Source organism: Salmo salar, unplaced genomic scaffold (genome assembly GCF_905237065.1).
Source record: "Salmo salar unplaced genomic scaffold, Ssal_v3.1, whole genome shotgun sequence".
Classification (NCBI taxonomy): Eukaryota; Metazoa; Chordata; class Actinopteri; order Salmoniformes; family Salmonidae; genus Salmo; species Salmo salar.
This window is the reverse complement of record NW_025547749.1, coordinates 9472-81560: the sequence shown is the minus strand read 5'-3', so window position 1 is coordinate 81560 and position 72089 is coordinate 9472. Positions and strand designations below refer to the sequence as shown.

General features: G+C 46.4%; 1 protein-coding gene across 1 annotated transcript; it reads left to right on the top strand.

The window, feature by feature from the left end:
- The first annotated feature begins 28156 nt into the window (after window positions 1–28156).
- Window positions 28157–57455, top strand: LOC106593755 (DNA polymerase theta-like). The gene is given in 11 exon segments (XM_045711551.1): window positions 28157–28303; window positions 28454–28688; window positions 29235–29423; window positions 29890–30020; window positions 49665–49685; window positions 49688–49820; window positions 50135–50249; window positions 54381–54582; window positions 55827–55968; window positions 56631–56777; window positions 57211–57455. Coding segments are annotated over 11 exon segments (1707 nt in total).
- Window positions 57456–72089: the final 14634 nt, after the last annotated feature.

Genomic DNA, 72089 nt, shown 5'->3' with positions numbered 1-72089 from the left:
GGTCTCTCTTTAAGTAGTGTTGTGTTGCTGCCATGTTGTGTTGCTGCCATGTTGTGTTGCTGCCATGTTGTGTTGCTGCCATGTTGTGTTGCTGCCATGTTGTGTTGCTGCCATGTTGTGTTGTTGTCTTAGGTCTCTTTATGTAGTGTTGTGTTGCTGCCATGTTGTGTTGTTGTCTTAGGTCTCTTTATGTAGTGTTGTGTTGCTACCATGTTGTGTTGTTGTCTTAGGTCTCTCTTTATGTAGTGTTGTGTTGCTACCATGCTGTGTTGCTGCCATGCTGTGTTGTCATGTTGTGTTGCTGCCATGCTGTGTTGTCATGTTGTGTTGCTGCCATGCTGTGTTGTCTTAGGTCTCTTTATGTAGTGTTGTGTTGCTGCCATGTTGTGTTGTTGTCTTAGGTCTCTTTATGTAGTGTTGTGTTGCTACCATGTTGTGTTGTTGTCTTAGGTCTCTCTTTATGTAGTGTTGTGTTGCTGCCATGCTGTGTTGTCATGTTGTGTTGCTGCCATGCTGTGTTGTCATGTTGTGTTGCTACCATGCTGTGTTGTCATGTTGTGTTGCTACCATGCTGTGTTGTCATGTTGTGTTGCTACCATGCTGTGTTGTCATGTTGTGTTGCTGCCATGCTGTGTTGTCATGTTGTGTTGCTGCCATGCTGTGTTGTCTTAGGTCTCTTTATGTAGCGTTGTGTTGCTGCCATGCTGTGTTGTCTTAGGTCTCTTTATGTAGCGTTGTGTTGCTGCCATGCTGTGTTGTCTTAGGTCTCTTTATGTAGCGTTGTGTTGCTGCCATGCTGTGTTGTCTTAGGTCTCTTTATGTAGCGTTGTGTTGTCTCTCTTTATGTAGTGTTGTGGTGTCTCTCTTTATGTAGCGTTGTGTTGCTGCCATGCTGTGTTGTCTTAGGTCTCTTTATGTAGCGTTGTGTTGCTACCATGCTGTGTTGCTGCCATGCTGTGTTGCTGCCATGCTGTGTTGCTGCCATGTTGTGTTGCTGCCATGCTGTGTTGTTGTCTTAGGTCTCTTTATGTAGTGTTGTGTTGCTGCCATGCTGTGTTGTCATGTGTTGCTGCCATGTTGTGTTGCTGCCATGTTGTGTTGTCTCTCTTGTCGTGATGTGTGTTTTGTCCTATATGTTTAATCCCAGCCCCCGTCCCCGCAGGAGGCCTTTTACCTTTTGGTAGACCACCATTCTAAATAAGAATTTGTTCTTAACTGACTTGCCTCGTAAAATAAAGGTTAAATAAAACATAAAAAAGAATAATACGGGCGGAGAAGTACGGGGCAGTTATCTTTCCAAGTAAATGTACTTCCTAAATAGGCCTATGATTAGACTATAGTTTTACTACATTACCTAGAAATAGACCTAAATATTGATCACCATATTTCTCTGTCTGACAATCTTCCCTCTCCTAAAAGGTAGGCAATAAAAATAGCTCAAGAGAAAGTGCAAGTCTCTCCAACTCTGCTCTCTTCAAGCTACATCTATCATATTGGCTGATATATTTGGACTTTCTGGACTTTCTGACGGGCCGCCCCCAGGTGGTGAGGGTATGAAACAACATCTCCACCCCGCTGATCCTCAACATTGGGGATCCACAAGGGTGTGTTCTCAGCCCTCTCCTGTACTCCCTGTTCACCCACGACTGCGTGGCCATGCACGCCTCCAACTCAATCATCAAGTTTGCAGACGACACTACAGTGATAGGCTTGATTTCCAACAATGATGAGACGGCCTACAGGGAGGAGGTGAGGGCCCTCGGAGTGTGGTGTCAGGAAAATAAACTCACACTCAACGTCAACGTCAACAAAACAAAGGAGATGATCGTGGACTTCAGGAAATAGCAGAGGGAGCACCCCCCCTATCCACATCGACGGGATAGTAGTGGAGAAGGTGGAAAGTTTCAAGTTCCTCTGCGTACACATCACGGACAAACTGAAATGGTCCACCCACACAGACAGCATGGTGAAGAAGGCGCAACAGCACCTCTTCAACCTCAGGAGGCTGAAGAAATTAGTCTCGTCACCAAAAACACTCACAAACTTTTACAGATGCACAATCGAGAGCATCCTGTCGGGCTTTATCACCGCCTGGTACGGCAGCTGCTCCGCCCATAACCGGAAGGCTCTCCAGAGGGTAGTGAGGTCTGCACAACGCATCACCGGGGGCAAACTACCTGCCCTCCAGGACACCTACACCACCCAATGTCACAGGAAGGCCAAAAAGATCATCAAGGACAACAACCACCCGAGCCACTGCCTGTTCACCCCGCTATCATCCAGAAGGTGAGGTCAGTACAGGTGCATCAAAGCTGGGACCGAGAGACTGAAAAACAGCTTCTATCTCAAGGCCATCGGACTGTTAAACAGCCATCACTAACTCAGAGAGGCTGCTGCCTACACTGAGACCCAATCACTGGCCACTTTAATAAATAATAATTGGATGTAATAAATGTATCACTACCCACTTTAAACAATGCCACTTTATATAATGTTTACATACCCTACATTACTCATCTCATATGTATATACTGTACTCTATACCATCTACTGCATCTTGCATTGCCGTTCGGCCATCGCTCGTCCATATATTTTTATGTACATATTCTTATTCATTCCTTTACTCTTGTGTGTATAAGGTAGTCGTTGTGAAATTGTTAGATTACTTGTTAGATTTTACTGCACTGTCGGAACTAGAAGCACAAGCATTTCGCTACACTCCCATTAACATCTGCTAACCATGTGTATGTGACCAATAAAATTTGATTGAATTTGATATAACCCAGTAATACAATGTAAGGGCCATGTGGGAATCTCTGGTAATTTAACATATTTCTGAAGTTATTTTTGTGCATTGGATATTGCCTACAGGGGACAAAACTGCTGGGACCTTGGCTGGCAAGTGAGCTGCGTTACATACGTCTAAAACAACATTTCTGTTGGGTTTTTTGGACCAGTTCTTAGCGGTGTCGGGCAGAAAGCCAGCGAGTGAAAAGTAAGGAATTAGCTAGGGAAACTGACAGATCAATAAAGTTACATTGACATACTGACTAATACAACTCACATTGCACTGAAAAAACCATCAGAATATCTTCAATCGTTTGGCCGATGGTGTCATCGTTTGATTCAGGTCTAGTTTGATCGTGGCAAAAATTATAGGTAATGTAAGCCAACTTTTGGCCAGCTCTCTCTCTCTAACAGTACATCTACTGGCGACAGCTTGCCAAGTTCATTCACCTCTGATACGTGACAAAACAAAGGCTACAAAACATTTCCAGACAAACACCTGCTGTTAGATAGTAATAATAGCCGCCTCATATCGCTATCTGACAGATAACTAGAGGCTAGAGCTAACCTGGCTGTTGTAGCTACTCACTAGCGTAGCTTATTCGTTCACCTCAGTCGAGAAGGGATGAAACATTAGCTAACGTTACAATACTAGCTCAGCACTGTGAATAAACACTAGTTTAATTTGTTTTCTGTTAAGTTAAACAGCAGTTACCTTGCTAGCTACATCAGTCAACTAAAGAGTAGCCAGTTTCTGTTCTGCTTCCATTTACAACATGGTGAAAGAGCGCAACACGTATGCACTGAACTATGCTTAAATATCCCGTGCTGGTCCTGCCAGCAATCCAAATCAAATCAAATCAAATGTATTTATATAGCCCTTCTTACATCAGCTGATATCTCAAAGTGCTGTACAGAAACCCAGACTAAAACCCCAAACAGCAAGCAATGCATGTGTAGAAGCTTTTCTTTGCTTTCACACAGCCTGTCCGCACAGTCCTAAATACAGTCAGATAAACACTCCAAACAGCCTACCTGACCGCTCTGAGACGTCCGCATGGTCCTAAAGCACACCGTTGATGCGTTTTGTACCACATTCCAATGATACAACTGGGGGGGGACAAAAATGCAATTTCAGAATATGGGGGGGGACATGTCCCCCCGTCACAAGGGAAGTTGCACCCCTGCACACACGGTACACATGGATTTTGTGTTGTAGATATGTGGCAGTAGAGTACTGGCCTGAGGGAACACACTTAATGTGTTGTGAAATCTGTAGTAAAATGTTTTGTAATGTTTAAAAAAATATATATAAATGCCTTAATTTTGCTGAACCCCAGGCAGAGTGGGGATCCGTAATAAATACAATGGCCTCTATGATCCATGAATCAGTCCAACACCAATGTCCAAGAGGCAAACCTTTTGATTGATTGCAACCAAGGTGGGTTTAAGAAAATGGTTGGAAGGCAATGCGTATTTGGGGTAATATATAGCAATATGATTTTACTAGGATACAGCCTCAAAGATATTTTACGGTGTAATGAATTTGGGGCTATGGAGTGGGTGGAGTAGAACGTGTTGCTGGGCATTTAGACCTCAGTCCCCACATGAAATAACACCATATATAGATTCTACAGACCGTAGTGAGTAATCCCAACTCCACTTTTACATTGGCACCTAGAATAGCCTTCTCTATCTATGTATATCATATACAGTGTATGGTATTGGCAGCATTTATTTTAGCTTGGAACATGTTTTTAAAACCCACATTTTAATGCAAATGTAACTTAAATATGAACAAATATGAATCGATGTTAATGTTTAGCCTATTATGTTTCATATATCATGAATAAATACAGGTCTGCGACCCCCTTTCTACGATTACGTTGGGGACTTCCATTTGGACAATTTTCGTAATTCCTTGACCCGGAAGTACGTTTTTAGTGTTGCTGGTATGCCTTTGTATAATACCCCTCTGGCTGAACATGTCAATTCTTTAAAGGTCAGAAAGCTCAGAACAGTTTCATAAACTCCTATTTAAATTTTTTTGAATTAAAGTGTTGCTGTAATTGTGAATGTTTTGAGGATCATTTAGATTTCCCAAGTTTAAGTCCATGTTTACTACTGTCAACGAACGGAAGTTGTTGGACACCATCGGACGACTTTGTGTGAAACACCGGCGGTATTTTCGATTCTTCACGTATGTTTCCATTTTCCTACAACATATATTTTTGTTGTTGTTGTCCTCTTTCTTTTATTTGTTGACATTATTAGCAGAAACAAATGTAGCTTACTCTGTGCTATAGTCAGAACCTTTGCATGCTAATGTTGTTAACGTTATTTGGCGAAAACGTTGGGTTTTGTAGCAAAAAGTGACAACAACTAACTTTCAGCTAACGTAGCTACTTTAACGTTAGCTAGCTAGTTAGCTAACGGTTGTTACAAGTATACTAATTAATGTTTTATTTCACCATGATACGCTGTCGTAATGAACCTGCTGCCTGTTTGCTCCAGCCAGCCCAGTAACACCAGCCCAGTAACACCAGCCCAGTAACAGTGAGGTCGGATATGGAGGGTTGCTGAGTCCTGCTCTCTACCACGGCCCGTCAGCCAGTCCAGCCGGACAGGACTCGGGTCAGGAGACGCATCGTTAGGACGACAGGATGAGCTCCTCGCCCCCCGCGGCCAAGAGGAAATGTTACATGGGACGACATCAGATCATCAAGAAAAACAGGTGGGCATTTTTTTATTTCTTCTTCCGCACTACACTGAGTTAACTTGTCATGTTAAAACACCTGTTTACCGCTGTGGAACAGCAGTTGAATCGTTAACAGAATGTACTGGACTAGATTTGGAAACTCGGTTATTTACTATATTATAACATGAAGAGGTTTTAATATTATTAGGGATGGGCACTGCTACGAACGTTAGTATTCGATTAAGTGCGAGTATACATTTTTTGTTGTTGAAGAAAAACAAATAGGCCTATTTTAATGGCTTGTTATTGTCGGTCAATCAAAGCAGCACTACCGTCAAAATCTACGTTTTATTGGTCGCATACACATATTTACAAATGTTATCGCAGGTGCAATGAAATGCTTGTGTTTCTAGCTCCAACAGTGCAGTAATATCTAACAATACAAAACAATACACACATAATACCAAAAAGTAAAAAGAAATAAATTAAGAAATATCAGAACAAGCAATATCAGAATGATCAATGTCAGAGTCCAGAATATAAATATATAATGGTGTGTATAGACAGTAGTTATATAGGATGAACCAGGACTAGAATACAGTATATACATATGAAGTGGACAGCAGTAGTTATATAGAATACAGTATATACATATGAAGTGGACAGCAGTAGTTATATAGGATGAACCAGGACTAGAATACAGTATATACATATGAAGTGGACAGCAGTAGTTATATAGGATGAACCAGGACTAGAATACAGTATATACATATGAAGTGGACAGCAGTAGTTATATAGGATGAACCAGGACTAGAATACAGTATATACATATGAAGTGGACAGCAGTAGTTATATGGGATGAACCATGACTAGAATACAGTATATACATATGAAGTGGACAGCAGTAGTTAGTTATATAGGATGAACCAGGACTAGAATACAGTATATACATATGAAGTGGACAGCAGTAGTTATATAGGATGAACCAGGACTAGAATACAGTATATACATATGAAGTGGACAGCAGTAGTTATATAGGATGAACCAGGACTAGAATACAGTATATACATATGAAGTGGACAGCAGTAGTTATATAGGATGAACCAGGACTAGAATAGAGTATATACATATGAAGTGGACAGCAGTAGTTATATAGGATGAACCAGGACTAGAATAGAGTATATACATATGAAGTAGGTAAAGCAGTAGTTATATAGGATGAACCATGACTAGAATACAGTATATACATATGAAGTGGACAGCAGTAGTTATATAGAATACAGTATATACATATGAAGTGGACAGCAGTAGTTATATAGGATGAACCATGACTAGAATACAGTATATACATATGAAGTGGACAGCAGTAGTTATATAGGATGAACCAGGACTAGAATACAGTATATACATATGAAGTGGACAGCAGTAGTTATATAGGATGAACCAGGACTAGAATACAGTATATACATATGAAGTGGACAGCAGTAGTTATATAGGATGAACCAGGACTAGAATACAGTATATACATATGAAGTGGACAGCAGTAGTTATATAGGATGAACCAGGACTAGAATACAGTATATACATATGAAGTAGGTAAAGCAGTATATTAACATTATTAAAGTGGCCAGTGATTCCATGTCTATGTACAGAGGGCAGCAGCCTCTAAGGTTCAGGGCAGGGTACTGGGTGGAGGCTAGTAACAGTAACTAAGGTTCAGGGTTGAGTAACTGGGTGGAGGCTAGTAACAGTAACTAAGGTGCAGGGCAGAGTACTGGGTGGAGGCTAGTAACAGTAACTAAGGTTCAGGGCAGGGTACTGGGTGGAGGCTAGTAACAGTAACTAAGGTTCAGGGCAGGGTACTGGGTGGAGGCCGGCTAGTAACAGTAACTAAGGTGCAGGGTTGAGTAACTGGGTGGAGGCTGGCTAGTAACAGTAACTAAGGTTCAGGGTTGAGTAACTGGGTGGAGGCTGGCTAGTAACAGTAACTAAGGTTCAGGGTTGAGTAACTGGGTGGAGGCTGGCTAGTAACAGTAACTAAGGTTCAGGGCAGGGTACTGGGTGGAGGCTAGTAACAGTAACTAAGGTTCAGGGCAGGGTACTGAGTGGAGGCTGGCTAGTGACAGTGACTAAGTTCAGGGCAGGGTACTGGGTGGAGGCTAGTAACAGTAACTAAGGTTCAGGGCAGGGTACTGGGTGGAGGCCGGCTAGTGACAGTAACTAAGGTTCAGGGCAGGGTACTGGGTGGAGGCCGGCTAGTGACAGTGACTAAGTTCAGGGCAGGGTACTGGGTGGAGGCTAGTAACAGTAACTAAGGTTCAGGGCAGGGTACTGGGTGGAGGCTAGTGACAGTAACTAAGGTGCAGGGTTGAGTAACTGGGTGGAGGCCGGCTAGTGACAGTAACTAAGGTGCAGGGCAGGGTACTGGGTGGAGGCTAGTAACAGTAACTAAGGTTCAGGGCAGGGTACTGAGTGGAGGCTGGCTAGTGACAGTGACTAAGTTCAGGGCAGGGTACTGGGTGGAGGCTAGTAACAGTAACTAAGGTTCAGGGCAGGGTACTGGGTGGAGGCCGGCTAGTGACAGTAACTAAGGTTCAGGGCAGGGTACTGGGTGGAGGCCGGCTAGTGACAGTGACTAAGTTCAGGGCAGGGTACTGGGTGGAGGCTAGTAACAGTAACTAAGGTTCAGGGCAGGGTACTGGGTGGAGGCCGGCTAGTAACAGTAACTAAGGTTCAGGGCAGGGTACTGGGTGGAGGCTAGTAACAGTAACTAAGGTTCAGGGCAGGGTACTGGGTGGAGGCTAGTAACAGTAACTAAGGTTCAGGGCAGGGTACTGGGCGGAGGCCGGCTAGTAATGGCTATTTAACAGTCTGATGGCCTGGAGATAGAAGCTTTTTTTTCAGTCTCTCGATCCCCGCTTTGATGCACCTGTACTGACCTCTCCTTCAGGATGATGGAGGGAGAACAATGGGGATGAGATGAAGGGATGTAGGGGGGAGGGCAGACAGAGGATGGGAGGATGGGAGGTAGAGAGGATGGGAGGATGGGAGGATAGGAGGATGGGAGGATGGGAGGATGAGAGGATGAGAGGATGGGAGGATGGGAGGATGGGAGTATGAGGGGATGAGGGGATAGGAGGATGAGGGGATGGGAGGATGAGGGGATGGGAGGATGAGGGGATGGGAGGATGAGGGGATGGTGGGGATGGGAGGATGAGGGGATGGTGGGGGATGGGAGGATGAGGGGATGGGAGGATGAGAGGATGGGAGGATGGGAGGATGGGAGGATGAGGGGATGAAGGGATGGGAGGATGAGGGGATAGGAGGATGAGGGGATGGGAGGATGGGAGGATGAGAGGATGAGGGGATGGGAGGATGAGGGGATGGGAGGATGAGGGGATGGTGGGGATGGGAGGATGAGGGGATGGTGGGGGATGGGAGGATGAGGGGATGAGGGGATGAGGGGATGGTGGGGATGGCAGCAGCCTCTAAGGTGCAGGGTTGAGTAACTGGGTGGAGGCCGGCTAGTAACAGTAACTAAGGTTCAGGGCAGGGTACTGGGTGGAGGCTAGTAACAGTAACTAAGGTTCAGGGCAGGGTACTGAGTGGAGGCTGGCTAGTAACAGTAACTAAGGTTCAGGGCAGGGTACTGGGTGGAGGCTAGTAACAGTAACTAAGGTTCAGGGCAGGGTACTGGGTGGAGGCCGGCTAGTAACAGTAACTAAGGTTCAGGGTACTGGGTGGAGGCCGGCTAGTAACAGTAACTAAGGTTCAGGGTACTGGGTGGAGGCTAGTAACAGTAACTAAGGTTCAGGGCAGGGTACTGGGTGGAGGCTGGCTAGTGACAGTGACTAAGGTTCAGGGCAGGGTACTGGGTGGAGTCTGGCTAGTAACAGTAACTAAGGTTCAGGGCAGGGTACTGAGTGGAGGCTGGCTAGTAACAGTAACTAAGGTTCAGGGCAGGGTACTGGGTGGAGGCAGGCTAGTAACAGTAACTAAGGTTCAGGGCAGGGTACTGGGTGGAGGCTGGCTAGTAACAGTAACTAAGGTTCAGGGCAGGGTACTGGGTGGAGGCTGGCTAGTAACAGTAACTAAGGTTCAGGGTTGAGTAACTGGGTGGAGGCTGGCTAGTAACAGTAACTAAGGTTCAGGGCAGGGTACTGGGTGGAGGCTAGTAACAGTAACTAAGGTTCAGGGCAGGGTACTGAGTGGAGGCTGGCTAGTGACAGTGACTAAGTTCAGGGCAGGGTACTGGGTGGAGGCTAGTAACAGTAACTAAGGTTCAGGGCAGGGTACTGGGTGGAGGCCGGCTAGTGACAGTAACTAAGGTTCAGGGCAGGGTACTGGGTGGAGGCCGGCTAGTGACAGTGACTAAGTTCAGGGCAGGGTACTGGGTGGAGGCTAGTAACAGTAACTAAGGTTCAGGGCAGGGTACTGGGTGGAGGCTAGTGACAGTAACTAAGGTGCAGGGTTGAGTAACTGGGTGGAGGCCGGCTAGTGACAGTAACTAAGGTGCAGGGCAGGGTACTGGGTGGAGGCTAGTAACAGTAACTAAGGTTCAGGGCAGGGTACTGAGTGGAGGCTGGCTAGTGACAGTGACTAAGTTCAGGGTAGGGTACTGGGTGGAGGCTAGTAACAGTAACTAAGGTTCAGGGCAGGGTACTGGGTGGAGGCCGGCTAGTGACAGTAACTAAGGTTCAGGGCAGGGTACTGGGTGGAGGCCGGCTAGTGACAGTGACTAAGTTCAGGGCAGGGTACTGGGTGGAGGCTAGTAACAGTAACTAAGGTTCAGGGCAGGGTACTGGGTGGAGGCCGGCTAGTAACAGTAACTAAGGTTCAGGGCAGGGTACTGGGTGGAGGCTAGTAACAGTAACTAAGGTTCAGGGCAGGGTACTGGGTGGAGGCTAGTAACAGTAACTAAGGTTCAGGGCAGGGTACTGGGTGGAGGCCGGCTAGTAACAGTAACTAAGGTTCAGGGCAGGGTACTGGGTGGAGGCCGGCTAGTAATGGCTATTTAACAGTCTGATGGCCTGGAGATAGAAGCTTTTTTTCAGTCTCTCGATCCCGCTTTGATGCACCTGTACTGACCTCTCCTTCAGGATGATGGAGGGAGAACAATGGGGATGAGATGAAGGGATGTAGGGGGGAGGGCAGACAGAGGATGGGAGGTAGAGAGGATGGGAGGATGGGAGGATGGGAGGATGGGAGGATGAGAGGATGAGAGGATGGGAGGATGGGAGGATGGGAGTATGAGGGGATGAGGGGATAGGAGGATGAGGGGATGGGAGGATGGGAGGATGAGAGGATGGGAGGATGAGAGGATGAGGGGATGGGAGGATGAGGGGATGGGAGGATGAGAGGATGGGAGGATGGGAGGATGGGAGGATGAGGGGATGAAGGGATGGGAGGATGAGGGGATAGGAGGATGAGGGGATGGGAGGATGGGAGGATGAGAGGATGAGGGGATGGGAGGATGAGGGGATGGGAGGATGAGGGGATGGTGGGGATGGGAGGATGAGGGGATGGTGGGGGATGGGAGGATGAGGGGATGAGGGGATGAGGGGATGGTGGGGATGGCAGCAGCCTCTAAGGTGCAGGGTTGAGTAACTGGGTGGAGGCCGGCTAGTAACAGTAACTAAGGTTCAGGGCAGGGTACTGGGTGGAGGCTAGTAACAGTAACTAAGGTTCAGGGCAGGGTACTGAGTGGAGGCTGGCTAGTAACAGTAACTAAGGTTCAGGGCAGGGTACTGGGTGGAGGCTAGTAACAGTAACTAAGGTTCAGGGCAGGGTACTGGGTGGAGGCCGGCTAGTAACAGTAACTAAGGTTCAGGGTACTGGGTGGAGGCCGGCTAGTAACAGTAACTAAGGTTCAGGGTACTGGGTGGAGGCTAGTAACAGTAACTAAGGTTCAGGGCAGGGTACTGGGTGGAGGCTGGCTAGTGACAGTGACTAAGGTTCAGGGCAGGGTACTGGGTGGAGTCTGGCTAGTAACAGTAACTAAGGTTCAGGGCAGGGTACTGAGTGGAGGCTGGCTAGTAACAGTAACTAAGGTTCAGGGCAGGGTACTGGGTGGAGGCAGGCTAGTAACAGTAACTAAGGTTCAGGGCAGGGTACTGGGTGGAGGCTGGCTAGTAACAGTAACTAAGGTTCAGGGCAGGGTACTGGGTGGAGGCTGGCTAGTAACAGTAACTAAGGTTCAGGGTTGAGTAACTGGGTGGAGGCTGGCTAGTAACAGTAACTAAGGTTCAGGGCAGGGTACTGGGTGGAGGCTAGTAACAGTAACTAAGGTTCAGGGCAGGGTACTGAGTGGAGGCTGGCTAGTGACAGTGACTAAGTTCAGGGCAGGGTACTGGGTGGAGGCTAGTAACAGTAACTAAGGTTCAGGGCAGGGTACTGGGTGGAGGCCGGCTAGTGACAGTAACTAAGGTTCAGGGCAGGGTACTGGGTGGAGGCCGGCTAGTGACAGTGACTAAGTTCAGGGCAGGGTACTGGGTGGAGGCTAGTAACAGTAACTAAGGTTCAGGGCAGGGTACTGGGTGGAGGCTAGTGACAGTAACTAAGGTGCAGGGTTGAGTAACTGGGTGGAGGCCGGCTAGTGACAGTAACTAAGGTGCAGGGCAGGGTACTGGGTGGAGGCTAGTAACAGTAACTAAGGTTCAGGGCAGGGTACTGAGTGGAGGCTGGCTAGTGACAGTGACTAAGTTCAGGGTAGGGTACTGGGTGGAGGCTAGTAACAGTAACTAAGGTTCAGGGCAGGGTACTGGGTGGAGGCCGGCTAGTGACAGTAACTAAGGTTCAGGGCAGGGTACTGGGTGGAGGCCGGCTAGTGACAGTGACTAAGTTCAGGGCAGGGTACTGGGTGGAGGCTAGTAACAGTAACTAAGGTTCAGGGCAGGGTACTGGGTGGAGGCCGGCTAGTAACAGTAACTAAGGTTCAGGGCAGGGTACTGGGTGGAGGCTAGTAACAGTAACTAAGGTTCAGGGCAGGGTACTGGGTGGAGGCTAGTAACAGTAACTAAGGTTCAGGGCAGGGTACTGGGTGGAGGCCGGCTAGTAATGGCTATTTAACAGTCTGATGGCCTGGAGATAGAAGCTTTTTTTTCAGTCTCTCGATCCCCGCTTTGATGCACCTGTACTGACCTCTCCTTCAGGATGATGGAGGGAGAACAATGGGGATGAGATGAAGGGATGTAGGGGGGAGGGCAGACAGAGGATGGGAGGTAGAGAGGATGGGAGGATGGGAGGATGGGAGGATGGGAGGATGAGAGGATGAGAGGATGGGAGGATGGGAGTATGAGGGGATGAGGGGATAGGAGGATGAGGGGATGGGAGGATGGGAGGATGAGAGGATGGGAGGATGAGAGGATGAGGGGATGGGAGGATGAGGGGATGGGAGGATGAGGGGATGGTGGGGATGGGAGGATGAGGGGATGGTGGGGGATGGGAGGATGAGGGGATGGGAGGATGAGAGGATGGGAGGATGGGAGGATGGGAGGATGGGAGGATGGGAGGATGAGGGGATGAAGGGATGGGAGGATGAGGGGATGGGAGGATGGGAGGATGAGAGGATGAGGGGATGGGAGGATGAGGGGATGGGAGGATGAGGGGATGGTGGGGATGGTGGGGGATGGGAGGATGAGGGGATGAGGGGATGAGGGGATGGTGGGGATGGCAGCAGCCTCTAAGGTGCAGGGTTGAGTAACTGGGTGGAGGCCGGCTAGTAACAGTAACTAAGGTTCAGGGCAGGGTACTGGGTGGAGGCTAGTAACAGTAACTAAGGTTCAGGGCAGGGTACTGAGTGGAGGCTGGCTAGTAACAGTAACTAAGGTTCAGGGCAGGGTACTGGGTGGAGGCTAGTAACAGTAACTAAGGTTCAGGGCAGGGTACTGGGTGGAGGCCGGCTAGTAACAGTAACTAAGGTTCAGGGTACTGGGTGGAGGCCGGCTAGTAACAGTAACTAAGGTTCAGGGTACTGGGTGGAGGCTAGTAACAGTAACTAAGGTTCAGGGCAGGGTACTGGGTGGAGGCTGGCTAGTGACAGTGACTAAGGTTCAGGGCAGGGTACTGGGTGGAGTCTGGCTAGTAACAGTAACTAAGGTTCAGGGCAGGGTACTGAGTGGAGGCTGGCTAGTAACAGTAACTAAGGTTCAGGGCAGGGTACTGGGTGGAGGCAGGCTAGTAACAGTAACTAAGGTTCAGGGCAGGGTACTGGGTGGAGGCTGGCTAGTAACAGTAACTAAGGTTCAGGGCAGGGTACTGGGTGGAGGCTGGCTAGTAACAGTAACTAAGGTTCAGGGTTGAGTAACTGGGTGGAGGCTGGCTAGTAACAGTAACTAAGGTTCAGGGCAGGGTACTGGGTGGAGGCTAGTAACAGTAACTAAGGTTCAGGGCAGGGTACTGAGTGGAGGCTGGCTAGTGACAGTGACTAAGTTCAGGGCAGGGTACTGGGTGGAGGCTAGTAACAGTAACTAAGGTTCAGGGCAGGGTACTGGGTGGAGGCCGGCTAGTGACAGTAACTAAGGTTCAGGGCAGGGTACTGGGTGGAGGCCGGCTAGTGACAGTGACTAAGTTCAGGGCAGGGTACTGGGTGGAGGCTAGTAACAGTAACTAAGGTTCAGGGCAGGGTACTGGGTGGAGGCTAGTGACAGTAACTAAGGTGCAGGGTTGAGTAACTGGGTGGAGGCCGGCTAGTGACAGTAACTAAGGTGCAGGGCAGGGTACTGGGTGGAGGCTAGTAACAGTAACTAAGGTTCAGGGCAGGGTACTGAGTGGAGGCTGGCTAGTGACAGTGACTAAGTTCAGGGTAGGGTACTGGGTGGAGGCTAGTAACAGTAACTAAGGTTCAGGGCAGGGTACTGGGTGGAGGCCGGCTAGTGACAGTAACTAAGGTTCAGGGCAGGGTACTGGGTGGAGGCCGGCTAGTGACAGTGACTAAGTTCAGGGCAGGGTACTGGGTGGAGGCTAGTAACAGTAACTAAGGTTCAGGGCAGGGTACTGGGTGGAGGCCGGCTAGTAACAGTAACTAAGGTTCAGGGCAGGGTACTGGGTGGAGGCTAGTAACAGTAACTAAGGTTCAGGGCAGGGTACTGGGTGGAGGCTAGTAACAGTAACTAAGGTTCAGGGCAGGGTACTGGGTGGAGGCCGGCTAGTAATGGCTATTTAACAGTCTGATGGCCTGGAGATAGAAGCTTTTTTTTCAGTCTCTCGATCCCCGCTTTGATGCACCTGTACTGACCTCTCCTTCAGGATGATGGAGGGAGAACAATGGGGATGAGATGAAGGGATGTAGGGGGGAGGGCAGACAGAGGATGGGAGGTAGAGAGGATGGGAGGATGGGAGGATGGGAGGATGGGAGGATGAGAGGATGAGAGGATGGGAGGATGGGAGGATGGGAGTATGAGGGGATGAGGGGATAGGAGGATGAGGGGATGGGAGGATGGGAGGATGAGAGGATGGGAGGATGAGAGGATGAGGGGATGGGAGGATGAGGGGATGGGAGGATGAGGGGATGGTGGGGATGGGAGGATGAGGGGATGGTGGGGGATGGGAGGATGAGGGGATGGGAGGATGAGAGGATGGGAGGATGGGAGGATGGGAGGATGGGAGGATGGGAGGATGAGGGGATGAAGGGATGGGAGGATGAGGGGATGGGAGGATGGGAGGATGAGAGGATGAGGGGATGGGAGGATGAGGGGATGGGAGGATGAGGGGATGGTGGGGATGGTGGGGGATGGGAGGATGAGGGGATGAGGGGATGAGGGGATGGTGGGGATGGCAGCAGCCTCTAAGGTGCAGGGTTGAGTAACTGGGTGGAGGCCGGCTAGTAACAGTAACTAAGGTTCTGGGCAGGGTACTGGGTGGAGGCTAGTAACAGTAACTAAGGTTCAGGGCAGGGTACTGAGTGGAGGCTGGCTAGTAACAGTAACTAAGGTTCAGGGCAGGGTACTGGGTGGAGGCTAGTAACAGTAACTAAGGTTCAGGGCAGGGTACTGGGTGGAGGCCGGCTAGTAACAGTAACTAAGGTTCAGGGTACTGGGTGGAGGCCGGCTAGTAACAGTAACTAAGGTTCAGGGTACTGGGTGGAGGCTAGTAACAGTAACTAAGGTTCAGGGCAGGGTACTGGGTGGAGGCTGGCTAGTGACAGTGACTAAGGTTCAGGGCAGGGTACTGGGTGGAGTCTGGCTAGTAACAGTAACTAAGGTTCAGGGCAGGGTACTGAGTGGAGGCTGGCTAGTAACAGTAACTAAGGTTCAGGGCAGGGTACTGGGTGGAGGCAGGCTAGTAACAGTAACTAAGGTTCAGGGTAGGGTACTGGGTGGAGGCTGGCTAGTAACAGTAACTAAGGTTCAGGGCAGGGTACTGGGTGGAGGCAGGCTAGTAACAGTAACTAAGGTTCAGGGCAGGGTACTGGGTGGAGGCTGGCTAGTAACAGTAACTAAGGTTCAGGGCAGGGTACTGGGTGGAGGCTGGCTAGTAACAGTGACTAAGGTTCAGGGCAGGGTACTAGCCGGCCTCCGACCAGTGGGGACTGTTTAACAGTCTGATGGCCTGGAGATAGAAGCTGTTTATCAGTCGCTCGGTTCCAGCTTTGACGCACCTGTACTGTCTCCTAGTGCCAGGACAATACCAGCATCAGGATTAATTACTGTTAATTACTATATTATAACATTATAACATAACTAAATGTTATAACCCTTTGTTAATTACTATATTATAACAGTATAACATGACTAGATGTTATAACCCTGTCTTAATTACTATATTATAACATGACTAGATGTTATAACCCTGTATTAATTACTATATTATAACATGACTAGACGTTATAACCCTGTGATCGTTACTATATTATAACATGACTAGATCTTATAACCCTGTCTTAATTACTATATTATAACATGACTAGATGTTATAACCCTGTATTAATTACTATATTATAACATGACTAGATGTTATAACCCTGTCTTAATTACTATATTATAACATTATAACATGACTAGATGTTATAACCCTGTGATCATTACTATATTATAACATTATAACATGACTAGATGTTATAACCCTGTCTTAATTACTATATTATAACATTATAACATGACTAGATGTTATAACCCTGTATTAATTACTATTTTATAACATGACTAGATGTTATAACCCTGTCTTAATTACTATATTATAACATGACTAGATGTTATAACCCTGTCTTAATTACTATATTATAACATTATAACATGACTAGATGTTATAACCCTGTCTTAATTACTATATTATAACATGACTAGATGTTATAACCCTGTCTTAATTACTATATTATAACATAACATGACTAGATGTTATAACCCTGTCTTAATTACCTTATTATAACATTATAACATGAATAGATGTTATAACCTTGTCTTAATTACTATATTATAACATTATAACATGACTAGATGTTATAACCCTGTGATCATTACTATATTATAACATCATAACATGACTAGATGTTATAACCCTGTGATCATTACTATATTATAACATTATAACATGACTAGATGTTATAACCCTGTGTTCATTACTATATTATAACATGACTAGATGTTATAACCCTGTCTTAATTACTATATTATAACATTATAACATGACTAGATGTTATAACCCTGTGATCATTACTATATTATAACATTATAACATGACTAGATGTTATAACCCTGTGATCATTACTATATTATAACATGACTAGATGTTATAACCCTGTCTTAATTACTATATAATAACATTATAACATGACTAGATGTTATAACCCTGTATTAATTACTATATTATAACATGACTAGATGTTATAACCCTGTATTAATTACTATATTATAACATGACTAGATGTTATAACCCTGTATTAATTACTATATTATAACATGACTAGATGTTATAACCCTGTCTTAATTACTATATTATAACATGACTAGATGTTATAACCCTGTCTTAATTACTATATTATAACATGACTAGATGTTATAACCCTGTCTTAATTACTATATTATAACATTATAACATGACTAGATGTTATAACCCTGTGTTAATTACTACATTATAACATTATAACATGACTAGATGTTATAACCCTCTATTAATTACTATATTATAACATGACTAGATGTTATTACCCTGTCTTAATTACTATATTATAACATTATAACATGACTAGATGTTATTACCCTGTATTAATTACTATATTATAACATGACTAGATGTTATAACATGACTAGATGCTATAACCCTGTGATCATTACTATATTATAACATAACTAGATGCTATAACCCTGTATTAATTACTATATTATAACATGACTAGATGTTATAACCCTGTATTAATTACTATATTATAACATGACTAGATGTTATAACCCTGTATTAATTACTATATTATAACATAACATGACTAGATGTTATAACCCTGTGTTAATTACTATATTATAACATGACTAGATGTTATAACCCTGTGATCATTACTATATTATAACATTATAACATGACTAGATGTTATAACCCTGTGATCATTACTATATTATAACATGACTAGATGTTATAACCCTGTCTTAATTACTATATAATAACATTATAACATGACTAGATGTTATTACCCTGTATTAATTACTATATTATAACATGACTAGATGTTATAACATGACTAGATGCTATAACCCTGTGATCATTACTATATTATAACATAACTAGATGCTATAACCCTGTATTAATTACTATATTATAACATGACTAGATGTTATAACCCTGTATTAATTACTATATTATAACATGACTAGATGTTATAACCCTGTATTAATTACTATATTATAACATAACATGACTAGATGTTATAACCCTGTATTAATTACTATATTATAACATGACTAGATGTTATAACCCTGTCTTAATTACTATATTATAACATGACTAGATGTTATAACCCTGTCTTAATTACTATATTATAACATGACTAGATGTTATAACCCTGTGTTAATTACTACATTATAACATTATAACATGACTAGATGTTATAACCCTCTATTAATTACTATATTATAACATGACTAGATGTTATAACCCTGTGATCATTACTATATTATAACATGACTAGATGTTATTACCCTGTCTTAATTACTATATTATAACATGACTAGATGTTATTACCCTGTCTTAATTACTATATTATGACATTATAACATGACTAGATGTTATTACCCTGTATTAATTACTATATTATAACATGACTAGATGTTATAACATGACTAGATGCTATAACCCTGTGATCATTACTATATTATAACATAACTAGATGCTATAACCCTGTATTAATTACTATATTATAACATGACTAGATGTTATAACCCTGTATTAATTACTATATTATAACATGACTAGATGTTATAACCCTGTGTTCATTACTATATTTTAACATGACTAGATGTTATAACCCTGTCTTAATTACTATATTATAACATGACTAGATGTTATAACCCTGTCTTAATTACTATATTATAACATAACATGACTAGATGTTATAACCCTGTCTTAATTACTATATTATAACATAACATGACTAGATGTTATAACCCTGTATTAATTACTATATTATAACATGACTAGATGTTATAACCCTGTCTTAATTACTATATTATAACATAACATGACTAGATGTTATAACCCTGTCTTAATTACTATATTATAACATGACTAGATGTTATAACCCTGTATTAATTACTATATTATAACATTATAACATGACTAGATGTTATAACCCTGTCTTAATTACTATATTATAACATGACTAGATGTTATAACCCTGTGATCATTACTACATTATAACATTATAACATGACTAGATGTTATAACCCTGTCTTAATTACTATATTATAACATTATAACATGACTAGATGTTATAACCCTGTGATCATTACTATATTATAACATTATAACATGACTAGATGTTATAACCCTGTGTTCATTACTATATTATAACATGACTAGATGTTATAACCCTGTCTTAATTACTATATTATAACATTATAACATGACTAGATGTTATAACCCTGTGATCATTACTATATTATAACATTATAACATGACTAGATGTTATAACCCTGTGATCATTACTATATTATAACATGACTAGATGTTATAACCCTGTCTTAATTACTATATAATAACATTATAACATGACTAGATGTTATAACCCTGTGTTAATTACTACATTATAACATTATAACATGACTAGATGTTATAACCCTCTATTAATTACTATATTATAACATGACTAGATGTTATAACCTTGTATTAATTACTATATTATAACATTATAACATGACTAGATGTTATAACCCTGTGTTAATTACTATATTATAACATTATAACATGACTAGATGTTATAACCCTGTGTTAATTACTATATTATAACATGACTAGATGTTATAACCCTGTGATCATTACTATATTATAACATGACTAGATGTTATTACCCTGTCTTAATTACTATATTATAACATTATAACATGACTAGATGTTATTACCCTGTATTAATTACTATATTATAACATGACTAGATGTTATAACATGACTAGATGCTATAACCCTGTGATCATTACTATATTATAACATAACTAGATGCTATAACCCTGTATTAATTACTATATTATAACATGACTAGATGTTATAACCCTGTATTAATTACTATATTATAACATGACTAGATGTTATAACCCTGTATTAATTACTATATTATAACATAACATGACTAGATGTTATAACCCTGTGTTAATTACTATATTATAACATTATAACATGACTAGATGTTATAACCCTGTATTAATTACTATATTATAACATGACTAGATGTTATAACCCTGTGTTCATTACTATATTTTAACATGACTAGATGTTATAACCCTGTCTTAATTACTATATTATAACATGACTAGATGTTATAACCCTGTCTTAATTACTATATTATAACATAACATGACTAGATGTTATAACCCTGTCTTAATTACTATATTATAACATGACTAGATGTTATAACCCTGTATTAATTACTATATTATAACATGACTAGATGTTATAACCCTGTCTTAATTACTATATTATAACATAACATGACTAGATGTTATAACCCTGTCTTAATTACTATATTATAACATGACTAGATGTTATAACCCTGTATTAATTACTATATTATAACATTATAACATGACTAAATGTTATAACCCTGTCTTAATTACTATATTATAACATGACTAGATGTTATAACCCTGTGATCATTACTACATTATAACATTATAACATGACTAGATGTTATAACCCTGTCTTAATTACTATATTATAACATTATAACATGACTAGATGTTATAACCCTGTGATCATTACTATATTATAACATTATAACATGACTAGATGTTATAACCCTGTGTTCATTACTATATTATAACATGACTAGATGTTATAACCCTGTCTTAATTACTATATTATAACATTATAACATGACTAGATGTTATAACCCTGTGATCATTACTATATTATAACATTATAACATGACTAGATGTTATAACCCTGTGATCATTACTATATTATAACATGACTAGATGTTATAACCCTGTCTTAATTACTATATAATAACATTATAACATGACTAGATGTTATAACCCTGTATTAATTACTATATTATAACATGACTAGATGTTATAACCCTGTCTTAATTACTATATTATAACATAACATGACTAGATGTTATAACCCTGTCTTAATTACTATATTATAACATGACTAGATGTTATAACCCTGTATTAATTACTATATTATAACATTATAACATGACTAGATGTTATAACCCTGTCTTAATTACTATATTATAACATGACTAGATGTTATAACCCTGTGATCATTACTACATTATAACATTATAACATGACTAGATGTTATAACCCTGTCTTAATTACTATATTATAACATTATAACATGACTAGATGTTATAACCCTGTGATCATTACTATATTATAACATTATAACATGACTAGATGTTATAACCCTGTGTTCATTACTATATTATAACATGACTAGATGTTATAACCCTGTCTTAATTACTATATTATAACATTATAACATGACTAGATGTTATAACCCTGTCTTAATTACTATATTATAACATTATAACATGACTAGATGTTATAACCCTGTGATCATTACTATATTATAACATTATAACATGACTAGATGTTATAACCCTGTGATCATTACTATATTATAACATGACTAGATGTTATAACCCTGTCTTAATTACTATATAATAACATTATAACATGACTAGATGTTATAACCCTGTCTTAATTACTATATTATAACATAACATGACTAGATGTTATAACCCTGTCTTAATTACTATATTATAACATGACTAGATGTTATAACCCTGTATTAATTACTATATTATAACATTATAACATGACTAAATGTTATAACCCTGTCTTAATTACTATATTATAACATGACTAGATGTTATAACCCTTTGATCATTACTACATTATAACATTATAACATGACTAGATGTTATAACCCTGTCTTAATTACTATATTATAACATTATAACATGACTAGATGTTATAACCCTGTGATCATTACTATATTATAACATTATAACATGACTAGATGTTATAACCCTGTGTTCATTACTATATTATAACATGACTAGATGTTATAACCCTGTCTTAATTACTATATTATAACATTATAACATGACTAGATGTTATAACCCTGTGATCATTACTATATTATAACATTATAACATGACTAGATGTTATAACCCCTGTGATCATTACTATATTATAACATGACTAGATGTTATAACCCTGTCTTAATTACTATATAATAACATTATAACATGACTAGATGTTATAACCCTGTCTTAATTACTATATTATAACATAACATGACTAGATGTTATAACCCTGTCTTAATTACTATATTATAACATGACTAGATGTTATAACCCTGTATTAATTACTATATTATAACATTATAACATGACTAGATGTTATAACCCTGTCTTAATTACTATATTATAACATGACTAGATGTTATAACCCTGTGATCATTACTACATTATAACATTATAACATGACTAGATGTTATAACCCTGTCTTAATTACTATATTATAACATTATAACATGACTAGATGTTATAACCCTGTGATCATTACTATATTATAACATTATAACATGACTAGATGTTATAACCCTGTGTTCATTACTATATTATAACATGACTAGATGTTATAACCCTGTCTTAATTACTATATTATAACATTATAACATGACTAGATGTTATAACCCTGTCTTAATTACTATATAATAACATTATAACATGACTAGATGTTATAACCCTGTATTAATTACTATATTATAACATGACTAGATGTTATAACCCTGTCTTAATTACTATATTATAACATAACATGACTAGATGTTATAACCCTGTCTTAATTACTATATTATAACATGACTAGATGTTATAACCCTGTATTAATTACTATATTATAACATTATAACATGACTAAATGTTATAACCCTGTCTTAATTACTATATTATAACATGACTAGATGTTATAACCCTTTGATCATTACTACATTATAACATTATAACATGACTAGATGTTATAACCCTGTCTTAATTACTATATTATAACATTATAACATGACTAGATGTTATAACCCTGTGATCATTACTATATTATAACATTATAACATGACTAGATGTTATAACCCTGTGTTCATTACTATATTATAACATGACTAGATGTTATAACCCTGTCTTAATTACTATATTATAACATTATAACATGACTAGATGTTATAACCCTGTGATCATTACTATATTATAACATTATAACATGACTAGATGTTATAACCCTGTGATCATTACTATATTATAACATGACTAGATGTTATAACCCTGTCTTAATTACTATATAATAACATTATAACATGACTAGATGTTATAACCCTGTCTTAATTACTATATTATAACATAACATGACTAGATGTTATAACCCTGTCTTAATTACTATATTATAACATGACTAGATGTTATAACCCTGTATTAATTACTATATTATAACATTATAACATGACTAGATGTTATAACCCTGTCTTAATTACTATATTATAACATGACTAGATGTTATAACCCTGTGATCATTACTACATTATAACATTATAACATGACTAGATGTTATAACCCTGTCTTAATTACTATATTATAACATTATAACATGACTAGATGTTATAACCCTGTGATCATTACTATATTATAACATTATAACATGACTAGATGTTATAACCCTGTGTTCATTACTATATTATAACATGACTAGATGTTATAACCCTGTCTTAATTACTATATTATAACATTATAACATGACTAGATGTTATAACCCTGTCTTAATTACTATATAATAACATTATAACATGACTAGATGTTATAACCCTGTATTAATTACTATATTATAACATGACTAGATGTTATAACCCTGTCTTAATTACTATATTATAACATAACATGACTAGATGTTATAACCCTGTCTTAATTACTATATTATAACATGACTAGATGTTATAACCCTGTATTAATTACTATATTATAACATTATAACATGACTAGATGTTATAACCCTGTCTTAATTACTATATTATAACATGACTAGATGTTATAACCCTGTGATCATTACTACATTATAACATTATAACATGACTAGATGTTATAACCCTGTCTTAATTACTATATTATAACATTATAACATGACTAGATGTTATAACCCTGTGATCATTACTATATTATAACATTATAACATGACTAGATGTTATAACCCTGTGTTCATTACTATATTATAACATGACTAGATGTTATAACCCTGTCTTAATTACTATATTATAACATTATAACATGACTAGATGTTATAACCCTGTGATCATTACTATATTATAACATTATAACATGACTAGATGTTATAACCCTGTGATCATTACTATATTATAACATGACTAGATGTTATAACCCTGTCTTAATTACTATATAATAACATTATAACATGACTAGATGTTATAACCCTGTATTAATTACTATATTATAACATGACTAGATGTTATAACCCTGTATTAATTACTATATTATAACATGACTAGATGTTATAACCCTGTCTTAATTACTATATTATAACATTATAACATGACTAGATGTTATAATCCTGTGTTAATTACTACATTATAACATTATAACATGACTAGATGTTATAACCCTGTGTTAATTACTATATTATAACATTATAACATGACTAGATGTTATAACCCTGTCTTAATTACTATATTATAACATTATAACATGACTAGATGTTATAACCCTGTGTTCATTACTATATTATAACATGACTAGATGTTATAACCCTGTCTTAATTACTATATTATAACATTATAACATGACTAGATGTTATAACCCTGTGATCATTACTATATTATAACATTATAACATGACTAGATGTTATAACCCTGTGATCATTACTATATTATAACATGACTAGATGTTATAACCCTGTCTTAATTACTATATAATAACATTATAACATGACTAGATGTTATAACCATTTGTTAATTACTACATTATAACATTATAACATGACTAGATGTTATAACCCTCTATTAATTACTATATTATAACATGACTAGATGTTATAACCCTGTATTAATTACTATATTATAACATTATAACATGACTAGATGTTATAACCCTGTGATCATTACTATATTATAACATTATAACATGACTAGATGCTATAACCCTGTCTTAATTACTATATTATAACATAACATGACTAGATGTTATAACCCTTTCTTAATTACTATATTATAACATGACTAGATGTTATAACCCTGTATTAATTACTATATTATAACATTATAACATGACTAGATGTTATAACCCTGTCTTAATTACTATATTATAACATGACTAGATGTTATAACCCTGTGATCATTACTATATTATAACATTATAACATGACTAGATGTTATAACCCTGTCTTAATTACTATATTATAACATTATAACATGACTAGATGTTATAACCCTGTGATCATTACTATATTATAACATTATAATATGACTAGATGCTATAACCCTGTGTTAATTACTATATTATAACATGACTAGATGTTATAACCCTGTGTTAATTACTATATTATAACATGACTAGATGTTATAACCCTGTATTAATTACTATATTATAACATAACATGACTAGATGTTATAACCCTGTGTTAATTACTATATTATAACATTATAACATGACTAGATGTTATAACCCTGTATTAATTACTATATTATAACATGACTAGATGTTATAACCCTGTGTTCATTACTATATTTTAACATGACTAGATGTTATAACCCTGTCTTAATTACTATATTATAACATGACTAGATGTTATAACCCTGTCTTAATTACTATATTATAACATAACATGACTAGATGTTATAACCCTGTCTTAATTACTATATTATAACATGACTAGATGTTATAACCCTGTATTAATTACTATATTATAACATGACTAGATGTTATAACCCTGTCTTAATTACTATATTATAACATAACATGACTAGATGTTATAACCCTGTCTTAATTACTATATTATAACATGACTAGATGTTATAACCCTGTCTTAATTACTATATTATAACATGACTAGATGTTATAACCCTGTATTAATTACTATATTATAACATTATAACATGACTAGATGTTATAACCCTGTATTAATTACTATATTATAACATTATAACATGACTAGATGTTATAACCCTGTATTAATTACTATATTATAACATTATAACATGACTAGATGTTATAACCCTGTGATCATTACTATATTATAACATTATAACATGACTAGATGTTATAACCCTGTGTTCATTACTATATTATAACATGACTAGATGTTATAACCCTGTCTTAATTACTATATTATAACATTATAACATGACTAGATGTTATAACCCTGTGATCATTACTATATTATAACATTATAACATGACTAGATGTTATAACCCTGTGATCATTACTATATTATAACATGACTAGATGTTATAACCCTGTATTAATTACTATATTATAACATGACTAGATGTTATAACCCTGTATTAATTACTATATTATAACATGACTAGATGTTATAATCCTGTCTTAATTACTATATTATAACATTATAACATGACTAGATGTTATAATCCTGTGTTAGTTACTACATTATAACATTATAACATGACTAGATGTTATAACCCTGTATTAATTACTATATTATAACATGACTAGATGTTATAACCCTGTATTAATTACTATATTATAACATTATAACATGACTAGATGTTATAACCCTGTGTTAATTACTATATTATAACATGACTAGATGTTATAACCCTGTGTTAATTACTATATTATAACATGACTAGATGTTATAACCCTGTGATCATTACTATATTATAACATGACTAGATGTTATTACCCTGTCTTAATTACTATATTATAACAATATAACATGACTAGATGTTATTACCCTGTATTAATTACTATATTATAACATGACTAGATGTTATAACCCTGTCTTAATTACCTTATTATAACATTATAACATGACTAGATGTTATAACATGACTAGATGCTATAACCCTGTGATCATTACTATATTATAACATAACTAGATGTTATAACCCTGTATTAATTACTATATTATAACATGACTAGATGTTATAACCCTGTATTAATTACTATATTATAACATGACTAGATGTTATAACCCTGTATTAATTACTATATTATAACATGACTAGATGTTATAACCCTGTCTTAATTACCTTATTATAACATTATAACATGACTAGATGTTATAACCTTGTGATCATTACTATATTATAACATTATAACATGACTAGATGTTATAACCCTGTATTAATTACTATATTATAACGTGACTAGATGTTATAACCCTGTGATCATTACTATTTTATAACATGACTAGATGTTATTACCCTGTGATCATTACTATATTATAACATTATAACATAACTAGATGTTATAACCCTGTATTAATTACTATATTATAACATGACTACATGTTTTAATGTTTTAACTCTGTGTTTCTCTCTGCAGTGTCCCCGACCCTGAGCAGCCACTCACCCCAAGACGCTCCAGTCGCCTGCAAACCGCTCACACACACACGCTGCCTGACAACACACACATGCTGTGTGACAACACACACACGCTGCGTGACAACACACACACGCTGCCTGACAACACACACACGCTGCCTGACAACACACACACGCTGCCTGACAACACACACACGCTGCGTGACAACACACACACGGCCCAGGAAGTGGCTGCAGGACAGGTGTGTGTGGTAGGAGACTCCTCTTTAGACCCTGGAGAGGAGATGCCTCAGGTGCTGGAAGCTCTGGATCCTGGAGGGATGAAATTAACACATGGGGTAGAGATGGGGGTATCTTTAATCCGGAGAGGGGTATCCCACGCCTCAGCAGCTCCAGCCCAGACCTCCCTGACACCAGGACCAGAGGACGGGGCTAAGGTTGGACTAGGACCAGATGTGTGTGAGCATCCAGGGCTGGTTCAGACAGCGGACCGTAAGGACCTGGCTCAGTGCCTGCTGTTCAGTGAAGACTCAGAGGACAGAGAGCATGCTGGGACGCTTCCACACAGACCTACGGACGCCCCACCCCCTCAGAAGAACTGTAGCTCCAGAGGGTGTGTTTTTACAAGTAGATTAATATACAAACAAAAAAACATAATTTGATCTCATTTTAACTTTATTGACGTGATTGTCCCTTTAACAGCCGTGTCAATAAATGTTTATTTCATTTGAATGTTGTCGTTGACAGTAGGAAGCGCAGGGCCAGGGGAGGAGCTCTGAGACCACACCCACAGGAAGAGGAAACGGTTCCTGCCAGAATGCTGACTCCCCATTGGACGTATCTGATGACTTCATCCTGTTCAGCCCCTCCCTCCTGGCGCGGGCGAGGGAGAGAGCGGCGCTACAGCGGTCTCTGAGGAACAACATGTCAGCCTCTGTTCTCACGCCCCCTACTGGGCTGGAGGCCAGCACACTCAACACCACAGGTACGGGATGAAAGAACTAGTCTGTGTAACGTGTGTGTGTGTGTGTGTGTAACGTGTGTGTGTGTAACGTGTGTGTGTGTGTGTAACGTGTGTGTGTGTGTGTAACGTGTGTGTGTGTGTGTGTAACGTGTGTGTGTGTGTGTGTAACGTGTGTGTGTGTGTGTAACGTGTGTGTAACGTGTGTGTGTATGTAACGTGTGTGTGTGTGTGTGTGTGTGTGTGTGTGTGTGTGTGTGTGTGTGTGTAACGTGTGTGTGTGTGTGTGTGTGTGTGTGTGTGTGTGTGTAACGTGTGTGTGTGTGTAACGTGTGTGTAACGTGTGTGTGTGTGTAACGTGTGTGTAACGTGTGTGTGTATGTAACGTGTGTGTGTGTGTGTGTAACGTGTGTGTGTGTGTGTGTGTAACGTGTGTGTGTGTGTGTGTGTGTGTGTGTGTGTGTGTGTGTGTGTGTGTGTGTGTGTGTGTGTGTAACGTGTGTGTGTGTGTGTGTGTGTGTGTGTGTGTGTGTGTGTGTGTGTGTGTGTGTGTGTGTGTGTGTTTCCCAGGGGTTGGTCTATCAGCGGTGTGTATGCGTCCAGACGAGCAGTGTGACAGGTTGTTGTTGTCCAGCTGGGGTCTACCTGCTGCGGTCCTTCAGCGTTACCGTCGTCATGGTGTCGTCTCCATGTTCCCCTGGCAGGCTCAGTGTCTCAGTCTGGGACGCGTGCTGCAAGGACAAAACCTGGTCTACTCAGGTACCCTGACCCCTTCCCCGTCCCAATCTACCCTGACCCCCTTCCCCGTACCAATCTACCCTGACCCCTTCCCCGTCCCAATTACCCTGACCCCTTCCCCGTCCCAATTACCCTGACCCCTTCCCCGTCCCAATCTACCCTGACCCCTTCCCCGTCCCAATCTACCCTGACCCCTTCCCCGTACCAATTACCCTGACCCCTTCCCCGTCCCAATCTACCCTGACCCCCTTCCCCGTCCCAATTAACTCCTGACCCCCTTCCCCGTCCCAATTACCCTGACCCCCTTCCCCGTCCCAATTACCCTGACCCCTTCCCCGTACCAATCTACCCTGACCCCTTCCCCGTACCAATCTACCCTGACCCCCTTCCCCGTACCAATCTACCCTGACCCCTTCCCCGTACCAATCTACCCTGCCCCAGAACCCTGACCCCCCCTTTACCGTTAACCTCTGACCTCTAATCCCAGCCCCAACCAGTGCAGGGAAGACCCTGGTGGCAGAGCTGTTAATGCTGAAGAGAGTACTGGAGACGAAGAGGAAAGCTCTGTTTATTCTGCCCTTCGTATCCCTGGCCAAGGAGAAGATGACCTACCTGCAGGTACAGTGGAAGGTAGACAGGGATAGAGGGTAGGAGAGTCAGAAATGTTCTGTGTATATGTACAGTGCTTTGCAAAAGTATTAAGACCCCTTGGATTTCTTCACATTTTATTGTGCTTTAAAGTGGATTTAAATGTCTTTTTTTGGGGGGGGGTCAACAATCTACACAAAAATTAAACAACAAAAATATAGCCGTTGCATAAGTATTCAGCTCCCAAAATAAATGTAGAAATCCATGTTTTTCAGTTATTGCACCCACGCTGCTCGCGCGCGCCAACGAGCGTCTGCGATGCCAAGGGCTAAAATAGAAGTCCTTTCTATTTCTGACGCAGATCGCGCTGCAAGTCCTGCCCCTCCCATCTCCTCATTGGTTTATAGAAGCAGGTACCCACGTGGCATCTCCTCATTGGTTATACCCACGTGGGTGATTGAAAGACGAACTGTGTTGCCGGTCGTCGTGGTAATACTGTGAAAGTTTAGATGCCGATCGCCATATAAGTTCAAAGATGAAAAAGCCTGGAAGGAGGAGAGATGACTAGAAACGATTCGGTTGGCCGTTTTATGTGTGGATTAATTGTCGGAGTAGAGGAGCTTGTGCATTTCAGGCAAAATAACAACTCAATGTTTATATCCCAGGTCAAATTAGCTAGCAACAGCAAGCTAGCTAAATAGGACAAATTAGCTAGCAAGTGCAAGCTAACTAGCTAAATTGCCATACATGTTTAATGCTTTTCGACTTGTCCCCAAATTGACATTGGTTCAGAGTTTGTTTTGATATTTTGACCTGCATGTCGTGATCACATTTGGTGTGGGGGACAAAATACATTTATGCACGATAGCGCACGATAGCGCACGATAGCGCACGCGCGCAGCCGGTTTGGGTTCCGTGTTAGAGCGTTCCACACCTGGATTGTGCAAGGTTTTGAATTTATTATTAAAAATTCTTCAACTCTGTCAAGTTGGTGGGGATCATGGCTAGCCATTTTCAAGCATTCTTTTAGTTTTGGGTTTTTGTATTTTACCCCCTTCTCCCCAATTTTGATTTTTGTCTCATCGCTGCAACTCCCCAACGGGCTCGGGAGAGGCGAAGGTCGAGTCATGCGTCCTCCGAACACGACCCGCCAAACCGCGCTTCTTAATACCCGCCCCGCTTAACCCGGAATCCAGCTGCACCAATGTGTCGGAGGAAACACTGTTCACCTGACGACCGAGGTCAGCCTGCAGGCGCCCGGCCCGCCACAAGGAGTCGCTAGAGCGCGATGAGCCAAGTAAAGCCCCCCCCCCGGCCAAACCCTCCCCTAATGGGGATGACGCTGAGCCAATTGTGCGCCACCGTATGGGACTCCCGTTTTCCTTAGTGTCTTAGATCGCTGTGCCGCTCGCGAGGCCCTAATGTTCAAGCAGATTTAAGTCAAAACTTAGCCACTCAGAAACATTAACGTCTTGTTAAGTAACTCCAGTGTAGATTTGTCCTTGTGTTGTAGATTATTGTTCTGCTAAAAGGTGATTTCCTTTTCCAGTGTCTGGTGGAAAGCAGACTGAACCAGGTTTTCATTTAGGATATATTTTTTTTACTTCCCAGTCCTTAACGATGACAAGCATACCCATAACATGATACAGCCACCACTATGCTTGAAGATATGGAGAGTGGTAGTCCGTGATGAGTTGTAGGGCTGCTAGGTCTGACCCCATGTAGTCGACTGGTCCATTGTTTGGTCGATAGGCTGTTGGTCGATAGGCTGTTGGTCGGTCGATAGGCTGTTGGTCGGTCGATAGGCTGTTGGTCGGTCGATAGGCTGTTGGTCGGTCGATAGGCTGTTGGTCGGTCGATAGGCTGTTGGTTGGTCGATAGGCTGTTGGTCGATAGGCTGTTGGTTGGTCGATAGGCTGTTGGTCGGTCGATAGGCTGTTGGTCGATAGGCTGTTGGTCGATAGGCTGTTGGTTGGTCGATAGGCTGTTGGTCGATAGGCTGTTGGTTGGTCGATAGGCTGTTGGTTGGTCGATAGGCTGTTGGTTGGTCGATAGGCTGTTGGTCGATAGGCTGTTGGTCGATAGGCTGTTGGTCGATAGGCTGTTGGTCGATAGGCTGTTGGTCGGTCGATAGGCTGTTGGTCGGTCGATAGGCTGTTGGTCGGTCGATAGGCTGTTGGTCGGTCGATAGGCTGTTGGTCGGTCGATAGGCTGTTGGTTGGTCGATAGGCTGTTGGTTGGTCGATAGGCTGTTGGTCGGTCGATAGGCTGTTGGTCGGTCGATAGGCTGTTGGTCGGTCGATAGGCTGTTGGTCGGTCGATAGGCTGTTGGTCGGTCGATAGGCTGTTGGTCGGTCGATAGGCTGTTGGTCGGTCGATAGGCTGTTGGTCGGTCGATAGGCTGTTGGTCGGTCGATAGGCTGTTGGTCGGTCGATAGGCTGTTGGTCGGTCGATAGGCTGTTGGTCGGTCGATAGGCTGTTGGTCGGTCGATAGGCTGTTGGTCGGTCGATAGGCTGTTGGTCGGTCGATAGGCTGTTGGTCGGTCGATAGGCTGTTGGTCGGTCGATAGGCTGTTGGTCGGTCGATAGGCTGTTGGTCGGTCGATAGGCTGTTGGTCGGTCGATAGGCTGTTGGTGGGTCGATAGGCTGTTGGTCGGGTCGATAGGCTGTTGGTCGGGTCGATAGGCTGTTGGTCGGTCGATAGGCTGTTGGTCGGTCGATAGGCTGTTGGTCGGTCGATAGGCTGTTGGTCGGTCGATAGGCTGTTGGTCGGTCGATAGGCTGTTGGTCGGTCGATAGGCTGTTGGTCGGTCGATAGGCTGTTGGTCGGTCGATAGGCTGTTGGTCGGTCGATAGGCTGTTGGTCGGTCGATAGGCTGTTGGTCGGTCGATAGGCTGTTGGTCGGTCGATAGGCTGTTGGTCGGTCGATAGGCTGTTGGTCGGTCGATAGGCTGTTGGTGGGTCGATAGGCTGTTGGTCGGTCGATAGGCTGTTGGTCGGTCGATAGGCTGTTGGTCGGTCGATAGGCTGTTGGTCGGTCGATAGGCTGTTGGTCGGTCGATAGGCTGTTGGTCGGTCGATAGGCTGTTGGTCGGTCGATAGGCTGTTTGTCGACTGAGATTGTTTTAGTTGAGCAGTGGCAAATAGTCATTTATTCTTCATGGTACATGAGTCGTGTCTGATTTGCACCTCTCTCAGTGGAATATTCCATTGAGGATGTTCCAAGAATAAAGGGGATTGTGGCTCAGATGAACAAGGCACGTCTCTCTCCAGAATGTTCTCTCTCCCGCCATTTCCTGGGTATTTATTGTTTCATAAATTCATTGTGTGCATGGGTTTGCTGTGTCTTATCAATTCCCCATAACACATATCACCTACATGTACTGTTAATTCACATCATTTATAATCTGCGATGTTGGTTATGGTAATTTCGGTTAATGCCTTCAATATATTATTACTACAGTCGCACCTGTCAATGTTGACATGATTACGCATATAGAAGTAGGACTAGTTTACCTGGCCTGCATGCAAATTTAGGCCTGTAAATGTGCTCATTTGGGGATGGCCGATTTAGTATTTCTGATTGTCTTAACTCACCACCAACTAATGAGCTGTTGAGTTTCTAAAAGTAATTTTTCTTCACCTGAAACAGCGAGTAAACAAAGTCTGTTTTGAACAATATTTCCAGCTCTCTCCCTTTCGATAACCACTCGGCATTAATGGAAGAAATGTAATGTTCTGATCCAGTGGAAACGTAAAATACCTGATTACTTCTTATCCCTTTTGCACAAATAGCCTACAGCTGTGTCTGTCCCAAGCTCACTGGCTTGGGACACTGAGGGTCCAGAATATTTTATTCAATGTTTCAAGTTCGTTGCATAAAGGCCCTGAATAGCCAATGTGATTTATAGGATATTTATTTAATCTGGGTATTTTTCTACCTGCAGGCTGCAATGTTAGGTGTTGGTTTTATGTAGGCCATTATAAATTAAATTAAACTGTTCCAAGAAAAATGTGCATATGAAAATCATAACTGGCACATATGTCTCTGTACCGGTACCCCCTGTATATAGCCTCCACATTGACTCTGTACCAGTACCCCCTGTATATAGCCTCCACATATGTCTCTGAACCGGTACCCCCTGTATATAGCCTCCACATTGACTCTGTACCGGTACCCCCTGTATATAGCCTCCACATTGACTCGGTACCGGTACCCCCTGTATATAGCCTCCACATTGACTCTGTACCAGTACCCCCTGTATATAGCCTCCACATTGACTCTGTACCGGTACCCCTGTATATAGCCTCCACATTGACTCTGTACCGGTACCTCCTGTATATAGCCTCCACATTGACTCTGTACCGGTACCCCCTGTATATAGCCTCCACATTGACTCTGTACCGGTACCCCCTGTATATAGCCTCCACATTGACTCTGTACCGGTACCCCCCTGTATATAGCCTCCACATTGACTCTGTACCGGTACCCCCCTGTATATAGCCTCCACATTGACTCTGTACCGGTACCCCCTGTATATAGCCTCCACATTGACTCTGTACCGGTACCCCCTGTATATAGCCTCCACATTGACTCTGTACCGGTACCCCCCTGTATATAGCCTCCACAATTGACTCTGTACCGGTACCCCCTGTATATAGACTCCACATTGACTCTGTACCGGTACCCCCCTGTATATAGCCTCCATATTGACTCTGTACCGGTACCCCCTGTATATAGCCTCCACATTGACTCTGTACCGGTACCCCCTGTATATAGACTCCACATTGACTCGGTACCGGTACCCCCTGTATATAGCCTCTACATTGACTCTGTACCGGTACCCCCTGTATATAGCCTCCACATTGACTCTGTACCGGTACCCCCTGTATATAGCCTCCACATTGACTCTGTACCGGTACCCCCTATATATAGTCTCCAGATTGACTCTGTACTGGTACCCCCTGTATATAGCCTCCACATTGACTCTGTACCGGTACCCCCTGTATATAGCCTCCACATTGACTCTGTACCGGTACCCCCTGTATATACCCTCCGCATTATCTCTGTACCGGTACCCCTGTATATAGCCTCCGCATTGACTCTGTACCGGTACCCCCTGTATATAGCCTCTACATTGACTCATTTACATTACATTTAAGTCATTTATCAGACGCTCTTATCCAGAGCGACTTACAAATTGGTGCATTCACCTATAATATCCAGTGGAACAACCACTTTACAATAGTACATCTAAATCTTTAAGGGGGGGGTTAGAAGGATTACTTTATCCTATCCCAGGTATTCCTTAAAGAGGTGGGGTTTCAGGTGTCTCCGGAAGGTGGTGATTGACTCCGCTGTCCTGGCGTCGTGAGGGAGCTTGTTCCACCATTGGGGTGCCAGAGCAGCGAACAGTTTTGACTGGGCTGAGCGGGAACTGTGCTTCCTCAGAGGTAGGGAGGCGAGCAGGCCAGAGGTGGATGAACGCAGTGCCCTTGTTTGGGTGTAGGGCCTGATCAGAGCCTGAAGGTACGGAGGTGCCGTTCCCCTCACAGCTCCATAGGCAAGCACCATGGTCTTGTAGCGGATGCGAGCTTCAACTGGAAGCCAGTGGAGAGAGCGGAGGAGCGGGGTGACGTGAGAGAACTTGGGAAGGTTGAACACCAGACGGGCTGCGGCGTTCTGGATGAGTTGTAGGGGTTTAATGGCACAGGCAGGGAGCCCAGCCAACAACGAGTTGCAGTAATCCAGACGGGGAGATGACAAGTGCCTGGATTAGGACCTGCGCCGCTTCCTGTGTGAGGCAGGGTCGTACTCTGCGAATGTTGTAGAGCATGAACCTACAGGATCGGGTCACCGCCTTGATGTTAGTGGAGAACGACAGGGTGTTGTCCAGGGTCACGCCGAGGCTCTTAGCACTCTGGGAGGAGGACACAAGGGAGTTGTCAACCGTGATGGCGAGATCATGGAACGGGCAGTCCTTCCCCGGGAGGAAGAGCAGCTCCGTCTTGCCGAGGTTCAGCTTGAGGTGGTGATCCGTCATCCACACTGATATGTCTGCCAGACATGCAGAGATGCGATTCGCCACCTGGTTGTCAGAAGGGGAAAAGGAGAAGATTAATTGTGTGTCGTCTGCATAGCAATGATATGAGAGACCATGTGAGGATATGACAGAGCCAAGTGACTTGGTGTATAGCGAGAATAGGAGAGGGCCTAGAACAGAGCCCTGGGGGACACCAGTGGTGAGAGCACGTGGTGCGGAGACAGATTCTCGCCACGCCACCTGGTAGGAGCGACCTGTCAGGTAGGACGCAATCCAAGCGTGGGCCGCGCCGGGAGATGCCCAGCTCGGAGAGGGTGGAGAGGAGGATCTGATGGTTCACAGTATCAAAGGCAGCAGATGGGTCTAGAAGGATGAGAGCAGAGGAGAGAGAGTTAGCTTTAGCAGTGCGGAGAGCCTCCGTGACACAGAGAAGAGCAGTCTCAGTTGAATGCCCAGTCTTGAAACCTGACTGATTAGGATCAGGAAGGTCATTCTGAGAGAGATAGCAAGAGAGCTGGCCAAGGACGGCGCGTTCAAGAGTTTTGGAGAGAAAGGAAAGAAGGGATACTGGTCTGTAGTTGTTGACATCGGAGGGATCGAGTGTAGGTTTTTTTCAGAAGGGGTGCAACTCTCGCTCTCTTGAAGACGGAAGGGACGTAGCCAGCGGTCAAGGATGCGTTGATGAGCGAGGTGAGGTAGGGGAGAAGGTCTCCGGAAATGGTCTGGAGAAGAGAGGAGGGGATAGGGTCAAGTGGGCAGGTTGTTGGGCGGCCGGCCGTCACAAGACGCGAGATTTCATCTGGAGAGAGAGGGGAGAAAGAGGTCAAAGCACAGGGTAGGGCAGTGTGAGCAGGACCAGCGGTGTCGTTTGACTTAGCAAACGAGGATCGGATGTCGTCAACCTTCTTTTCAAAATGGATGACGAAGTCATCCGCAGAGAGGGAGGGGGAGGGGGAGGAGGATTCAGGAGGGAGGAGAAGGTAGCAAAGAGCTTCCTAGGGTTAGAGGCAGATGCTTGGAATTTAGAGTGGTAGAAAGTGGCTTTAGCAGCAGAGACAGAAGAGGAAAATGTAGAGAGGAGGGAGTGAAAGGATGCCAGGTCCGCAGGGAGGCGAGTTTTCCTCCATTTCCGCTCGGCTGCCCGGAGCCCTGTTCTGTGAGCTCGCAGTGAGTCGTCGAGCCACGGACCAGGAGGGGAGGACCGAGCCGGCCTGGAGGATAGGGGACAGAGGAAATCAAAGGATGCAGAGAGGGAGGAGAGGAGGGTTGAGGAGGCAGAATCAGGAGATAGGTTGGAGAAGGTTTGAGCAGAGGGAAGAGATGATAGGATGGAAGAGGAGAGAGTAGCGGAGAGAGAGAGCGAAGGTTGGGACGGCGCAATACCATCCGAGTAGGGGCAGAGTGAGAAGTGTTGGATGAGAGCGAGAGGGAAAAGGATACAAGGTAGTGGTCGGAGACTTGGAGTGGAGTTGCAATGAGATTAGTGGAAGAACAGCATCTAGTAAAGATGAGGTCAAGCGTATTGCCTGCCTTGTGAGTAGGGGGGGGAAGGTGAGAGGGTGAGGTCAAAAGAGGAGAGGAGTGGAAGGAAGGAGGCAGAGAGGAATGAGTCAAAGGTAGACGAGGGGAGGTTAAAGTCACCCAGAACTGTGAGAGGTGAGCCATCCTCAGGAAAGGAACTTATCAAGGCGTCAAGCTCATTGATGAACTCTCCAAGGGAACCTGGAGGGCGATAAATGATAAGGATGTTAAGCTTGAAAGGGCTGGTAACTGTGACAGCATGGAATTCAAATGAGGAGATAGACAGATGGGTCAGGGGAGAAAGAGAGAATGTCCACTTGGGAGAGATGAGGATTCCAGTGCCACCACCCCGCTGGCTCGATGCTCTAGGGGTATGCGAGAACACGTAGTCAGACGAAGAGAGAGCAGTAGGAGTAGCAGTGTTATCTGTGGTAATCCATGTTTCCGTCAGCGCCAAGTCGAGGGACTGGAGGGTAGCATAGGCTGAGATGAACTCAGCCTTGTTGGCCGCAGACCAGCAGTTCCAGAGGCTGCCGGAGACCTGGAACTCCACGTGGGTCGTGCGCGCTGGGACCACCAGGTTAGAGTGGCAGCGGCCACGCGGTGTGGAGCGTTTGTATGGCCTGTGCAGAGGGGAGAGAACAGGGATAGACAGACACATAGTAGACAAGCTACAGAAGAGGCTACGCTAATGCAAAGGAGATTGGAATGACAAGTGGACTACACGTCTCGAATGTTCAGAAAGTTAAGCTTACGTAGCAAAAATCTTATTGACTAAAAATGACGAAAAATGATACAGTACTGCTGGCTGGTGGAGTAGGCTAGCTAGCAGTACCGGTACCCCCTGTATATAGCCTCCACATTGACTCTGTACCGGTACCCCCTGTATATAGCCTCCACATTGACTCTGTACCGGTATCCCCCTGTATATAGCCTCCACATTGACTCTGTACCGGTACCCCCTGTATATAGCCTCCACACTGACTCTGTACCGGTACCCCCTGTATATAGCCTCCACATTGACTCTGTACCGGTACCCCCTGTATATAGTCTCCACATTGACTCTGTACCGGTACCCCCTGTATATAGCCTCCACATTGACTCTGTACCGGTACCCCCTGTATATAGCCTCCACATTGACTCTGTACCGGTACCCCTGTATATAGCCCCCCACATTGACTCTGTACCGGTACCCCCTGTATGTAGCCTCTACATTGACTCTGTACCGGTACCCCCTGTATATAGCCTCCACATTGACTCTGTACTGGTACCCCCTGTATATAGCCTCCACATTGACTCTGTACCGGTACCCCCTGTATATACCCTCCGCATTATCTCTGTACCGGTACACCCTGTATATAGCCTCCACATTGACTCTGTACCGGTACCCCCTGTATATAGCCTCCACATTGACTCTGTACCGGTACCCCCTGTATATAGCCTCCACATTGACTCTGTACCGGTACCCCCTGTATATAGTCTCCACATTGACTCTGTACCGGTACCCCCTGTATATAGCCTCCACATTGACTCTGTACCGGTACCCCCTGTATATAGCCTCCACATTGACTCTGTACCGGTACCCCCTGTATATAGCCTCCACATTTACTCTGTACCGGTACCCCCTGTATATAGCCTCCACATTATCTCTGTACCGGTACCCCCTGTATATAGTCTCCACATTGACTCTGTACCGGTACCCCCTGTATATAGCCTCCACATTGACTCTGTACCGGTACCCCCTGTATATAGCCTCCACATTGACTCTGTACCAGTACCCCCTGTATATAGCCTCCACATTGACTCTGTACCGGTACCCCCTGTATATAGCCTCCACATTGACTCTGTACCGGTACCCCCCTGTATATAGCCTCCACATTGACTCTGTACCGGTACCCCTGTATATAGCCTCCACATTGACTCTGTACCGGTACCCCTGTATATAGCCTCCACATTGACTCTGTACCGGTACCCCCTGTATATAGCCTCCACATTGACTCTGTACCGGTACCCCCTGTATATAGCCTCCACATTGACTCTATACCGGTACCCCTTGTATATAGCCTCCACATTGACTCTGTACCGGTACCCCTTGTATATAGCCTCCACATTGACTCTGTACCGGTACATCCTGTATATAGCCTCCACATTGACTCTGTACCGGTACCCCCTGTATATAGCCTCCACATTGACTCTGTACCGGTACCCCCTGTATATAGCCTCCACATTGACTCTGTACCGGTACCCCCTGTATATAGCCTCCACATTGACTCTGTACCGGTACCCCCTGTATATAGCCTCCACATTGACTCTGTACTGGTACACCCTGTATATAGCCTCCACATTGACTCTGTACCGGTACCCCCTGTATATAGCCTCCACATTGACTCTGTACCGGTACCCCCTGTATATAGCCTCCACATTGACTCTGTACCGGTACCCCCTGTATATAGCCTCCACATTGACTCTGTACCGGTACCCCCTGTATATAGCCTCCACATTGACTCTGTACCGGTACCCCCTGTATATAGCCTCCACATTGACTCTGTACCGGTACCCCCTGTATATAGTCTCCACATTGACTCTGTACCGGTACCCCCTGTATATAGCCTCCACATTGACTCTGTACCGGTACCCCCTGTATATAGCCTCCACATTGACTCTGTACCGGCACCCCCTGTATATAGCCTCCACATTGACTCTGTACCGGTACCCCTGTATATAGCCTCCACATTGACTCTGTACTGGTACCCCCTGTATATAGCCTCCACATTGACTCTGTACCGGTACCCCCTGTATATAGCCTCCACATTGACTCTGTACCGGTACCCCCTGTATATAGCCTCCACATTGACTCTGTACTGGTACCCCCTGTATATAGCCTCCACATTGACTCTGTACCGGTACCCCCTGTATATAGCCTCCACATTGACTCTGTACCGGTACCCCCTGTATATAGCCTCCACATTGACTCTGTACTGGTACCCCTGTATATAGCCTCCACATTGACTCTGTACCGGTACCCCCTGTATATAGCCTCCACATTGACTCTATACCGGTACCCCTTGTATATAGCCTCCACATTGACTCTGTACCGGTACCCCTTGTATATAGCCTCCACATTGACTCTGTACCGCACATCCTGTATATAGCCTCCACATTGACTCTATACCGGTACCCCCTGTATATAGCCTCCACATTGACTCTATACCGGTACCCCCTGTATATAGCCTCCACATTGACTCTGTACTGGTACCCCCTGTATATAGCCTCCACATTGACTCTGTCCCGGTACCCCCTGTATATAGCCTCCACATTGACTCTGTACCGGTACCCCCTGTATATAGCCTCCACATTGACTCTGTACCGGTACCCCCTGTATATAGTCTCCACATTGACTCTGTACCGGTACCCCCTGTATATAGCCTCCACATTGACTCTGTACCGGTACCCCCGGTATATAGCCTCCACATTGACTCTGTACTGGTACCCCTGTATATAGCCTCCACATTGACTCTGTACCGGTACCCCCTGTATATAGCCTCCACATTGACTCTGTACCGGTACCCCCTGTATATAGCCTCCACATAGACTCTGTACCGGTACCCCCTGTATATAGCCTCCACATTGACTCTATACCGTAACACCCTGTATATAGCCTCCACATTGACTCTGTACCGGTACCCCCTGTATATAGCCTCCACATTGACTCTGTACCGGTACCCCCTGTATATAGCCTCCACATTGCCTCTGTACTGGTACCCCCTGTATATAGCCTCCACATTGACTCTGTACCGGTACCCCCTGTATATAGCCTCCACATTGACTCTGTACCGGTACCCCTGTATATAGCCTCCACATTGACTCTGTACCGGTACCCCCTGTATATAGCCTCCACATTGACTCTGTACTGGTACACCCTGTATATAGCCTCCACATTGACTCTGTACCGGTACCCCCTGTATATAGCCTCCACATTGACTCTGTACCGGTACCCCCTGTATATAGCCTCCACATTGACTCTGTACCGGTACCCCCTGTATATAGCCTCCACATTGACTCTGTACCGGTACCCCCTGTATATAGCCTCCACATTGACTCTGTACCGGTACCCCCTGTATATAGCCTCCACATTGACTCTGTACCGGTACCCCCTGTATATAGTCTCCACATTGACTCTGTACCGGTACCCCCTGTATATAGCCTCCACATTGACTCTGTACCGGTACCCCCTGTATATAGCCTCCACATTGACTCTGTACCGGTACCCCCTGTATATAGCCTCCACATTGACTCTGTACCGGTACCCCCTGTATATAGTCTCCACATTGACTCTGTACCGGTACCCCCTGTATATAGCCTCCACATTGACTCTGTACCGGTACCCCCTGTATATAGCCTCCACATTGACTCTGTACCGGTACCCCCTGTATATAGCCTCCACATTTACTCTGTACCGGTACCCCCCTGTATATAGCCTCCACATTTACTCTGTACCGGTACCCCTGTATATAGTCTCCACATTGACTCTGTACCGGTACCCCTGTATATAGCCTCCACATTGACTCTGTACCGGTACCCCCTGTATATAGCCTCCACATTGACTCTGTACCGGTACCCCTGTATATAGCCTCCACATTGACTCTGTACCGGTACCCCCTGTATATAGCCTCCACATTGACTCTGTACCGGTACCCCCTGTATATAGCCTCCACATTGACTCTGTATCGGTACCCCCTGTATATAGCCTCCACATTGACTCTGTACCGGTACCCCCTGTATATAGCCTCCACATTGACTCTGTACCGGTACCCCCTGTATATAGCCTCCACATTGACTCTGTACCGGTACCCCCTGTATATAGCCTCCACATTGACTCTATACCGGTACCCCTTGTATATAGCCTCCACATTGACTCTGTACCGGTACCCCTTGTATATAGCCTCCACATTGACTCTGTACCGGTACATCCTGTATATAGCCTCCACATTGACTCTATACCGGTACCCCCTGTATATAGCCTCCACATTGACTCTATACCGGTACCCCCTGTATATAGCCTCCACATTGACTCTGTACTGGTACCCCCCTGTATATAGCCTCCACATTGACTCTGTCCCAGTACCCCCTGTATATAGCCTCCACATTGACTCTGTACCGGTACCCCCTGTATATAGCCTCCACATTGACTCTGTACCGGTACCCCCTGTATATAGTCTCCACATTGACTCTGTACCGGTACCCCCTGTATATAGCCTCCACATTGACTCTGTACCGGTACCCCCTGTATATAGCCTCCACATTGACTCTGTACTGGTACCCCCTGTATATAGCCTCCACATTGACTCTGTACCGGTACCCCCTGTATATAGCCTCCACATTGACTCTGTACCGGTACCCCCCTGTATATAGCCTCCACATAGACTCTGTACCGGTACCCCCTGTATATAGCCTCCACATTGACTCTATACCGTAACACCCTGTATATAGCCTCCACATTGACTCTGTACCAGTACCTACCTGTATATAGCCTCCACATTGACTCTGTACCGGTACCCCCTGTATATAGCCTCCACATTGACTCTGTACTGGTACCCCCTGTATATAGCCTCCACATTGACTCTGTACCGGTACCCCCTGTATATAGCCTCCACATTGACTCTGTACCGGTACCCCCTGTATATAGCCTCCACATTGACTCTGTACCGGTACCCCCTGTATATAGCCTCCACATTGACTCTGTACTGGTACACCCTGTATATAGCCTCCACATTGACTCTGTTCCGGTACCCCCTGTATATAGCCTCCACATTGACTCTGTACCGGTACCCCTGTATATAGCCTCCACATTGACTCTGTACCGGTACCCCCTGTATATAGCCTCCACATTGACTCTGTACCGGTACCCCCTGTATATAGCCTCCACATTGACTCTGTACCGGTACCCCCTGTATATAGCCTCCACATTGACTCTGTACCGGTACCCCCTGTATATAGTCTCCACATTGACTCTGTACCGGTACCCCTGTATATAGCCTCCACATTGACTCTGTACCGGTACCCCCTGTATATAGCCTCCACATTGACTCTGTACCGGCACCCCCTGTATATAGCCTCCACATTGACTCTGTACCGGTACCCCTGTATATAGCCTCCACATTGACTCTGTACTGGTACCCCCTGTATATAGCCTCCACATTGACTCTGTACCGGTACCCCCTGTATATAGCCTCCACATTGACTCTGTACCGGTACCCCCTGTATATAGCCTCCACATTGACTCTGTACTGGTACCCCCTGTATATAGCCTCCACATTGACTCTGTACCGGTACCCCCTGTATATAGCCTCCACATTGACTCTGTACCGGTACCCCCTGTATATAGCCTCCACATTGACTCTGTACTGGTACCCCCTGTATATAGCCTCCACATTGACTCTGTACCGGTACCCCCTGTATATAGCCTCCACATTGACTCTATACCGGTACCCCTTGTATATAGCCTCCACATTGACTCTGTACCGGTACCCCTTGTATATAGCCTCCACATTGACTCTGTACCGGTACATCCTGTATATAGCCTCCACATTGACTCTATACCGGTACCCCCTGTATATAGCCTCCACATTGACTCTATACCGGTACCCCCTGTATATAGCCTCCACATTGACTCTGTACTGGTACCCCCCTGTATATAGCCTCCACATTGACTCTGTCCCAGTACCCCCTGTATATAGCCTCCACATTGACTCTGTACCGGTACCCCCTGTATATAGCCTCCACATTGACTCTGTACCGGTACCCCCTGTATATAGTCTCCACATTGACTCTGTACCGGTACCCCCTGTATATAGCCTCCACATTGACTCTGTACCGGTACCCCCTGTATATAGCCTCCACATTGACTCTGTACGGGTACCCCCTGTATATAGCCTCCACATTGACTCTGTACCGGTACCCCTGTATATAGCCTCCACATTGACTCTGTACCGGTACCCCCTGTATATAGCCTCCACATAGACTCTGTACCGGTACCCCCTGTATATAGCCTCCACATTGACTCTATACCGTAACACCCTGTATATAGCCTCCACATTGACTCTGTACCGGTACCCCCTGTATATAGCCTCCACATTGACTCTGTACCGGTACCCCCCTGTATATAGCCTCCACATTGCCTCTGTACTGGTACCCCCTGTATATAGCCTCCACATTGACTCTGTACCGGTACCCCCCTGTATATAGCCTCCACATTGACTCTGTACCGGTACCCCCTGTATATAGCCTCCACATTGACTCTGTACCGGTACACCCTGTATATAGCCTCCACATTGACTCTGTACTGGTACACCCTGTATATAGCCTCCACATTGACTCTGTAACGGTACCCCCCTGTATATAGCCTCCACATTGACTCTGTACTGGTACCCCCTGTATATAGCCTCCACATTGACTCTGTACCGGTACCCCCTGTATATAGCCTCCACATTGACTCTGTACCGGTACCCCCTGTATATAGCCTCCACATTGACTCTGTACCGGTACCCCCTGTATATAGCCTCCACATTGACTCTGTACCGGTACCCCCTGTATATAGTCTCCACATTGACTCTGTACCGGTACCCCCTGTATATAGCCTCCACATTGACTCTGTACCGGTACCCCCTGTATATAGCCTCCACATTGACTCTGTACCGGCACCCCCTGTATATAGCCTCCACATTGACTCTGTACCGGTACCCCCTGTATATAGCCTCCACATTGACTCTGTACTGGTACCCCCTGTATATAGCCTCCACATTGACTCTGTACCGGTACCCCCTGTATATAGCCTCCACATTGACTCTGTACCGGTACCCCCTGTATATAGCCTCCACATTGACTCTGTACTGGTACCCCCTGTATATAGCCTCCACATTGACTCTGTACCGGTACCCCCTGTATATAGCCTCCACATTGACTCTGTACCGGTACCCCCTGTATATAGCCTCCACATTGACTCTGTACCGGTACCGCCTGTATACAGCCTCCACATTGACTCTGTACCGGTACCCCCCTGTATATAGCCTCCACATTGACTCTGTACCGGTACCCCCTGTATATAGCCTCCACATTGACTCTGTACCGGTACCCCCCTGTATATAGCCTCCACATTGACTCTGTACCGGTACCCCCTGTATATAGCCTCCACATTGACTCTGTACCGGTACCCCCTGTATATAGCCTCCACATTGACTCTGTACCGGTACCCCCTGTATATAGCCTCCACATTGACTCTGTACCGGTACCCCCTGTATATAGCCTCCACATTGACTCTGTACCGGTACCCCCTGTATATAGCCTCCACATTGACTCTGTACCGGTACCCCCTGTATATAGCCTCCACATTGACTCTGTACCGGTACCCCCCTGTATATAGCCTCCACATTGACTCTGTACCGGTACCCCCTGTATATAGCCTCCACATTGACTCTGTACCGGTACCCCCTGTATATAGCCTCCACATTGACTCTGTACCGGTACCCCCTGTATATAGCCTCCACATTGACTCTGTACCGGTACCCCCTGTATATAGCCTCCACATTGACTCTGTACCGGTACCCCCTGTATATAGACTCCACATTGACTCTGTACCGGTACCCCTGTATATAGACTCCACATTGACTCTGTACCGGTACCCCCTGTATATAGCCTCCACATTGACTCTGTACCGGTACCCCCTGTATATAGCCTCCACATTGACTCTGTACCGGTACCCCCTGTATATAGCCTCCACATTGACTCTGTACCGGTACCCCCTGTATATAGCCTCCACATTGACTCTGTACCGGTACCCCCTGTATATAGCCTCCACATTGACTCTGTACCGGTACCCCCTGTATATAGCCTCCACATTGACTCTGTACCGGTACCCCCTGTATATAGCCTCCACATTGACTCTGTACCGGTACCCCTGTATATAGCCTCCACATTGACTCTGTACCGGTACCCCCTGTATATAGCCTCCACATTGACTCTGTACCGGTACCCCCTGTATATAGCCTCCACATTGACTCTGTACCGGTACCCCCTGTATATAGCCTCCACATTGACTCTGTACCGGTACCCCCTGTATATAGCCTCCACATTGACTCTGTACCGGTACCCCCTGTATATAGCCTCCACATTGACTCTGTACCGGTACCCCCTGTATATAGCCTCCACATTGACTCTGTACCGGTACCCCCTGTATATAGCCTCCACATTGACTCTGTACCGGTACCCCCTGTATATAGCCTCCACATTGACTCTGTACCGGTACCCCCTGTATATAGCCTCCACATTGACTCTGTACCATAACACCCTGTATATAGCCTCCACATTGACTCTGTACCGGTACCCCCTGTATATAGCCTCCACATTGACTCTGTACCGGTACCCCCTGTATATAGCCTCCACATTGACTCTGTACCGGTACCCCCTGTATATAGCCTCCACATTGACTCTGTACCGGTACCCCCTGTATATAGCCTCCACATTGACTCTGTACCGGTACCCCCTGTATATAGCCTCCACATTGACTCTGTACCGGTACCCCCCTGTATATAGCCTCCACATTGACTCTGTACCGGTACCCCCTGTATATAGCCTCCACATTGACTCTGTACCAGTACCCCCTGTATATAGCCTCCGCATTGACTCTGTACCGGTACCCCCTGTATATAGCCTCCACATTGACTCTGTACCGGTACCCCCTGTATATAGCCTCCACATTGACTCTGTACCGGTACCCCCTGTATATAGCCTCCACATTGACTCTGTACCGGTACCCCCTGTATATAGCCTCCACATTGACTCTGTACCGGTACCCCCTGTATATAGCCTCCACATTGACTCTGTACCGGTACCCCCTGTATATAGCCTCCACATTGACTCTGTACCGGTACCCCCCTGTATATAGCCTCCACATTGACTCTGTACCGGTACCCCCTGTATATAGCCTCCACATTGACTCTGTACCGGTACCCCCTGTATATAGCCTCCACATTGACTCTGTACCGGTACCCCCTGTATATAGACTCCACATTGACTCTGTACCGGTACCCCTGTATATAGACTCCACATTGACTCTGTACCGGTACCCCCTGTATATAGCCTCCACATTGACTCTGTACCGGTACCCCCTGTATATAGCCTCCACATTGACTCTGTACCGGTACCCCCTGTATATAGCCTCCACATTGACTCTGTACCGGTACCCCCTGTATATAGCCTCCACATTGACTCTGTACCGGTACCCCCTGTATATAGCCTCCACATTGACTCTGTACCGGTACCCCCTGTATATAGCCTCCACATTGACTCTGTACCGGTACCCCCTGTATATAGCCTCCACATTGACTCTGTACCGGTACCCCCTGTATATAGCCTCCACATTGACTCTGTACCGGTACCCCCTGTATATAGCCTCCACATTGACTCTGTACCGGTACCCCCTGTATATAGCCTCCACATTGACTCTGTACCGGTACCCCCTGTATATAGCCTCCACATTGACTCTGTACCGGTACCCCCTGTATATAGCCTCCACATTGACTCTGTACCGGTACCCCCTGTATATAGCCTCCACATTGACTCTGTACCGGTACCCCCTGTATATAGCCTCCACATTGACTCTGTACCGGTACCCCCTGTATATAGCCTCCACATTGACTCTGTACCGGTACCCCCTGTATATAGCCTCCACATTGACTCTGTACCGGTACCCCTGTATATAGCCTCCACATTGACTCTGTACCATAACACCCTGTATATAGCCTCCACATTGACTCTGTACCGGTACCCCCTGTATATAGCCTCCACATTGACTCTGTACCGGTACCCCCTGTATATAGCCTCCACATTGACTCTGTACCGGTACCCCCTGTATATAGCCTCCACATTGACTCTGTACCGGTACCCCCTGTATATAGCCTCCACATTGACTCTGTACCGGTACCCCCTGTATATAGCCTCCACATTGACTCTGTACCGGTACCCCCTGTATATAGCCTCCACATTGACTCTGTACCGGTACCCCCTGTATATAGCCTCCACATTGACTCTGTACCGGTACCCCCTGTATATAGCCTTGCTATTGTTATTTAACTGCTGCTGTTGAATACTTTGTTACTTTTATTTTCTATTTTTACATGCCACTTAGTTTTATGTATTTTTCTTAAAACTTCTTAAAGCATTGTTGGTTAAGGGCTTGTAAGTAATCATTTCACTGTAAGGTCTTCTACACCAGTTGTATTCGGCGCATGTGACAAATAAAATCTTGATTTAATATCGGTAGAAATGGTAAGATAAATTGGCACTCTAAAATGGAAAAGGTTTCCGACCGCTGGTGTAGCCTATTAACGGAAAATTCAGGCGCAGCAGAATCTGCGAAGGCCAGCTGCAACAGCTGCAAAATCTATAAATATGCAGGTTTAAAAATATATACTTCTGTGTATTGATTTTAAGAAAGGCATTGATGTTTATGGTTGGGTACACGTTGGAGCAATGACAGTCCTTTTTCGCGAATGCAGCGATTATATGCAAAGCAGGACAGGCTAGATAAACTAGTAATATCATCAACCATGTGTAGTTAACTAGTGATTATGATTGATTGATTGTTTATTATAAGAAAAGTTTAATGCTAGCTAGCAACTTACCTTGGCTTCTTACTGCATTCGCGTAACAGGCAGGCTCCTCGTGGAGTGCAATGTAAAGCAGGTGGTTAGAGCGTTGGACTAGTTAACCGTAAAGTTGCGAGATCGAATCCCCCGAGCTGACAAGGTAAAAATCTGTCGTTCTGCCCCTGAACGAGGCAGTTAACCCACCGTTCCTAGGCCGTCATTGAAAATAAAAATGTGTTCTTAACTGACTTGCCTTGTTAAATAAAGGTCTAAAAAAATGTAACTTAAAAATAAAAAAAAATAGCAAATCGGTGGCCAAAAATACCGATTACCGATTGTTATATGAACTTGAAATCGGCCCCAATTAATCGGCCATTCCGATTAATCGGTCGACCTCTAGTTCTCAGTGTGTGTTTCGTTTCCAGAGTGTGTTCTCAGAGACAGTGTGTGTGTGTCCTGTCCAGAGTGTGTTCTCCGAGGCGGGGTGTGTGTGGAGGGCTACATGGGAGGCCGGGCTGCTCCAGGAGGTTTCAATAGTCTGGATATAGCAGTGTGTACTATAGAGAAGGCCAACTCCCTCCTCAACAGACTCATAGAGGAGGATTCCATGGACCTACTGGGTAGGTGTTGATGTTGAAACATGTACAGTATGTTGGCTAGGGTAGTGTAATAATCTAATCTGCTGTGTGTGTAGTGTAATAATCTAATCCGCTGTGTGGTAGTGTAATAATCTAATCCACTGTGTGTAGTGTAACAATCTAATCTACTGTGTGTAGTGTAATAATCTAATCTGCTGTGGTAGTGTAATAATCTAATCCACTGTGTGTGTAGTGTAATAATCTAATCTGGTGTGGTAGTGTAATAATCTAATCCGCTGTGTAGTGTAATAATCTAATCCGCTGTGTAGTGTAATAATCTAATCTGCTGTGTGTAGGTGTGGTAGTTGTGGATGAGCTTCACATGGTAGGAGACTCCGGTAGAGGATACCTGCTGGAACTACTGCTCACCAAGATCCGATACATCGCCCTCAAACACAACACCAACAACGGGTACGTCTGGGGGCGGGGTCTCTGTGTGTTCAACAAGGCTTCTGTTTGCAGCGAACACGTTGAACGGTTTGAATATACATTCCAAAATGCTACGGTGAAACCAGAAGTACGGTAATTTAGATTATGGTAATTCACCAGAACATTCAGATTATGGTAATTCACCAGAACATTCAGATTATGGTAATTCACCAGAACATTCAGATTATGGTAATTCACCAGAACATTCAGATTATGGTAATTCACCAGAACATTCAGATTATGGTAATTCACCAGAACATTTAGATTATGGTAATTCACCAGAACGTTTAGATTATGGTAATTCACCAGAACGTTTAGATTATGGTAATTCACTTTAACAGAACATTTAGATTATGGTAATTCATATTAACAGAACATTTACATTATGGTAATTCATTTTAACAGAATATGCAACTCCTGTAATGAAGCAGCCAAAAAAAAGTAATTTTTAAACATTTGCCAAAATGAAGACTTCAGATCATCAGCAAACAGTAGAAATTTGACTTCAGATTCTAGTAGGGTGAGGGCCGGGTGCTGCAGACTGTTCTAGTGCCCTCGCCAATTCGTTGATATATATATGTTGAAGAGGGTGGGGCTTAAACTGCATCCCTGTTTCACCTCACGACCCTCAGACCCTCAGACCCTCAGACCCTCAGGCCCTCATGACTCTCAGGCCAAATTGAGTCAAAGGCGTTTTTGAAATCAACAAAACATGAAAAGACTTTGCCTTTGTTTTGGTTTGTTTGTTAATTAGGGTGAATACATGGTCTATCGTACGGTAATTTGGTAAAAAGCCAATTTGACATTTGCTCAGTACATTGTTTTCACTGAGGAAATGTACGAGGCTGCTGTTAATGATAATGCAGAGGATTTCCCCAAGGTTGCTGTTGACGCATATTCCATGGAAGATATTGGGGTCAAATTTGTCTCCACTTTTGTGGATTGGGGCGATCAGTCCTTGGTTCCAAATATTGGGGGAGATGCCAGAGCTGAGGATGATGTTAAAGAGTTTTAGTATAGCCAATAGGAATTTGTGGTCTGTATATTTTATCATTTCATATAGGATACCATCAACACCACAGGCCTTTTTGAGTTGGAGGCTTTGTATTTTGTCCTGTAGTTCATTCAGTATAATGTGTTCTTGATCTCTCTCTCTCTATGTACAGTGCCTTGCGAAAGTATTCGGCCCCCTTGAACTTTTCGACCTTTTGCCACATTTCAGGCTTCAAACATAAAGATATAAAACTGTAATTTCTTGTGAAGAATCAACAACAAGTGGGACACAATTATGAAGTGGAACGAAATTTATTGGATATTTCAAACTTTTTTAACAAATAAAAAAACTGAAGAATTGGCCGTGCTAAATTATTCAGCCCCTTTACTTTCAGAGCAGCAAACTCTCTCCAGAAGTTCAGTGAGGATCTCTGAATGATCCAATGTTGACCTAAATGACTAATGATGATAAATAGAATCCACCTGTGTGTAATCAAGTCTCTGTATAAATGCACCTGCTCTATGATAGTCTCAGAGGTCCGTTTAAAGAGCAGAGAGCATCATGAAGAACAAGGAACACACCAGGCAGGTCCGAGATACTGTTGTGGAGAAGTTTAAAGCCGGATTTGGATACAAAAAGATTTCCCAAGCTTTAAACATCCCAAGGAGCACTGTGCAAGCGATAATATTGAAATGGAAGGAGTATCAGACCACTGCAAATCTACGAAGACCCGGCCGTCCCTCTAAACTTTCAGCTCATACAAGGAGAAGACTGATCAGAGATGCAGCCAAGAGGCCCATGATCACTCTGGATGAACTGCAGAGATTTACAGCTGAGGTGGGAGACTCTGTCCATAGGACAACAATCAGTCGTCTACTGCACAAATCTAGCCTTTATGGAAGAGTGGCAAGAAGAAAGCAATTTCTTAAAGATATCCATAAAAAGTGTCGTTTAAAGTTTGCCACTAGCCACCTGGGAGACACACCAAACATGTGGAAGAAGGTGCTCTGGTCAGATGAAACCAAAATCTAACTTTTTGGCAACAATGCAAAACGTTATGTTTGGCGTAAAAGCAACACAGCTCATCACCCTGAACACACCATCCCCACTGTCAAACATGGTGGTGGCAGCATCATGGTTTGGGCCTGCTTTTCTTCAGCAGGGGCAGGGAAGATGGTTAAAATTGATGGGAAGATGGATGGAGCCAAATACAGGACCATTCTGGAAGAAAACCTGATGGAGTCTGCAAAAGACCTGAGACTGGGACGGAGATTTGTCTTCCAACAAGACAATGATCCAAAACATAAAGCAAAATCTACAATGGAATGGTTCACAAATAAACATATCCAGGTGTTAGAATGGCCAAGTCAAAGTCCAGACCTGAATCCAATCGAGAATCTGTGGAAAGAACTGAAAACTGCTGTTCACAAACGCTCTCCATCCAACCTCACTGAGCTCGAGCTGTTTTGCAAGGAGGAATGGGCAAAGATTTCAGTCTCTCGATGTGCAAAACTGATAGAGACATACCCCAAGCGACTTACAGCTGTAATCGCAGCAAAAGGTGGCGCTACAAAGTATTAACTTAAGGGGGCTGAATAATTTTGCACGCCCAATTATTCTGTTTTTTATTTGTTAAAAGAGTTTGAAATATCCAATAAATTTCGTTCCACTTCATGATTGTGTCCCACTTGTTGTTGATTCTTCACAAAAAATTACAGTTTTATATCTTTATGTTTGAAGCCTGAAATGTGGCAAAAGGTCAAAGTTCAAGGGGGCCGAATACTTTCGCAAGGCACTCTATCTCTATATCTCTCTCTCTATCTATATATCTCTCTCTCTATCTATATATCTCTCTCTATCTCTATATCTCTCTCTCTATCTATCTCTATCTCTATATCTCTCTCTCTATCTATCTCTATCTCTATATCTCTCTCTCTATCTATCTCTATATCTCTCTCTCTATCTATATATCTCTCTCTCTCTATCTATCTCTATCTATATATCTCTATATCTCTCTCTCTATCTATCTCTATATCTCTCTCTATATATCTCTATATCTCTCTCTCTCTCTATATATCTCTATATCTCTCTCTCTATCTATCTCTATATCTCTCTCTCTATCTATCTCTATATCTCTCTCTCTATCTATCTCTATATCTCTCTCTCTATCTCTCTATATCTCTCTCTCTATCTATCTCTCTATCTATCTCTATATCTCTCTCTCTATCTATATATCTCTCTCTCTATCTATCTCTATCTATATATCTCTATATCTCTCTCTCTATCTATCTCTATATCTCTATCTATCTCTATATCTCTATCTATCTCTATATCTCTCTCTCTCTCTCTATCTATCTCTCTCTCTCTATCTATCTCTCTCTCTATCTATCTCTCTCTCTATATATCTCTATATCTCTCTCTCTATCTATATATCTCTATATCTCTCTCTCTATCTATCTCTATATCTCTCTCTCTATCTATATATCTCTCTCTCTATCTATCTCTATCTATATATCTCTATCTCTCTCTCTATCTATCTCTATATCTCTCTCTCTATCTATATACCTCTCTCTCTATCTATCTCTATCTATATATCTCTATATCTCTCTCTCTATCTATCTCTATATCTCTATCTATCTCTATATCTCTCTCTATCTATCTCTATATCTCTCTCTCTCTCTATCTCTCTCTCTATATATCTCTATATCTCTCTCTCTATCTATATATCTCTATATCTCTCTCTCTATCTATCTCTATATCTCTCTCTCTATCTATCTCTATATCTCTCTCTCTATCTATCTCTATATCTCTCTCTCTATCTATCTCTCTATCTATCTATCTCTATATCTCTCTCTCTATCTATATATCTCTCTCTCTATCTATCTCTATCTATATATCTCTATATCTCTCTCTCTATCTATCTATCTCTATATCTCTCTCTATCTATCTCTATATCTCTCTCTCTATCTATCTATCTCTATATCTCTCTATATCTCTCTCTCTATCTATATATCTCTATATCTCTCTCTATCTATCTCTATATCTCTCTCTATCTATCTCTATATCTCTCTCTCTCTATCTCTCTCTCTATCTATCTCTATATCTCTCTCTCTATCTAGCTCCTTATCAGAAGGTGTCCAAATCGTGGGTATGAGCGCCACCCTCCCAAACCTGTCCCTGCTGGCTGGGTGGCTGGATGCTGAGCTTTACCAGACAGACTACAGACCCGTCCCCCTGAAGCAGAGGCTCAAGGTGGGGAACAGCATCTACGACTCCAGCCTCTCTCTGGTCCGAACCTTCAAGCCCCTGATCACTGTTAAGGTAGGAGTCAGGGAACAACAAGTTACTGGGCTGTTGTTATGGTCTTTATTGCTGTTCCTAGGATAAAGAGGATGTTGTGATATTTATTTATTTTATTTTATATATCTATTACCGTTTATATAAAGAGACAAAAGTTTGGGGTTACTTAGAAATGTCCTTGTTTTTTAAAGAAAAGTACAATTTTTTGTCCATTAAAATAACATCAAATTGATCAGAAATACAGTGTAGACATTGTTAATGTTGTAAATGACTATTGTAGCTGGAAACGGCTGATTTTTAATAGAATATCTACATAGGTGTACAGAGGCCCATTATCAGCAACCGTCACTCCTGTGTTCCAGTGGCACGTTGTGTTAGCTAATCCAAGTTTATCATTTTAAAATGTTAATTGATCTTTAGAAAACCCTTTTGCAAATATGTTAGCACAGCTGAAAACTGTTGTTCTGATTAAAGAAGCAATAAAACTGGCCTTCTTTAGACTAGTTGAGTATCTGGAGCATCAGCATCTGTGGGTTCGATTACAGGCTCAAAATGGCCAGAAACAAAGACCTTTCTTCTGAAACTCGTCAGTCTATTCTTGTTCTGAGAAATGAAGGCTATTCCATTCGAGAAATTGCCAAGAAACTGAAGATCTCGTACAACGCTGTGTACTACTCCCTTCACAGAACAGAGCAAACTGGCTCTAACCAGAATAGAAAGAGGAGTGGGAGGCCCCGGTGCACAACTGAGCAAGAGGACAAGTACATTAGAGTGTCTAGTTTGAGAAACAGACGCCTCACAAGTCCTCAACTGGCAGCTTCATTAAATAGTACCCACAAAACACCAGTCTCAACGTCAACAGTGAAGAGGCGACTCCGGGATGCTGCCCTTCTAGGCAGAGATGCAAGGAAAAAGCCATATCTCAGACTGGCCAATAAAAATAAAAGATTAAGATGGGCAGAAGAACACAGACACTGGACAGAGGAACTCTGCCTAGAAGGCCGGCATCCTGGAGTCGCCTCTTCACTGTTGACGTTGAGACTGGTGTTTTCTGGGTACTATTTAATGAAGCTGCCTGCTCCACAAAACATCAGAGGAGTTATTGACACAGTGTGATGACCTTTAAATATGTAATGTGTGTGTGTGTGTGTGTGTGCGTGTGTGTGTGTGTGTGTGTGTGTGTGTGTGTGTGTGTGTGTGTGTGTGTGTGTGTGTGTGTGTGTGTGTGTGTGTGTGTGTGTGTGTGTGTGTGTGTGTGTGTGTAGGGCGATGAGGACCACATACTGTCTCTATGTTATGAGACAGTGAGTGAAGGTCACTCTGTCCTCCTGTTCTGTCCTTCCAAGAGCTGGTGCGAGAAACTGTCGGACAGTATTGCTAGAGCGTTCTACAACCTCAGACACACAGGTACACACACACACACACACACACACACACACACACACACACACACACACACACATGCCAAGAGTGTTCAAAGCTGTCAAGGCAAAGGGTGGCTACTTTGAAGAATCTCAAATATAAAATGTATTTTCATTTGTTTAACACTTTTCTTTGGTTACTACATGATTCCATAATGTGTTATTTCATAGTTTTGATGTCTTCACTATTATTCTACAATGTAGAAAATAGAGTAAAACCCTTGAATGAGTCAGTGTGTCCAGACTTTGGTTCTGTATATACACACACCCTTAGAGTCCTGTTTCATTGCTTCATTATTATTATCAGAAGATATACAGTGAGAGGGGATCAAATACTTATTTCCCTCATTAAAATGCAAATCAATTTATAACATTTTTGACATGCGTTTTTTCTGGATTTTATTGTTGTTGTTATTCTGTCTCTCACTGTTCAAATAAACCTACCGTTAAAATTATAGACTGATCATTTCTTTATCAGTGGGCAAACGTACAAAATCAGCAGTGGATCAAATACTTTTTTCCCCCAACTGTACATCTTTTAGAAATGTCTAGCAAGTTGATTTAACGTTTTAGAGAAGATGATTGAGAAGATAATTGGCTGCTCAGTTATGGACTGTATGTGATACAGATGTATTTATCTCGTCTCAGGTGGGCAGAATGGCTCAGCGCTCCAGCCTGTGGCGTTGGACCAGGGGGGAGTAGTGGATGTGTTAGCCCAGCTCAGACGCACCCCAGCTGGGTTAGACCCGGTCCTGCAACGCACCGTGCCCTGGGGGGTGGCCTTCCACCACGCTGGTACACACACACACAGACAGCACACAGACAGACAGCACACAGACAGACAGCACACAGACAGACAGCACACAGACAGACAGCACACAGACAGACAGACACGCAGACAGACAGACACGCAGACAGACAGACACGCAGACAGACAGACACGCAGACAGACAGACACGCAGACAGACAGACACGCAGACAGACAGACACGCAGACAGACACGCAGACAGACACGCAGACAGACACACAGACAGACACACAGACAGACACACACACACAGACACACACACAGACACACAGACACACACACAGACACACAGACACACACACACAGACCAGACAGACACACAGACAGACAGACACACAGACAGACACGCAGACAGGCAGACAGACAGACAGTTGTAATGTTAATGTGATGTTAATGTGATGTTAACACTCGTCTCTGCAGGTTTGACGTTTGATGAGCGAGACGTGTTGGAGGGAGCGTTCCGAGGGGGCGTGGTCAGAGTGTTGGCGGCGACCTCAACCTTGTCATCGGGGGTCAACCTGCCTGCGCGCAGGGTTATCATACGAACTCCGACCTTTAATGGTCGTCTGCTCGACCCCCTGACCTACAGACAGATGGCCGGACGCGCTGGGAGGATGGGAGTCGACACTGAGGGTGAGGAGGGGGAGGATGGGAGTCGACACTGAGGGTGAGGAGGGGGAGGATGGGAGGATGGGAGAATGGGAGTCGACACTGAGGGGGAGGAGGGGGAGGATGGGAGTCGACACTGAGGGTGAGGAGGGGGAGGATGGGAGAATGGGAGTCGACACTGAGGGTGAGGAGGGGGAGGATGGGAGTCGACACTGAGGGGGAGGAGGGGGGGGATGGGAGTCGACAATGAGGGTGAGGAGGGGGAGGATGGGAGTCGACACTGAGGGGGAGGAGGGTGAGGATGGGAGTCGACACTGAGGGGGAGGATGGGGAGGATGGGAGTCGACACTGAGGAGGGGGGAGGATGGGAGTCGACACGGAGGGGGAGGATGGGAGTCGACACTGAGGGCGAGGAGGGGGAGGATGGGAGTCGACACTGAGGGTGAGGAGGGGGAGGATGGGAGTCGACACTGAGGGGGAGGAGGGGGAGGATGGGGAGGATGGGAGTCGACACGGAGGGGAGGATGGGAGTCGACACTGAGGGGGGAGGAGGGGGAGGATGGGAGTCGACACTGAGGGGGAGGAGGGGGAGGATGGGAGTCGACACAGGGGGAGGAGGGGCAGGAGGGGAGTCCAGTACAGGACAGTGTCACAAGGCTACATAGTCATAGGATTAGGCGTCACAGTGTGGGTGCAAAATGCGATCGTTCGTCTCTTGAGTTGAACGGTAATATTACACGGGTCATTTTCCATAGTCTTTCCGTATCCTCTTGACGTACTGCACAGAGCAGGGAATTATTACCAGCTCACTGTCTATAGGCCACTGAAAACCTAGTGTTTTAAAGATCCTATCACTCTCTATCTTAGGCGTACATGCTGTGAGATCTGGTTAGAACCTGTTCTCGTTTGTAATAGTTTTCTAAGGAAGTGGAACCAATCACCCCGTATCTTTTTTCTTAGCTTACCTCCCCAGGAATGGGCTTTAGCTCTCGCTGTATAGAGGAAGTATATATAAACAAAACTGTGTCATTTGTAAATTAACATATTCCTTATGAGTTCAGTCTGATTGCTTGAACGAGTTTTCCTCAACAACAACTGGAGTGAATCCACAGCCGTCCTCCTTCAACTGGAGTGAATCCACAGCCGTCCTCCTTTAACTGGAGTGAATCCACAGCCGTCCTCCTTTAACTGGAGTGAATCCACAGCCGTCCTCCTTTAACTGGAGTGAATCCACAGCTGTCCTCCTTCAACAACTGGAGTGAATCCACAGCTGTCCTTCAACTGGAGTGAATCCACAGCTGTCCTCCTTTAACTGGAGTGAATCCACAGCCGTCCTCCTTCAACTGGAGTGAATCCACAGCCGTCCTCCTTCAACTGGAGTGAATCCACAGCCGTCCTCCTTTAACTGGAGTGAATCCACAGCCGTCCTCCTTTAACAACTGGAGTGAATCCACAGCCGTCCTCCTTTAACTGGAGTGAATCCACAGCCGTCCTCCTTCAACTGGAGTGAATCCACAGCCGTCCTCCTTCAACAACTGGAGTGAATCCACAGCCGTCCTCCTTCAACTGGAGTGAATCCACAGCCGTCCTCCTTCAACTGGAGTGAATCCACAGCCGTCCTCCTTCAACTGGAGTGAATCCACAGCCGTCCTCCTTTAACTGGAGTGAATCCACAGCCGTCCTCCTTCAACTGGAGTGAATCCACAGCCGTCCTCCTTTAACAACTGGAGTGAATCCACAGCTGTCCTCCTTTAACTGGAGTGAATCCACAGCCGTCCTCCTTTAACTGGAGTGAATCCACAGCCGTCCTCCTTTAACTGGAGTGAATCCACAGCCGTCCTCCTTTAACTGGAGTGAATCCACAGCCGTCCTCCTTTAACTGGAGTGAATCCACAGCCGTCCTCCTTCAACTGGAGTGAATACACAGCCGTCCTCCTTCAACTGGAGTGAATCCACAGCCGTCCTCCTTCAACTGGAGTGAATCCACAGCCGTCCTCCTTTAACAACTGGAGTGAATCCACAGCCGTCCTCCTTTAACAACTGGAGTGAATCCACAGCCGTCCTCCTTTAACAACTGGAGTGAATCCACAGCCGTCCTCCTTTAACTGGAGTGAATCCACAGCCGTCCTCCTTTAACTGGAGTGAATCCACAGCCGTCCTCCTTTAACAACTGGAGTGAATCCACAGCCGTCCTCCTTTAACAACTGGAGTGAATCCACAGCCGTCCTCCTTTAACTGGAGTGAATACACAGCCGTCCTCCTTCAACTGGAGTGAATCCACAGCCGTCCTCCTTTAACAACTGGAGTGAATCCACAGCCGTCCTCCTTTAACAACTGGAGTGAATCCACAGCTGTCCTCCTTTAACTGGAGTGAATCCACAGCCGTCCTCCTTTAACTGGAGTGAATCCACAGCCGTCCTCCTTTAACTGGAGTGAATCCACAGCCGTCCTCCTTTAACTGGAGTGAATCCACAGCCGTCCTCCTTTAACTGGAGTGAATCCACAGCCGTCCTCCTTTTACTGGAGTGAATCCACAGCCGTCCTCCTTTAACTGGAGTGAATCCACAGCCGTCCTCCTTTAACTGGAGTGAATCCACAGCCGTCCTCCTTCAACTGGAGTGAATCCACAGCCGTCCTCCTTTAACTGGAGTGAATCCACAGCCGTCCTCCTTCAACAACTGGAGTGAATACACAGCCGTCCTCCTTTAACTGGAGTGAATCCACAGCCGTCCTCCTTTAACTGGAGTGAATCCACAGCCGTCCTCCTTTAACTGGAGTGAATCCACAGCCGTCCTCCTTCAACTGGAGTGAATACACAGCCGTCCTCCTTTAACTGGAGTGAATCCACAGCCGTCCTCCTTCAACAACTGGAGTGAATCCACAGCCGTCCTCCTTCAACTGGAGTGAATACACAGCCGTCCTCCTTCAACTGGAGTGAATCCACAGCCGTCCTCCTTCAACTGGAGTGAATCCACAGCCGTCCTCCTTTAACAACTGGAGTGAATCCACAGCCGTCCTCCTTCAACTGGAGTGAATACACAGCCGTCCTCCTTCAACTGGAGTGAATCCACAGCCGTCCTCCTTCAACTGGAGTGAATACACAGCCGTCCTCCTTCAACTGGAGTGAATCCACAGCCGTCCTCCTTCAACTGGAGTGAATACACAGCCGTCCTCCTTCAACTGGAGTGAATCCACAGCCGTCCTCCTTCAACTGGAGTGAATCCACAGCCGTCCTCCTTCAACTGGAGTGAATCCACAGCCGTCCTCCTTTAACAACTGGAGTGAATCCACAGCCGTCCTCCTTTAACAACTGGAGTGAATCCACAGCCGTCCTCCTTTAACAACTGGAGTGAATCCACAGCCGTCCTCCTTTAACTGGAGTGAATCCACAGCCGTCCTCCTTTAACTGGAGTGAATCCACAGCCGTCCTCCTTTAACAACTGGAGTGAATCCACAGCCGTCCTCCTTTAACTGGAGTGAATCCACAGCCGTCCTCCTTTAACTGGAGTGAATACACAGCCGTCCTCCTTCAACTGGAGTGAATCCACAGCCGTCCTCCTTTAACAACTGGAGTGAATCCACAGCCGTCCTCCTTTAACAACTGGAGTGAATCCACAGCTGTCCTCCTTTAACTGGAGTGAATCCACAGCCGTCCTCCTTTAACTGGAGTGAATCCACAGCCGTCCTCCTTTAACTGGAGTGAATCCACAGCCGTCCTCCTTTAACTGGAGTGAATCCACAGCCGTCCTCCCTTTAACTGGAGTGAATCCACAGCCGTCCTCCTTTTACTGGAGTGAATCCACAGCCGTCCTCCTTTAACTGGAGTGAATCCACAGCCGTCCTCCTTTAACTGGAGTGAATCCACAGCCGTCCTCCTTCAACTGGAGTGAATCCACAGCCGTCCTCCTTTAACTGGAGTGAATCCACAGCCGTCCTCCTTCAACAACTGGAGTGAATCCACAGCCGTCCTCCCTTTAACTGGAGTGAATCCACAGCCGTCCTCCTTTAACTGGAGTGAATCCACAGCCGTCCTCCTTCAACTGGAGTGAATACACAGCCGTCCTCCTTTAACTGGAGTGAATCCACAGCCGTCCTCCTTCAACAACTGGAGTGAATCCACAGCCGTCCTCCTTCAACTGGAGTGAATACACAGCCGTCCTCCTTCAACTGGAGTGAATCCACAGCCGTCCTCCTTCAACTGGAGTGAATCCACAGCCGTCCTCCTTTAACAACTGGAGTGAATCCACAGCCGTCCTCCTTCAACTGGAGTGAATACACAGCCGTCCTCCTTCAACTGGAGTGAATCCACAGCCGTCCTCCTTTAACTGGAGTGAATACACAGCCGTCCTCCTTCAACTGGAGTGAATCCACAGCCGTCCTCCCATCAATAGAATTAATGTAGGGACATATGCGAAGCTAATTTTCACCATAAAAAATGCACCTTTAAAAAATATATATATTTTTTTACCCTTTTTTCTCCCCAATTTCCTGGTTTCCAATTGGTAGTTACAGTCTTGTCTCATCACTGCAACTCCCGTACGGAGTCGGGAGAGGCGATGGTCGAGAGCCGTGCGTCCTCCGTAACACAACCCAACCAAGCCACACTGCTTCTTGACACAATGCTTAACCCAGAAGCACCAATGTGTCGGAGGAAACACCATACACCTGGCGACCGTGTCAGCTTGCACTGCACCCGGCTCGCCACAGGAGTCGCTAGAGAGCGATGGGACAAGGACTTCCCTGCTGGACAAACTCTCCTCTAACCCAGACGACGCTGGGCCAATTGTGCGCCGCCCCATGGGTCTCCCGGTCGCGGCCGGCTGCGACAGAGCCTGGGCATGAACCCAGAATCTCTGGTGGCACAGTTGGCACTGCGCCACCAGGGAGAGAAATGCACCTTTCATAATAAAGCATTCCATGTTTCATCGCATTTGCAGACTTCTAAAAGATAGCCTTCGATTCGTAATGTGATGAGTAGATTGGATTTATTAGATTTATTTTACCTTTTATTTAACGAGGCAAGTCAGTTAAGAACAAATTCTTATTTACAATGATGGCCTACTGGGGAACAGTGGGTTAACTGCCTTGTTCAGGGGCAGAACGACAGATTTTTACCTGGTCAGCTCGGAGGATTTGATCTTGCAACCTTTCGGTTACTAGTCCAACACTCTAACCACTAGGCTACCTGCCTCCCCTCCACTCTAACCACTAGGCTACCTGCCACCCCTCCACTCTAACCACTAGGCTACCTGCCGCCCCTCCACTCTAACCACTAGGCTACCTGCCTCCCCTCCACTCTAACCACTAGGCTACCTGCCTCCCCTCCACTCTAACCACTAGGCTACCTGCCGCCCCCACTCTAACCACTAGGCTACCTGCCGCCCTCCAATCTAACCACTAGGCTACCTGCCTCCCCTCCACTCTAACCACTAGGCTACCTGCCGCCCCTCCACTCTAACCACTAGGCTACCTGCCGCCCCTCCACTCTAACCACTAGGCTACCTGCCGCCCTCCACTCTAACCACTAGGCTACCTGCCGCCCCTCCACTCTAACCACTAGGCTACCTGCCTCCCCTCCACTCTAACCACTAGGCTACCTGCCTCCCTCCACTCTAACCACTAGGCTACCTGCCGCCCCTCCACTCTAACCACTAGGCTACCTGCCGCCCCTCCACTCTAACCACTAGGCTACCTGCCCCCCTCCACTCTAACCACTAGGCTACCTGCCCCCCCTCCACTCTAACCACTAGGCTACCTGCCGCCCTCCACTCTAACCACTAGGCTACCTGCCGCCCCTCCACTCTAACCACTAGGCTACCTGCCGCCCCTCCACTCTAACCACTAGGCTACCTGCCTCCCTTCCACTCTAACCACTAGGCTACCTGCCTCCCCTCCACTCTAACCACTAGGCTACCTGCCTCCCCTCCACTCTAACCACTAGGCTACCTGCCGCCCTCCACTCTAACCACTAGGCTACCTGCCTCCCCTCCACTCTAACCACTAGGCTACCTGCCCCCTCCACTCTAACCACTAGGCTACCTGCCCCCTCCACTCTAACCACTAGGCTACCTGCCTCCCTCCACTCTAACCACTAGGCTACCTGCCTCCCCTCCGCTCTAACCACTAGGCTACCTGCCGCCCCCTCCGCTCTAACCACTAGGCTACCTGCCTCCTCCACTCTAACCACTAGGCTACCTGCCCCCCCTCCACTCTAACCACTAGGCTACCTGCCGCCCTCCACTCTAACCACTAGGCTACGCTGCCCCCCTCCACTCTAACCACTAGGCTACCTGCCGCCCCTCCACTCTAACCACTAGGCTACCTGCCGTCCCTCCACTCTAACCACTAGGCTACCTGCCTCCCCTCCACTCTAACCACTAGGCTACCTGCCCCCTCCACTCTAACCACTAGGCTACCTGCCGCCCCTCCACTCTAACCACTAGGCTACCTGCCGTCCCTCCACTCTAACCACTAGGCTACCTGCCTCCCCTCCACTCTAACCACTAGGCTACCTGCCCCCCTCCACTCTAACCACTAGGCTACCTGCCTCCCCTCCACTCTAACCACTAGGCTACCTGCCTCCCCTCCACTCTAACCACTAGGCTACCTGCCGCCCCTCCACTCTAACCACTAGGCTACCTGCCCCCCTCCACTCTAACCACTAGGCTACCTGCCGCCCCTCCACTCTAACCACTAGGCTACGCTGCCCCCTCCACTCTAACCACTAGGCTACCTGCCGCCCCTCCACTCTAACCACTAGGCTACCTGCCGTCCCTCCACTCTAACCACTAGGCTACCTGCCTCCCTCCACTCTAACCACTAGGCTACCTGCCCCCCTCCACTCTAACCACTAGGCTACCTGCCTCCCCTCCACTCTAACCACTAGGCTACCTGCCTCCCCTCCATTCTAACCACTAGGCTACCTGCCGCCCCTCCACTCTAACCACTAGGCTACGCTGCCCCCTCCACTCTAACCACTAGGCTACCTGCCGCCCTCCACTCTAACCACTAGGCTACCTGCCGTCCCTCCACTCTAACCACTAGGCTACCTGCCTCCCTCCACTCTAACCACTAGGCTACCTGCCGCCCCTCCACTCTAACCACTAGGCTACCCGCCGCCCTCCACTCTAACCACTAGGCTACCTGCCGCCCCTCCACTCTAACCACTAGGCTACCTGCCGCCCCTCCACTCTAACCACCTGCCGTCCCTCCGCTACCTGCCGTCCCTCCACTTCTAACCACTAGGCTACCTGCCTCCCTCCACTCTAACCACTAGGCTACCTGCCGTCCCTCCACTCTAACCACTAGGCTACCTGCCGCCCCTCCACTCTAACCACTAGGCTACCTGCCGTCCCTCCACTCTAACCACTAGGCTACCTGCCGTCCCTCCACTCTAACCACTAGGCTACCTGCCGCCCCTCCACTCTAACCACTAGGCTACCTGCCTCCCCTCCACTCTAACCACTAGGCTACCTGCCGTCCCTCCACTCTAACCACTAGGCTACCTGCCGCCCTCCACTCTAACCACTAGGCTACCTGCCGCCCCTCCACTCTAACCACTAGGCTACCTGCCTCCCCTCCACTCTAACCACTAGGCTACCTGCCTCCCCTCCACTCTAACCACTAGGCTACCTGCCTCCCCTCCACTCTAACCACTAGGCTACCTGCCGTCCCTCCACTCTAACCACTAGGCTACCTGCCTCCCCTCTAACCACTAGGCTACCTGCCTCCCCTCCACTCTAACCACTAGGCTACCTGCCCTCCCTCCACTCTAACCACTAGGCTACCTGCCGCCCTCCACTCTAACCACTAGGCTACCTGCCGCCCCTCCACTCTAACCACTAGGCTACCTGCCGCCCCTCCACTCTAACCACTAGGCTACCTGCCGCCCCTCCACTCTAACCACTAGGCTACCTGCCGCCCTCCACTCTAACCACTAGGCTACCTGCCTCCCCTCCACTCTAACCACTAGGCTACCTGCCTCCCCTCCACTCTAACCACTAGGCTACCTGCCTCCCTCCACTCTAACCACTAGGCTACCTGCCTCCCTCCACTCTAACCACTAGGCTACCTGCCTCCCCCTAACCACTAGGCTACCTGCCTCCTCTCACTCTAACCACTAGGCTACCTGCCTCCCCTCCACTCTAACCACTAGGCTACCTGCCGCCCTCCACTCTAACCACTAGGCTACCTGCCGCCCCTCCACTCTAACCACTAGGCTACCTGCCGCCCCTCCACTCTAACCACTAGGCTACCTGCCCCCCTCCACTTCTAACCACTAGGCTACCTGCCGCCCCTCCACTCTAACCACTAGGCTACCTGCCGCCCCTCCACTCTAACCACTAGGCTACCTGCCGCCCCTCCACTCCAACCACTAGGCTACCTGCCTCCTTCCACTCTAACCACTAGGCTACCTGCCTCCCCTCCACTCTAACCACTAGGCTACCTGCCTCCCTCCACTCTAACCACTAGGCTACCTGCCGCCCCTCCACTCTAACCACTAGGCTACCTGCCTCCCCTCCACTCTAACCACTAGGCTACCTGCCCCCCTCCACTCTAACCACTAGGCTACCTGCCCCCTCCACTCTAACCACTAGGCTACCTGCCTCCCTCCACTCTAACCACTAGGCTACCTGCCTCCCTCCGCTCTAACCACTAGGCTACCTGCCGCCCTCCGCTCTAACCACTAGGCTACCTGCCTCCCTCCACTCTAACCACTAGGCTACCTGCCCCCCCTCCACTCTAACCACTAGGCTACCTGCCGCCCCTCCACTCTAACCACTAGGCTACGCTGCCCCCCCCTCCACTCTAACCACTAGGCTACCTGCCGCCCTCCACTCTAACCACTAGGCTACCTGCCGTCCCTCCACTCTAACCACTAGGCTACCTGCCTCCCCTCCACTCTAACCACTAGGCTACCTGCCCCCTCCACTCTAACCACTAGGCTACCTGCCGCCCCTCCACTCTAACCACTAGGCTACCTGCCGTCCCTCCACTCTAACCACTAGGCTACCTGCCTCCCCTCCACTCTAACCACTAGGCTACCTGCCCCCTCCACTCTAACCACTAGGCTACCTGCCTCCCTCCACTCTAACCACTAGGCTACCTGCCTCCCTCCACTCTAACCACTAGGCTACCTGCCGCCCCTCCACTCTAACCACTAGGCTACCTGCCCCCCCTCCACTCTAACCACTAGGCTACCTGCCGCCCTCCACTCTAACCACTAGGCTACGCTGCCCCCCTCCACTCTAACCACTAGGCTACCTGCCGCCCCTCCACTCTAACCACTAGGCTACCTGCCGTCCCTCCACTCTAACCACTAGGCTACCTGCCTCCCCTCCACTCTAACCACTAGGCTACCTGCCCCCCCTCCACTCTAACCACTAGGCTACCTGCCTCCTCCACTCTAACCACTAGGCTACCTGCCTCCCCTCCATTCTAACCACTAGGCTACCTGCCGCCCTCCACTCTAACCACTAGGCTACGCTGCCCCCCTCCACTCTAACCACTAGGCTACCTGCCGCCCTCCACTCTAACCACTAGGCTACCTGCCGTCCCTCCACTCTAACCACTAGGCTACCTGCCTCCCCTCCACTCTAACCACTAGGCTACCTGCCGCCCCTCCACTCTAACCACTAGGCTACCTGCCGCCCCTCCACTCTAACCACTAGGCTACCTGCCGCCCTCCACTCTAACCACTAGGCTACCTGCCGCCCTCCACTCTAACCACCTGCCGTCCTCCGGCTACCTGCCGTCCCTCCACTCTAACCACTAGGGCTACCTGCCTCCCTCCACTTCTAACCACTAGGCTACCTGCCGTCCCTCCACTCTAACCACTAGGCTACCTGCCGCCCCCTCCACTCTAACCACTAGGCTACCTGCCGTCCCTCCACTCTAACCACTAGGCTACCTGCCGTCCCTCCACTCTAACCACTAGGCTACCTGCCGCCCCTCCACTCTAACCACTAGGCTACCTGCCTCCCTCCACTCTAACCACTAGGCTACCTGCCGTCCCTCCACTCTAACCACTAGGCTACCTGCCGCCCCTCCACTCTAACCACTAGGCTACCTGCCGCCCCTCCACTCTAACCACTAGGCTACCTGCCTCCCCTCCACTCTAACCACTAGGCTACCTGCCTCCCCTCCACTCTAACCACTAGGCTACCTGCCTCCCCTCCACTCTAACCACTAGGCTACCTGCCGTCCCTCCACTCTAACCACTAGGCTACCTGCCTCCCCCTCTAACCACTAGGCTACCTGCCTCCCTCCACTCTAACCACTAGGCTACCTGCCCTCCCTCCACTCTAACCACTAGGCTACCTGCCGCCCTCCACTCTAACCACTAGGCTACCTGCCGCCCTCCACTCTAACCACTAGGCTACCTGCCGCCCTCCACTCTAACCACTAGGCTACCTGCCGCCCCTCCACTCTAACCACTAGGCTACCTGCCGCCCCTCCACTCTAACCACTAGGCTACCTGCCTCCCCTCCACTCTAACCACTAGGCTACCTGCCTCCCTCCACTCTAACCACTAGGCTACCTGCCTCCCTCCACTCTAACCACTAGGCTACCTGCCTCCCCTCCACTCTAACCACTAGGCTACCTGCCTCCCCCTCTAACCACTAGGCTACCTGCCTCCTCTACACTCTAACCACTAGGCTACCTGCCTCCCTCCACTCTAACCACTAGGCTACCCGCCCCCTCCACTCTAACCACTAGGCTACCTGCCGCTCCTCCACTCTAACCACTAGGCTACCTGCCCCCCCTCCACTCTAACCACTAGGCTACCTGCCGCCCTCCACTCTAACCACTAGGCTACCTGCCGTCCCTCCACTCTAACCACTAGGCTACCTGCCTCCCTCCACTCTAACCACTAGGCTACCTGCCGCCCCTCCACTCTAACCACTAGACTACCTGCCGCCCTCCACTCTAACCACTAGGCTACCTGCCGCCCCTCCACTCTGACCCCCTGCCGTCCCTCCGGCTACCTGCCGTCCCTCCACTCTAACCACTAGGCTACCTGCCTCCCCTCCACTCTAACCACTAGGCTACCTGCCGTCCCTCCACTCTAACCACTAGGCTACCTGCCGCCCCTCCACTCTAACCACTAGGCTGCCTGCCTCCCTCCACTCTAACCACTAGGTTACCTGCCTCCCCTCCACTCTAACCACTAGGTTACCTGCCTCCCCTCCACTCTAACCACTAGGTTACCTGCCACCCCTCCACTCTAACCACTAGGCTACCTGCCTCCCCTCCACTCTAACCACTAGGTTACCTGCCTCCCCTCCACTCTAACCACTAGGTTACCTGCCACCCCTCCACTCTAACCACTAGGCTACCTGCCTCCCCTCCACTCTAACCACTAGGCTACCTGCCGCCCCTCCACTCTAACCACTAGGCTACCTGCCGCCCCTCCACTCTAACCACTAGGCTACCTGCCGCCCCTCCACTCTAACCACTAGGCTACCTGCCGTCCCTCCACTCTAACCACTAGGCTACCTGCCTCCCCTCCACTCTAACCACTAGGCTACCTGCCCCCCTCCACTCTAACCACTAGGCTACCTGCCTCCCCTCCACTCTAACCACTAGGCTACCTGCCTCCCCTCCACTCTAACCACTAGGCTACCTGCCGCCCTCCACTCTAACCACTAGGCTACCTGCCCCCCTCCACTCTAACCACTAGGCTACCTGCCGCCCCTCCACTCTAACCACTAGGCTACGCTGCCCCCTCCACTCTAACCACTAGGCTACCTGCCGCCCTCCACTCTAACCACTAGGCTACCTGCCGGTCCCTCCACTCTAACCACTAGGCTACCTGCCTCCCCCTCCACTCTAACCACTAGGCTACCTGCCCCCCTCCACTCTAACCACTAGGCTACCTGCCTCCCTCCACTCTAACCACTAGGCTACCTGCCTCCCTCCACTCTAACCACTAGGCTACCTGCCGCCCCTCCACTCTAACCACTAGGCTACCTGCCGCCCTCCACTCTAACCACTAGGCTACCTGCCGCCCATCCACTCTAACCACTAGGCTACCTGCCGCCCCTCCACTCTAACCACTAGGCTACCTGCCTCCCCTCCACTCTAACCACTAGGCTACCTGCCGCCCTCCACTCTAACCACTAGGCTACCTGCCGCCCTCCACTCTAACCACTAGGCTACCTGCCGCCTCCGCTCTAACCACTAGGCTACCTGCCGCCCCTCCGCTCTAACCACTAGGCTACCTGCCTCCCTCCGCTCAACCACTAGGCTACCTGCCCCTCCACCCTAACCACTAGGCTACCTGCCGCCCCTCCACTCTAACCACTAGGCTACGCTGCCCCCTCCACTCTAACCACTAGGCTACCTGCCGCCCCTCCACTCTAACCACTAGGCTACCCGCCATCCCTCCACTCTAACCACTAGGCTACCTGCCCCCTCCACTCTAACCACTAGGCTACCGCCGCCCCTCCACTCTAACCACTAGGCTACCTGCCGCCCTCCACTCTAACCACTAGGCTACCTGCCGCCCTCCACTCTAACCACTAGGCTACCGCCGCCCTCCACTCTAACCACCTCGCTACCGCCGTCCCTCCACTCTAACCACTAGGCTACCTGCCTCCCTCCACTCTAACCACTAGGCTACCTGCCGTCCCTCCACTCTAACCACTAGGCTACCTGCCGCCCCTCCACTCTAACCACTAGGCTACCTGCCGCCCCTCCACTCTAACCACTAGGCTACCTGCCGTCCCTCCACTCTAACCATTAGGCTACCTGCCCCCCTCCACTCTAACCATTAGGCTACCTGCCGCCCTCCACTCTAACCACTAGGCTACCTGCCTCCCCTCCACTCTAACCACTAGGCTACCTGCCTCCCTCCTCTCCAACCACTAGGCTACCTGCCGCCCTCCACTCTAACCACTAGGCTACCTGCCTCCCCTCCGCTCTAACCACTAGGCTACCTGCCGCCCTCCACTCTAACCACTAGGCTACCTGCCTCCCCTCTAACCACTAGGCTACCTGCCGCCCCCTCTAACCACTAGGCTACCTGCCCCCCCACTCTAACCACTAGGCTACCTGCCGTCCCTCCACTCTAACCACTAGGCTACCTGCCCCCTCCACTCAACCACTAGGCTACCTGCCAGTCCCTCCACTCTAACCACTAGGCTACCTGCCGCCCTCCACTCTAACCACTAGGCTACCTGCCTCCCTCCGCTCTAACCACTAGGCTACCTGCCTCCCTCCGCTCTAACCACTAGGCTACCTGCCTCCCTCCACTCTAACCACTAGGCTACCTGCCCCCCTCCACTCTAACCACTAGGCTACCTGCCGCCTCTCCACTTCTAACCACTAGGCTACGCTGCCCCCTCCACTCTAACCACTAGGCTACCTGCCCCCCTCCACTCTAACCACTAGGCTACCCGCCCCCCTCCACCTAACCACTAGGCTACCCGCCGCCCCTCCACTCTAACCACTAGGCTACCTGCCCTCCCTCCACTCTAACCACTAGGCTACCTGCCGCCCCTCCACTCTAACCACTAGGCTACCTGCCGCCCCTCCACTCTAACCACTAGGCTACCTGCCGCCCTCCACTCTAACCACTAGGCTACCTGCCGCCCCTCCACTCTAACCACTAGGCTACCTGCCGCCCTCCACTCTAACCACTAGGCTGCCCGCCGCCTCCACTCTAACCACTAGGCTACCTGCCTCCCTCCACTCTAACCACTAGGCTACCTGCCTCCCTCCACTCTAACCACTAGGCTACCTGCCGCCCTCCTTCAACCACTAGGCTACCTGCCTCCCTCTACACTCTAACCACTAGGCTACCTGCCGCCCCTCCACTCTAACCACTAGGCTACCTGCCCCCTCCACTCTAACCACTAGGCTACCTGCCGCCCTCCACTCTAACCACTAGGCTACTGCCCCCTCCACTCTAACCACTAGGCTACCTGCCGCCCTCCACTCTAACCACTAGGCTACCTGCCGTCCCTCCACTCTAACCACTAGGCTACCTGCCTCCCTCCACTCTAACCACTAGGCTACCTGCCGCCCCTCCACTCTAACCACTAGACTACCTGCCGCCCCTCCACTCTAACCACTAGGCTACCGCCGCCCCTCCACTCTAACCCCTGCCGCCCTCCGGCTACCTGCCGCTCCCTCCACTCTAACCACTAGGCTACCTGCCTCCTCCACTCTAACCACTAGGCTACCTGCCGTCCCTCCACTCTAACCACTAGGCTACCTGCCGCCCTCCACTCTAACCACTAGGCTACCTGCCCCCCTCCACTCTAACCACTAGGCTACCTGCCCCCCTCCACTCTAACCACTAGGTTACCTGCCTCCCCTCCACTCTAACCACTAGGTTACCTGCCACCCCTCCACTCTAACCACTAGGCTACCTGCCTCCCCTCCACTCTAACCACTAGGTTACCTGCCTCCCTCCACTCTAACCACTAGGTTACCTGCCACCCCCTCCACTCTAACCACTAGGCTACCTGCCTCCCCTCCACTCTAACCACTAGGCTACCTGCCGCCCCTCCACTCTAACCACTAGGTTACCTGCCACCCCTACACTCTAACCACTAGGTTACCTGCCACCCCTCCACTCTAACCACTAGTCTACCTGCCGCCCTCCACTCTAACCGCTAGGCTGCCTGCCGCCCTCCACTCTAACCGCTAGGCTACCTGCCTCCCTCCGCTCTCAACCACTA